General features: G+C 40.5%; 1 protein-coding gene across 2 annotated transcripts; it reads right to left on the minus strand.

Annotated features, from left to right (window-relative positions):
• Nucleotides 1-10,618: 10,618 nt before the first annotated feature.
• EDNRB (endothelin receptor type B) lies at nt 10,619-43,576 on the minus strand. Of its 2 annotated transcripts, none has more exons than XM_055542731.1 (8): nt 43,426-43,576; nt 42,105-42,636; nt 22,060-22,172; nt 21,721-21,925; nt 19,948-20,097; nt 15,788-15,921; nt 15,098-15,206; nt 10,619-13,181 (listed from the first exon to the last, which is right to left on the minus strand). In XM_055542731.1, the coding sequence occupies exons 2-8, from the start codon at nt 42,582-42,584 to the stop codon at nt 13,047-13,049; spliced, it is 1,326 nt and encodes a 441-aa protein (XP_055398706.1). In that variant the 5' UTR covers nt 42,585-42,636; nt 43,426-43,576; the 3' UTR covers nt 10,619-13,046. The 2 variants fall into 2 exon arrangements, with proteins under 2 accessions (XP_055398706.1, XP_055398705.1); XM_055542730.1 differs by having other exon boundaries at nt 43,348-43,480.
• Nucleotides 43,577-72,089: the final 28,513 nt, after the last annotated feature.

The following is a 72,089-nucleotide window of genomic DNA, read 5'->3' on the forward strand; positions in this document are numbered from 1 at the left end:
TGATTGATATTTCTCCTGGCAATCTTGATTCCAGCTTGTGCTTCTTCCAGTCCAGCATTTCTCATGATGTACTCTGCATAGAAGTTAAATAAGCAGGGTGATAAGATACAGCATTGAGTACTCCTTTTCCTATTTGGAACCAGTCTGTTGTTCCATGTCCAGTTCTAACTGTTGCTTCCTGACCTGCATATAGGTTTCTCAAGAGGCAGGTCAAGTGGTCTGGTATTCCCATCTCTTTCAGAATTTTCCACAGTTTATTGTGATCCACACAGTCAAACGCTTCGGCATAGTCAATAAAGCAGAAATAGATGTTTTTCTCGAACTCTCTTGTTTTTTCGATGATCCAGCAGATGTTGGCAATTTGATCTCTGCTTCCTCTGCCTTTTCTAAAACCAGCTTGAACATCTGGAAGTTCATGGTTCACGTATTGCTGAAGCCTGGCTTGGAGAATTTTGAGCATTACTTTACTAGCATGTGACATATATAATACATGTATGTATAATATATGTGTGTGCCTGCTAAGTTGCTTCAGTTGTGTCTGACTCTTTCCAAGCCTATGGACTGTAGCTGCCAGGCTCCTCTGTCCATAGGATTCTCCAGGCAAGAATCCTGGAGTGGGTTGCCATGCCCTCCTCCAGGGAATCTTCCCTAGCCAGGGATGGAACCCAAATCTCTTATGTCTCCTGCATTTGCAGGCTGGTTCTTCATCACTAGTGCCACCTGGGCAGCCCCATATATAATATAGTTATATTTAAAGTACATGTTGGGCTTCCCTGGTGGCTCAGATGGTAAAGAATCTGGCTGCAATGCAGGAGACTCGGGTTCGATTCCTGGGTCAGGAAGATTCCCTGGGAAAGGAAATGAAACCTACTCCAGTCTTCTTGCCTGACAAATCACATGGACAGAGGAGCTTGGCGGGCTACAGTCTATAGGGTCGTGGAGTCAGACATGACTGAAGTGACTTAGTAGAGACACGAAGTATATATTTATATATAATATAGTTGTTACTGTTTTTGTTTAGTCGTTAAGTCTTGTCTGACCCTTTGCAACCCCATGGACTGCAGCCTGCCAGGCTCCTCTGTCCATTTGGATTTCCCAGGCGTGAATATTGGAGTGAGTTGACATTTCCTTCTCCAGGGGATCTTCCCAACCTAGGGATCAAACACACTTCTCCTGAATTGTCAGACAGGTTCTTTACTGCCAGCTACCAGGGAAGCCCCTATATAAATAGCCCCTATATAGTTATTTCCATAGATAGCCATATTACATACATCATATATTTTGTATTAATATGCATTTAGCATACAGAATACTATAAATTAATAACATAACAAATAATAAGCATCTCTCCAAAGCCAGTAGAGCCTCATGTGAATAACCATCATCCTTCCTGTATAATTATTTTCTTGCTTACCTGTATTTATTTATTGTCATCTATGTTTGCAATACTGTAAAATATAGCTTGGTTTTGCAAGGTTTTGAACTTCATGTTAATGAAATCAGACTGATGGAACTCAGTGGTTCTCAACAGGAGGCAGTTTGGCCCCCACGAGGCACTGGACAATGTCTGGAGACATTTTGTTTGTAACAACTGAGTGGGTGGATGCTACAGGCTTCTACTAAGCTGAGGCTAGGAATGCTGCTAAACATCTTAAAATGCACAAGAAAGACTCTTTAACAAAGAATTATTGGGGCAAAAATGTAAATAGTGCTGAGGTTGAGAAAACCATAGTAGAGTATATCACAGTATGGCTATGGACCACAAAATCTAGCCATAGAAAGTATCATGGATAGAGTTAGAGTTTTTCTATTTTTGACTGAAACAAACAATACTTCTCTGAACATTCTGGTATCTGTATCCTGATTACATAAGCAGTATCTCTACAAATAGAAATTTTGGTCATAGGATAAGCATATCTTCAACTTTTTTAGGTAGTTAGCAATTGTTATGTCTGACGTGCTGTAGGCCATGGGGTTGCAAAGAGTCAGACATGATTTGGCGGCTGAACAACAACAACTGTTGTTTTCCCAAGTCGGTGTTAGGTTTTTATTATACAAAATTAAGATTTACCTCTGTTGCATCATAACCATTACACACATGTTTCTTCCCCTTTTTTTTCTTCCAGTTTATTTATATAACAATTTCATTTGTGTCACAAGATTATTTAAAACAATCTTCAGTGTTCACATTGACAACAACATATCCAAGTCATGTAGGTATGATAATTTATTTTTTCTCTACTAGAAAAAATTTTGGAGATGAATGATTACCTAATTACTTTTTGTTTGCTTACATTCTATGCAACTGTTATCCATTTATCCTCAGGTGCTTTAATAGACTTGCAAACTCCTATAAATACGGTCAAATATGACAGACAATCTCTTCTGGGTTTTTTTGGTGAGCTCCTCCCCCTACTCTTTAGCTCTAAACTAGACTGATTGCACTGTGGACAGGTTAAACAGTATTTCCTCCCCCTCAGTTATCTTGGGAATAGTTTCTGAGCCTTTCCTGTGTGGGATTCACCTGTTTCCTGGATCCCTTAATTTCCTTCCTCAGTTTAGCTGAAGCACACTTTGGTAGAAGAGCATTACATTCTACTTTCCCTCAAGTTCATCTCTGAAATCCTTTCATTGTATTTTATTTTATTTCTCCTACAAATTTTAATTTTCCAGGAGCGTATTTTCCATCTTTGAACGTTCCTTTTGTGTATACAACATCCAGTATTTGCTGCTCATTATTTATTGCTCTGGGAAAATCAGTTATGATTTTGCTGCATTTTTTCACGTTTGTTTCCCCAGTCCCTTTGCTTTTTTTTTCCCCCTGTGTGTTTTGGGTTCTTTCACTTCAGACATTTTTCTAAAATACCTACTGATCTTTGCCTGATTATTCATATTTCAAAATGTGGCACTAAGGTAATTCTAGGTATGTGGTGGGGAAGAAAACCCACTGCAATGAGAACCTTCCCCACCCTCAATAGAGATACCTGTAGACATTATTTTTCTTGAGCTGAGCTGATTATTTCCTCAAAACAGAATCTTCAGTCTCCTGCTGGGACGTACAAGACTGCCAGTCATTCTTCTGGTGTGTCTGGTAGGGGATGAGGGCTGAAGCTCCCACTGTCTATAGGGCAGTCTTTGCTTCATCCTTTTGATTCCAGTAAGGGGTCTCTTTCCCCTCCCACCTTCTTCTGTTCTCCATGTGACCATAGAGCTGACCTCCACGGACCATGATCTCCACAGATAACCTGGCGCAACCTCTCCAGAAGTTAACCTACATGTCTTCAGCAGATAGGGGCACTCACTAGTTTGTACAGGCTAGAGATGGATGCTCCAGTCTGACCTCTTAGACTTTTAGTCAGTCCTTTTGTTTCTTGCTTCACTTCAGTCCCTTGTCTTCAAAGGGAAAGAAGACACCTGCCCTCCAACACCCGAGTCTCTTCTGGGCTGTGAAACATGTCGACCTGCCTCTGTGGCAGTCACTGCATAGAGAAAGCCCAAATTTGAGTTGTTTCTCATCTTTTTGGTTTTCATCTTACTTCTGTTAATATTTCTAATCAGATGCTATCTTCTCTTTCATCTCTGTCTTTGTGGGTTTATACCTTAAAAAATTCTTATTCTGTCATTTTAATGGAGTTTTGGAAGGAGTATGAGGAAAAAAGCATATATTTTTAATACATTAATGTTAACCAAGAGCCTAATCCTCCTCTATTGCGAAGATGGCATGATATATGACGTATGTATAAAATACATATTAATGAGTGAATAAGAGATGAGAAAATGGAGATATATTGTCATCGTCATCATCATCATCCTCTCTCTCTCTCTCTCTCTCTCACACACACACACACAACACACACACACACACACACACACACACACACAGAAACTGCTCCTGATGACGTCTCTGATGTTTTTCAAATTTCTAATTTCAAAGATTACTTTGAACATTCTCATTTTACTCTGATTGACAGCTTATCCTTTGTTTCTGCACCACCTTCCCATGACTTTAGTGACACCAGCCTTCATTGTTCCTTGCAGTCTCTTCTGAATTTTTCTTCTCTGTTCACCCCTCTTGCATTTGTGACCCCTGTTATTTTTTTTCTTTTTTCTACTTTTTCTGATTCTCCTTGAACCTTTTCCCCTTTAATGAACATCTCTAAACTGTGGTGGCTCAGATGGTAAAGAGTCTGCCTGCAATACACGAGACTTGGGTTTGATCCCTAGGTTGGGAAGATCCCCTGGAGGACGGCATGGCAGTACACTCCAGTATTCTTGCCTGAAAAATCCCCATGGACAGAGGAGCCTGGTGGGCTACAGTCCATGGGGCCATAAGAGTCAGACATGACTGAAGTGATTAATACAAACCATGATAAACACATCTTTGTCTTGAACCTTGACATAACTTCTAAATTTCTCCGTGGATGTTCCATGGTACCTTAAACTCATTCCATCCCAGACTTCATTTCGTTCCCAGAATTCATTTTTGTCTCCAATTTAACTGCTGCCTCTCTTTTCCTTTAATGTGGTTTACCTAAGTTGTGCTAAGTTGCTTCAGTTATGTCTGATTCTTTGCAACCCCAGCACTGTAGCCTGCCAGGCTCCTCTGTCCATGGGGATTCTTCAGGCAAGAAAACTGGAGTGAGTTGCCATGCTCTCCTCCAGGGGATCTTCCCAACCCAGGAATTGAACCCTATTCTCTTATGTCTCCAGCATTAGCAGGCAGGTTCTTTACCACTAGCATCACGTGGGAAGCCCTTATCTAAGTCAGTTTAGTTCAGTCGCTCAGTTGTGTCCGACTCTTTGTGACCCCATGAATCGCAGCACGCCAGGCTTCCCTGTCCATCACCATCTCCTGGAGTTCACTCAAGCTCATGTCCATCGAGTCAGTGATGCCATCCAGCCATCTCATCTTGTGTCATCCCCTTCTCCTCCTGCCCCCAATCCCTCCCAGCATCAGAGTCTTTTCCAATGAGTCAACTCTTCGCATGAGGTGGCCAAAGTACTGGAGTTTCAGCTTCAGCATCATTCCTTTCAAAGAACACCCAGGGCTGATCTCCTTTAGAATGGACTGGTTGGACTTCCTTGCAGTCCAAGAGACTCTCAAGAGTCTTCTCCAACACCACAGTTCAAAAGCATCAATTCTTTGGCGCTCAGCTTTCTTCACAGTCCAACTCTTGCATCCATACATGACCACTGGAAAAAACATAGCCTTGACTAGATGGACCTTTGTTGGCAAAGTAATGTCTCTGCTTTTCAATATGCTCTCTAAGTTGGTCGTTACTTTTCTTCCAAGGAATAAGCGTCTTTTAATGGCTGCAGTCACCATCTGCAGTGATTTTGGAGCCCCCCAAAATAAAATATGACACTGTTTCCACTGTTTCCCCATCTATTTCCCAGGAAGTGATGGGACCAGATGCCAGGATCTTCGTTTTCTGAATGTTGAGCTTTAAGCCAACTTTTTCACTCTCCTCTTTTGCTTTCATCAAGAGGCTTTTGAGTTCCTCTTCACTTTCTGCCATAAGGGTGGTGTCATCTGCATATCTGAGGTTACTGATATTTCTCCCGGCAATCTTGATTCCAGCTTGTGCTGGATTGCATTCTGCATATAGGTTAAATAAGCAGAGTGACAATAGGCAGCCTTGATGTACTCTTTTCCCTATTTGGAACCAGTCTGTTGTTCCACGTCCAGTTCTAACTGTTGCTTCCTGACCTGCGTATAGGTTTCTCAAGAGGCAGGTCAGGTTGTCTGGTATTCCCATCTCTTTCAGAATTTTCCACAGTTTCTTGTGATCCACACAGTCAAACGCTTTGGCATAGTCAATAAAGCAGAAATAGATGTTTTTCTGGAACTCTCTTGCTTTCTTGATGATCCACTGGATGTTCGAAATTTGATCTCTTGTTCCTCTGCCTTTTCTAAATCCAGCTTGAACATCTGGAAGTTCACGGTTCACGTATTGGTGAAGCCTGGCTTGGAGAATTTTGAGCATTACTTTACTAGTGTGTGAGATGAGTGCAATTGTGTGGTAGTTTGAGCATTCTTTGGCATTGCCTTTCTTTGGGATTGGAATGAAAACTGCCTTTTTCCAGTCCTTGTGGCCACTGCTGAGTTTTCCAAATTTGCTGGCATATTGAGTGCAGCACTTTCACAGCATCATCTTTCAGGACTTGAAATAGCTCAACTGGAATTCCATCACCTCCACTAGCTTTGTTCATAGTGATGCTTTCTAAGGCCCACTTGACTTCACATTCCATGATGTCTGACTCTAGGTGAATGATCACACCATTGTGATTATCTTGGTTGTGAAGATGTTTTTTTGTATAGTTCTTCTGTGTATTCTTGCCACCTCTTCTTAATATCTTCTGCTTCTGTTAGGTCCATACCATTTCTGTCCTTTATTGAGTCCATCTTTGCATGAAATGTTCCCTTGGTATCTCTAATTTTCTTGAAGAGATCTCTAGTTTTTCCCATTCTGTTGTTTTCCTCTATTTTCTTTGCATTTATCTCTGAGGATCAGTTATCTAAGTCAGGGACTGGCAAATATTTTCCGGTAAAGGCCAAGTAGTAAATACTTCAGGCTTTGCAATCCATGAAGTTTCTGTCACAATTGTGCTATTATAGTGAAAGACAATTATAGTCAATATGTAAACAAATGGATGTGGCTGTCTTCCCAGACCTTATTTACAAAAAAAAAAACGAAAGAAAACAGGTTAGTAGTCTGGCTTGGCCCTTGGGCCACAGTTTGCTAATTAACGTTAATGGCCCACCAGCCAAAAACCTCTTAAAAACTTTACCTGCCACATCTTCGTGCTCGAGTAGGTTATGTAGACCCTGTCTTTTCATGTCTGTCATCCATCCTTTCCACGCACATTCCCCGCTCAGACCCTCATGTCTCTATTCTGTCTCCTTGCTTTCTGTCTCATAGTCAGGCTCCACGCTGCTTCCAAACCAGTGTCTTATGGGAACAGAATTTACCGTGTTGCTTCTTATTTAAATACTCGGTGTTCTGCAAACATCTACATTGTAGGGCTTCCTCAGTGTTTGAGGCATAAGAGCTACTTGAAATCTTCATTAAATTAAAGACTTCTGGGCCCCACCTCAGAGATTCTAAAGATATGAGTTGAAGGCTAGGAATCTGCATTTTAAACAAACCTCCAGATGGATTGGCACATGTGGTCCTCAAACATTTGAAAAACAGTAGCCTTAGATAAAGGGCTTCCCTGGTGGTTCAGATAGTAGAGAATCTGCCTGCAATGCAGGAGACCTGGGTTTGATCCCTGGGTCAGGAAGATCCCCTGGAGAAGGGCATGGCAACCCACTCCAGTACTCTTGCCTGGAGAATTCTATGGACAGAGGAGCCTGGTGGGCTACAGTCCACAGGGTTGCAAAGAGTCAGACATGATTGAGTGACTAACACTTTCACTTTCAGCCTTAGGAAGGGCAAACCCCTCTGCATGGAGCACAGGTCCTGCATGACCTGTAACTCTCCAGCCCCACCTCTTATAACCCCTCCTTCAACATGCTGTGGGTCAGCCCTTTTCTTGAACTGGCCATACTGGTTCATCCTCTTTTTCCCCATTAGATAGTCACTTTGCCAGTAATGCCATTTCTCCTGGTCTGTTGGGTAAACTTCCTTTAAGGTTCAATTCAAGTTCTAACTGCTCTGATGAGTTTCTCTGAACTGTCTATTCTTACTGTGTATGTGTCCATATTCTAGAACCTATAACATATTAGCTGCTTGAATTTATTTGTCTACTTCTCCCATTAGCGTGTGAATTTCTGAAGGACAGGGACTATGTCTTCTGCATTTGAATATACCTATGTTTTAGAGGGTACAATAAAATTATGTATTAAGATTGATGCTTTCAAATTGTCGTGCTGGAGATGGTAAGGCGATTAAATCAGTCAATCCTTAAGGAAATCAACTCTGAATATTCATTAGAAGGACTGATGCTGAACCTGAAGCTCAGGTTCATACTATGGCTACATGATGCAAAGAGCCGACTCATTGGAAAAGACCCTGATGCTGGGAAAGACTGAGGGCAAGAGAAGAATGGACAACAGAGGATGAGATTGTTGGATGGCATCACTGACTCAGTGGACATGAGTTTGAGCAAACTCTGAGAGATAGTGAAGAACAGGGAAGCCTGGCACACTGCAGTTCATGAGGTCAAAAAGAGTTTGATACCACTTAGCGACAGAGTAACAACGATGCTATAAATGTGTTGATTTGATATAAGAGTTAGACTAGGAGTGTTCATATCTATATTTTATAGATAATTCAACTGGAACTCTGAGATGTTAACTGACTTGTTTGAGATCAACCAAAGTGTCAAAACAATTGAGAGAGTCATTTCCTAGGCAGGTTGATAGGGAGTCTAGGGGTCCCCAAGGAGAGAGGGGTCTGGAATTCTCAAGGAAGAAGAAAGGACAAACTTTTTTTTCTTTCTCCACATTCCTTAGGATTATATAACAATAATGTATCCAGCCTAAGGACAGTCTTTGGATTCAACCTTCTGTTACCTTAAAATTATGGGAGTAGACCTGGTCTTTACAAGGATGTATCTTGCCTGAGGACAGTGTTATCTTAAAATGTAAATTATGGGAGTAGGTCTGATGAGGTCTTTACACCCTCCAGACATTCTTTAGATTATATAACCTCATTGTTAACACTAGCAAACGGGTACTCTTTCTGCCCCCTTCTGATGCCTATGTCAGAAGCTTTCTCTATCTCCTTTATACTTTAATAAAACTTTATTACACAAAAGCTCTGAGCAATCAAGCCTCGTCTCTGGCCCCGGATTGAATTCTTCTCCTCTGGGGGCCAAGAATCCCGGTGTCTTCGCGTGATTCAACAACAACCTTTCACAATCAAGGGTATCACCTTTTTTTTTTTTACATTTGGAGTTTTTTCCATTACACATGCTGCCTTCCTACCATGATGGAGTTATTCCCTGGGCTGGTAAGCCTTACATTCTGGAAGTGTTCAGTGGGATTTTCTGATTTGGGTATACACATTCGGTCTGTTGATTATTTAATGTTGTCACTTCTGTGGCTAACTAATGACTGAAAGCGAGTCAGTCCAGCCAGATACATTATTCTTCATGAGTTTGGCCTCTGCACTGTTTGGATTTCTGGACATTTCCATCTTAGTGCTGCCACATCTTTTGGTTTTCTTCCAAGAACCTAAATTGTATTTGTTTTGCCTACATTTACTATCATGAATCATTTGGGCATTATTATTATTATTGTGACTCCATAACTCATATAGTTCAAGAGAAGGAAGGCTTTTTGTTGAATCCTTAGAGAGGATTCTGCCTGGGTTTTGCTTTCTTGTACTTCTCACATAGCTCCTGAATTCAGAACATCTATATCTCAAAATAGATGGGGGCTTCCCAGATGGCGCCAGTGGCAAAGAACCCACCTGCCAATGCTGCTGCTGCTGCTAAGTCACTTCAGTCGTGTCCAACTCTGTGTGACCCTATAGACGGCAGCCCACCAGGCTTCCCCGTCCCTGGGATTCTCCAGGCAAGAACACTGGAGTGGGTTTCCATTTCCTTCTCCAATGCATGAAAGTGAAAAGTGAAAGGGAAGTCGCTCAGTCATGTCCGACTCTAGCAACCCCATGGACTGCAGCCCACCAGGCTCCTCCACCCATGGGATTTTCCAGGCAAAAGTACTGGAGTGGGGTGCCATTGCCTTCTCCGACCTGCCAATGCAGGAGACAGAAAAGATGGATGTGGGTTCTATCCCTGGGTTGGGAAGATCCCTTGGAGGAGGGAATGGCAACTCACTCCAGTATCTTTGCCTGGAGAATCTCATGGACAGAGGAGTCTAGCAGGCTGCAGTCCATGGGGTTGCAAAGCGTCGAATGTGACTGAAGTGACTTAGCACACAAGCATATCTCAAAATGCCCAGCTCAGATTAGGCAACTAGACATTCAGAAAAGGTGAGGAATAACTCATACAAACCTCTAGAACACTAGGCTGAGTTTAAGATAATTATTTGGTAAAAGAGTAAATGCAAATTCTTGATTATTTTTATCAGGGGAAGAAAGAGGTTGTGTACTAAGAGATACAAGCATGTGAACCGTGAGAGCTGCAAAACACAGTTATTTAGTGGTCACTTCATTTTGTCTTGTACTAATTTTTGCTGTCATTTCTATCTCCTATCAAGTAAGAGCTGACCTCTTATTTTCTTAATTTCATCCTATCTTGCACTTAGTAAATACTCAAAAGGAGCTTGTGAAATGAAATGAGTGATTCCAAAATCTCATTTCAGCCTTTCACCTTTCATCTATGGTACAGTAATAATTAGACAATGAAATGCTCCCCAGGCAAGAAACCAGAGGTAGAAAGACATAAAGTGCCATTGGCAACTATCAATCAGATAACTTCAGAAAATTGAATGTATATATGTATCTGGTTACTCGCAACAATAAACCATTAACAGAAACTTGGCATTTTAATTTAAGAACTTTCATACTTTCTTGACGGTTGTGTGTTTAACATAAGTAATGTACATTTGTGACATTTATATTTCCTTTAAACTTTAATACTAAATTAGTGTTTAATAAATTATTGCTTGTGCACTGAAAAAATAAGCTGGTCTTTTTCAAAAACAATTTAAATTTTTATTGATTTTGTTTACATCATAAAGAATTAGCAACTATAGTAGTTGCCACTTTAAGTGACCTCAGAAAAAACAAAATATATAATTATTTTACATGGTTATATTACAATTTTATAAAGTTAGTTACAGCTTACTCATGCTTTGTTATAAACTATATTCCTTTGGCCATATGTTGTAAGCTATCAATACTAATGCACATCCATATTAGCAAATATAAAAGAGAAAATCTAAAAGTGTCATAAGTCTTTTAAGCTTTACAACCATGTTAATGCTACTTTTGTCCATTGTTATATTATGCAGTCCTTAATACTAGAAAATATGTTTGAAAATTAAACAGTAGCCCCTTTCCCCATATTGATTTTATTTATGCTGAGAAATCATGTTTGTTTCTTACCAACCTTTGTCAGTCTGTTAAAATTTTGAATCAACCATTTTTAGAAAAGCTACTGAACATGCTGCTGCTGCTGCTAAGTTGCTTCAGTCGTGTCCGACTCTGTGCATGAGTTCATTATAAATAATGCATGTATATACTTTCTGTGTGCAGTTTAAAATTTGGCAAGATGTTTACAGCCCATGATTCTGACACAGAGAAAGGGCACAATGATGTAAATGAGGAAGAATCAAAATGAAATCGTCACAAAATGAGCTCAAATTTAAATAGGAATAAAAAAATCCATTAACAAACTGAAAACAGTAGTGACCCAAAGTTAAAATAAGATTTGAAGTTTAAAATGTCTTTTGTGATGACAAGGATCTGAAAATGTGATTGGGAAGACATTACTAAACAAGACTGCGATGTGTATATAAATTCCATGTGGCATATGAATCCATGACTTGTCTTTCCTTTCTGGCATTGTTGGGTTTTTGGTATCCTCACCTTAGGCACTGGAAAGCAGCATTGCCCGTTTATTCTCAACATGTGGCTCTGGGTTACCAAAAAAAAAAAAAAAAAAAAAAAACAACAACCCAGAAACTCTGTTATATTTTAAGACAGAGTTAAAGCTCTTGGGCCCAATTTGTTCCTGAAGCCACTCTGAGAACATTACACTGTGTTTTGCTGGAACAGAATCAGGACCTTTTGCATTGATGTAAAGGGCAATGACGAACATCAGGCTAAGAATGGGAATCTGTCCCCATGGGTCTCCTCCCGCCCCATCTGATTTCCTCTGTCTTCCATTTTTCTCTCGTACATACTTTCACACACATCTCATCTGAGTTAACCTAAGGCACTTTGCTGGGGAGATGAAAGAATTCGGCAAGAATGCACAAAGTTAAAAGGTTCTTAACAGTCTCATATAGCAGCTTTGCCTGTGACAGGAAGGCACTGCATCCAGAACTCGTTTCTATTAGTTATTTACAAAAATAATGTAAAAGTTAGTAATAAGTTTTAAAGGTGACTCTTGCATTGACTGTAATAGCTATGCTCTTAGAGACAGTATTTTAACTATCGCATGGTACATATGCCAGATACCGCCTTAATTGCAGAGAAGATGCTGCTGTCTCCTTGGCCATATGGTCAACGCTCCAGGCAACTCACATTCTGTCCATGATGGGGTTACTGGCATCTCTCCGTTGTAAAGGTATGAACACCGGGGCCTGCCCTCTGTTTAATCATCTACACATTGTGTATTGTAGCTAAGTATTTACAGATGACAAAACTAGACGTACAGCTTTTAAACTACAGTGGTAAAAGAAGAATGCTTTAATAATCCTCAAAAAAATTTGTAGGTAGTCCTTTCTTTGCCAAGTACACGAATAGGCGATTTCAAAGCAGTGATTTGGGATGGCATTCCAAAACTTCTCTCTCTGTCCCTTTGTGACATTTGATCTCATCTGAATGTAAAGTTGCATGATTTTCAAAAACCTCAGTCTCGCTGATTCTCCCTCCTGATCATTTAAATATATCTCTAATGTCAAAAATACACCGGCTGAACTATTTTCACATGTTGTTTCCAAATATAATCCCTACCAATGGTGTGAAACTTTAAAAGATTTTTAAAATTTTAAATTTCATCTACAAATTCTGTTTTGCAGTGACACATTTTTCCTTTACATCAGATTCATCTTAATTTACAAAAATAAACATCTTTCACAGGAATTCTGAGTGAACTCAAGTTAAATGTAAGTGGTGTTTGAATAGACCAGAAGTTCTGAAGAGCTATAATATAGTGAAGTGCTAACTGTAAAGAATTAAGTGCTTTCACAATGAGGCTTTCTTAATTCTCACTGCTTGTCTTCTCATGCTGTAAACAGCTCATCAAATGTCATGCGGAACTCTTGAGTGTGAAGAAAATAATCACTCTTACAGTTGTACATTGTTTTGTGCAAACACACACGTTGTTTTGTTTCACTTTGGCAGACACATCTTTGTTTGAATGATTTCTGTCCAAAATAAAGAAAATGAATAATCCTTCTTTCAAGATGAGCTGTATTTATTACTGGAACGGAAGTTGTCATATCCGTGATCGTTAGCTTTGAACTTTAAACACGACTGCTTTTCCTCCAAGGACTGTTTTTCTTCAAATGATTGGCACCAGCAGCATAAACATGACTGCACAAAGCAAAGTAACTTCGTTATAAGTTTACATCAAGTTACGCTATCACAACCCTCCTTGCTCACCAGAATTCTGGCTTTCTCTGCATGAACAGCAATTCTTGGGCCACTTTCTTGCCATGACCTCTTATTTTCCCCTTAAAAACATATAACTACAGAAGTAGTATATGATAAGTTTTTAAACTAGAAGCTACACTGAAGAAAAATGTATATAATTAAACTTCTTCATCTTTTAATTAAAATGAAATAGAAAGACACTTAATTCTTGGATACTTACTCTTGATTACTTGAGGAATACTCTTAATATTTGATAAATATATAACTCAAAGCTTTTTTCCTATGCAAGTGGAAATATTACCATACCTATACATCCATAATAATCTGTAACTTTGTGGGCATCAAAATAATTGTAGCTTGTTCCCCCCATATATTTAAGTACAAAACTAAAATTGTCAGCAAAGAGATGCTACAGACCCATGTTGACGTCTTCCACTCTGAGAATATGGTGCCCTAGAACTTCACCCCTAATTCCATAGAAATGGAATGGTGGTCGACAGTGGGGAACTGAAAGCAGCTCCTTTGTCCCTTTCCTGTTTACCTATTTCTGTTCACTTCTAACCTTAAAAGAACCTAATTATAGGCTTCTCTGGTGGCTCAGAGGATAAAGAATCTGCCTGCAATGCAGAAGACTGAGGTTCAATCCCTGGGTTGGGAAAATGCCCTGGAGAAGGGAATGGCCCAGTCCAGTATTCTTGCTTGGAGAATTTTATGGGTAGAGGAGCCTGGTGGGCTGCAGACCATGGGGTCACAAAGAGTTGGACATGACTGAGCAACTAACACACCCCTAGAGATTTGATCACTAAGCAATTGAAACTGACTCCTGACTTAATGCTCAACTGAGTGCACAAGATGCCTTGTCTAACCTGTTGATGCTTTTCCTAGATAAAAAGAAGCAGGACTAGGTCTGAACCCACAGCAATCCTCCCAAGCAATCCTGCAAGCAGATCACTTGGCAAGATAACATCTGAAGAGAGAGCCAGACAGTCTGCCTTCCATGGAGAGGCAGAACCCAACCTTCTACCTGGATGATTCACTGAGATTCTTCTCCCTCCATTTTTCCCTTTAAAAATTGTCATGACTGAACAGAATCTTTAGAGTTGGTCTCTGCACCCGAGTCCACCATCTCCCTAGATTGCTGGCTTTTCTGATGAAAGTATTTTTCTTCTTTATTAACACTTGCCTCTGGAATTATTGGTATACGAGCACAAGCAGTCAACCTAGGTTTGGTTACACTAGGAACAAGTGGATTTAAGGGAAGGAATATTTTATTCCATACTAGGTAACTGAAGGAGTGAATGAATGGATGGATGTTACACACAAATGGAAGCAGGCAAATGAGGAATAATTTCACGTATTCTATATCAAGGAACACTGCTATTGAATTAAGGCAGAAAAGTAAAGGTAGAACTGGAATTAAGCTGCTTTGTTTGACTTGTAATTCTCACCTGTGTATGAAAAAGGAGACTAACTTAGTTATAATTAGCAGTGGGCTACCTAGTCCAAAATCTTCCAAAAAGGGAAATAGTGCATTTAATTCATGTGTAGCTCTTATTTTATCATGTGAGAGCATTCAGATATCAATGCATGTAGTTTTTTATTCATTTTCTGAGTAATTCTATGAGTAAAACTGATTGGTTGAGGCAGTAGTGAATGATTGACTGGGATTTGTAGGGAGAAATCAATTATAGTGATTTATGAGCAAAATTTATATTTAAACAATCATCTATCATGTAATACAAGGGAAAATTATAAAACAATTGACTAGATCTCTCTGGATAGAAATATTAATAGTTTGTAAGGGTTATATTTGATACCAGATTACAAGGGTTTTTAATTTTCGAATACTCTCTTACCTTAAAGCAGTTTTTGAATCTTTTGCTCACCAAATACAGAGCTATTGGGTTAATACAGGAATTCAGGGAGGCCATGTTGATGCCAATGTAGTCCAATACCAACAAAAAGCTGCAAAAATAATACAAAAATTTATTTATGTGCTATGAGCACAAATCCTTTAAAGACTTTTGTGCTTTATAAATTTAAAAATTACCCATTTATAGTTATTTTAACTTTATCACTAGTCTTTGCTGATTTTGATCTCTCTCTCTCTTTCTCTTTGCCTCTCTCTCTTTCTCTTTGCTTCTGTCTCTCTCTTTCTCCTATTCTCTGTCCCTGTCATATCATTAACCGCTATTCCCACTCCCATGCTCAATTCTCTGCCTTAAAATGAAATATATTTTGTAAGTGCCCAGGCTGTCTAAAAAAGAAAGGATTTACAAAGTAAAATGGAGAACCAGATCTGGTATTTTCAATCATGCACTCACTCACTTGGACAGCCCTGGCTCTCCATTCTCAGCGTTCACCAAAGCTCCCCTTACTTCTCCATTGGAAATAGAAGCAAAAGTAAAAAAAAAAAGGGGGAGGCATCTTAAATTGCTTTAGGATTAGAAAAATGGTACTCTCTCTTCCTGCCAATGAAAGGAATCAATGGAAAAACTTCTGAATGGCATTTATTTACACAACTATTTCTATTTTACCTTACTTACCTCAAAAATTCACATCTACGGGGATCATGCTGATCATAAAGAGTGAGCTTCAAAATCCTGCTAAGATGAAGAGGAAGCCAACACAGAGCAAAGACAAGGACCAGGCAAAATACTGTTTTGGCCACTTCCCGTCTCTGAAATAAAACCACAATCAGACTCTGTAATGGATGGCTCATTATAATCACAGCATTCTCTCTTTCCAAACAAAATGTTTAATACTGTTTACAAAAAGTCAGTGGCATTTGTAAAAATTCAGGACACAGAGTTTTAAACTAAATAGTTACTGTGAATTAGAACCTAAATGACTAGAGACATCTTTTTCTTTAAACTTTTCATTTTGTATTGGGGTATAGCCAATAAGGAGAAGGCAATGGCACCCCACTCCAGTACTCTTGCCTGGGAAATCCCATGGATGGAGGAGCCTGGTGAGCTGCAGTCCATGGGGTCACTAGGAGTCGGACACGACTGAGCAACTTTACTTTCCGTTTTCACTTTCATGCATTGGAGAAGGAAATGGCAACCCACTCCAGTGTTCTTGCCTGGAGAATCCCAGGGACAGGGGAGCCTGGTGGGCTTCCGTCTCTGGGATCGCAGAGTCGGACACGACTAAAGCAACTTAGCAGCAGCAGCAGCATAGCCAATAAACAATGCTGTGATAGTTTCAGGTGAACAGCAAAGGGACTCAGCCATACATATACATGTATCCCTTTTCCCTCAAACTCCCCTCCCATCCAGGCTGCCACACAACATTTAGGAGAAGTCTATGTGTTAATATAGTAGGTCCTTGTTGGTTATTCATTTTAAATATAGCTGTGTGTACATGTCCATTTAAACCCCCCTAACTAGCCGGCCCTTCCTCTTATCCTAGAGATGGACTGGAATGGGTGAATTTAACTCAGATGACCATTATATCTACTACTGCGGGCAGGAATCCCTCAGAAGAAATGGAGTAGCCATCATGGTCAACAAAAGAGTCCGAAATGCAGTACTTGGATGCAATCTCAAAAACGACAGAATGATCTCTGTTCGTTTCCAAGACAAACCATTCAATATCACAGTAATCCAAGTCTATGCCCCAACCAGTAACGCTGAAGAAGCTGAAGTTGAATGGTTCTATGAAGACCTACAAGACCTTTTAGAACTAACACCCAAAAAAGATGTCCTTTTCATTATAGGGGACTGGAATGCAAAAGTAGGAAGTCAAAAAACACTGAAGTAACAGGCAAATTTGGCCTTGGAATACAGAATGAAGCAAGGCAAAGACTAATAGAGTTTTGCCAAGAAAATGCACTGGTCATAACAAACACCCTCTTCCAACAATACAAGAGAAGACTCTACACATGGACATCACCAGATGGTCAACACCGAAATCGGATTGATTGTATTCTTTGCAGCCAAAGATGGAGAAGCTCTATACAGTCAGCAAAAACAAGACCAGGAGCTGACTGTGGCTCAGACCATGAACTCCTTATTGCCAAATTCAGACTGAAATTGAAGAAAGTAGGGAAAACCACTAGACCATTCAGGTATGACCTAAATCAAATCCTTTATGATTATACAGTGGAAGTGAGAAATAGATTTAAGGGCCTAGATCTGATAGATACAGTGCCTGATGAACTATGGAGTGAGGTTCATAGCATTGTACAGGAGACAGGGATCAAGACCATCCCCATGGAAAAGAAATGCAAAAAAAGCAAAATGGCTGTCTGTGGAGGCCTTACAAATAGCTGTGAAAAGAAGAGAAGTGAAAAGCAAAGGAGAAAAGGAAAGATATAAACATCTGAAGGCAGAGTTCCAAAGAAAAGCAAGACGAGATAAGAAAGCCTTCTTCAGCGATCAGTGCAAAGAAATAGAGGAAAACAACAGAATGGGAAAGACTAGAGATCTCTTCAAGAAAATCAGAGATACCAAAGGAACATTTCATGCAAAGTTGGGCTCAATAAAAGACAGGAATGGTATGGACCTAAAAGAAGCAGAAGATATTAAGAAGAGATGGCAAGAATACACAGAAGAGCTATACAAAAAAGATCTTCATGACCCAGATAATCACTATGGTGTGATCACTGACCTAGAGCCAGACATCCTGGAATGTGAAGTCAAGTGGGCCTTAGAAAGCATCACTATGAACAAAGCTAGTGGAGGTGATAGAATTCCAGTTAGCTATTTCAAATCCTGAAAGATGATGCTGTGAAAGTGCTACACTCAATATGCCAGCAAATTTGGAAAACTCAGCAGTGGCCACAAGGACTGGAAAAGGTCAGTTTTCATTCCAATCCCAAAGAAAGGCAATGCCAAAGGATGCTCAAACTACCGCACAATTGCACTCATCTCACACGCTAGTAAAGTAATGCTCAAAATTCTCCAAGACAGCCTTCAGCAATATGTGAACCGTGAACTTCCTGATGTTCAAGCTGGTTTTAGAAAAGGCAGAGGAACCAGAGATCAAATTGCCAACATCCACTGGATCATGGAAAAAGCAAGAGAGTTCCAGAAAAACATCTATTTCTGCTTTATTGACTATGCCAAAGCCTTTGACTGTGTCGATCACAAGAAACTGTGGAAAATTCTGAAAGAGATGGGAATACCAGACCACCTGATCTGCCCTCTTGAGAAATTTGTATGCAGGTTAGGAAGCAACAGTTAGAACTGGACATGGAACAGCAGACTGGTTCCAAGTAGGAAAAGGAGTATGTCAAGGCTGTATATTGTCACCCTGCTTATTTAACTTATATGCAGAGTACATCATGAGAAACGCTGGGCTGGAAGAAACACAAGCTGGAATCAAGATATCCGGGAGAAATATCAATAACCTCAGATATGCAGATGACACCACCCTTATGGCAGAAAGTGAAGAGGAACTCAAAAGCCTCTTGATGAAAGTGAAAGAGGAGAGTGAAAAAGTTGGCTTAAAGCTCTACACTCAGAAAACGAAGATCATGGCATCCGGTCCCATCACTTCCTGGGAAATAGATGGGGAAACAGTGGAAACAGTGTCAAACTTTATTTTTCTGGGCTCCAAAATCACTGCAGATGGTGATTGCAGCCATGAAATTAAAAGACGCTTACTCCTTGGAAGGAAAGTTATGACCAACCTAGATAGCATATTCAAAAGCAGAGACATTACTTTGCCAACAAAGGTCCGTCTAGTCAAGGCTATGGTTTTTCCTGTGGTCATGTATGGATGTGAGAGTCGGACTGTGAAGAAAGCTGAGCGCCAAAGAATTGATGCTTTTGAACTGTGGTGTTGGAGAAGACTCTTGAGAGTTCCTTGGACTGCAAGGAGATCCAACCAGTCCATTCTGAAGGAGATCAGCCCTGGGATTTCTTTGGAAGGAATGATGCTAAAGCTGAAACTCCAGTACTTTGGCCACCTCATGTGAAGAGTTGACTCATTGGAAAAGACTCTGATGCTGGGAGGGATTGGGGGCAGGAGGAGAAGGGGACGACAGAGGATGAGATGGCTGGATGGCATCACTGACTCGATGGACGTGAGTGTGAGTGAACTCTGGGTGTGGTGATGGACAGGGAGGCCTGGCATGCTGCGATTCATGGGGTCACAAAGAGTCGGACACGACTGAGCGACTGATCTGATCTGATGTGTGGAATCTAGAAAAATGGTACAGATGAACCTATTTGCAGGGCAGGAATAGAGACACAGACACAGAGAAAGGATGTGTGGACACCAAGCAGGGGAGAGGAGGGTAGGATGAACTGGGAGATTAGGCTTGACATCAATATACTACCATGTATAAATGGATAGTGGGAACCTGCAGTTTAACACAGAGAGCTCAGCTCAGTGCTCTGTGATGACCTAGCTGAGTGGGATGGGCGGTGGTGAGAGGGAGGTCCAAGAGGGAGGGGATCTATGTATACATACAGCTGATTCACTTCACTGCACAGCAGAAACTAACACAGCACTGCCAAGCAATTATACTCCAATAAAAATGGTTTATCTAAAAACATGATGGCTCTTTTTACATTCCTTTAGATTATGTAGGGTATCTCCAGGTAGATAGTATAAACCATATTAAAAATATCAGACTAAGAATAAGGAATTATGCTCTAGTATATGATACCTTTAGTTTATTATCACTACAATAATTTCCATATTCATAATTGGAATTGTAATCATGAGTCAGCAAATATTTCTGTTTCCTTACCTGTTTTAAGTGATCATTTAAAGCAATTTGCATACCACTCTTCTTTCTCAACATTTCACAAGTCATCAGGGTATAAAACAATGCAGTGATGGCCAATGGCAGGCAGAAATAGAAACTAAATAGCCACCAGTCTTTAGCTGTCTTGTAAAACTATGGGGAAGAAAGGATGTTATAGTTAATATTCCTCTGTAAGAAAATCTTACACATCAAATATTAAAAAATGCTCATCAAGGAATAATCTTCTAAAGTAGACCCATTTTATAAATACTATGTAGAATCTTTCAGTAGAATCTTTATTCTACTATGTAGAATTTTTTGTCTGCTGAACAAAAAATTAAGTGAGACAAACTTTTCCTAAAAGGTGTTTCAATTATCTAAGGCAGTGTGCTATAATTATATACAAAAATGTAAGCAATTGGGCAAAATTTTAAATTCTTGATAACTCAAATATTTTTGTCTTCACACAAGTGAAAGGAACTCCTTGTGTGAAATACCACATCTGGATGTGTAAAGATATTCTAGTGTTTTGGGGAACTTCTCACTTTTTAACAAGTTTGTTTCTGGGGAAAGCAGGTAGGAAGAGGTCTATAGTAATCATTTAGCTCAGGAATGTATACATCTGAACTACCAACTAAAAATCAAAATTGCTTATAAAATGACTTCTCTCTTACTCGTTCTTCTTTCCTTTTCCTTTTAAAGATTGTTGTTCCAGATATGTCTCTGTTGGAACAGAAGTCATGGAATCTATGCAGTACTTTGGGCTTCCCAGGTAGTGCTTATGGTAAGGAACCCGCTTGCCAATGCAAGAGACATAAGTGATGCGGGTTCGATCCCTGGGTTGGAACAATCCCCTGGAGGAGAGCACAGCAACCCACTCTAGTATTCTTGCCTGGATGATCCCATGGACAGAGGTGCCTGGTGGAGTAATAGCCATGGGGTCGCAAAGATTGGGACATGACTGCGACTTAGCGCACACCCATGCAGCACTTTTTCTATTGTAACTAATAAGAAACAAGGAAACAGCATTTTCATTTTCAGTTTCCCATTAAAGCCCCTCTTTAGTCTTCTGTTTATCATGATCTATACACATATACATAAAGTCTTATATAAACTTATGTGTAAAATAGAAAATAATTATTTGTGACATTTGGGCCCACTCCCTTTGCATTAACTTCTCCTCACCCTTTCTGTTGGGAAGAGCCTTTTTCACTTAGGGTCTATTTTCTGATGGCCAGCATTGCTATTTTTCCCCATTCCCTAATTAAACACTCTTAAATAAATAGACAAGATGAAGTTCTTTGCAATAGCAGCTTTCCCTTTAGAGAGAGGACAAGCTTGTCATTCATACCAAGATTCATGGAGTCACGTAGATTTCTACCAGTCTATCCATACCAGGGGGACTTCTCCTTGATCATTCCTTTAACCACACACTGCCTCCAATGACTGCTGTGTTGCTTAATGCAAAATATGTTGTAGCTGCCAGTTCTTATGTGAATTTGAGTAGAAAAGCTATAAATTCCAATCGATTCTCTTATGTCAACTTGGCTTATCTGTATTCCTGAGAATCAGGGAATTCTTGGAGAAGTAATGACCTAGCTTCTTGCAGCATGGGTCATTAGTCCCGCTGTTAACCCTGAGGTCCTGGGACCTACACTTTTAATTTATGCCAAGGATAGTCATAAATCAATAATTTCCCAAAAAGAAGAGATTGGGGGAAAATAGCTAAACATTTATAAGGCAAGAGCAGAAAAGGGAAAGAAAAGTAAAATTTACCTGCATAAATGCTGTTTTCTGAGTGGGATGGAGCAAGCAGATTCTCAGTTTATTTCCTGTGTGATCACTGGTAATTATATCAAAACCCACGGCCTCAGGGACAGCCAGAACCACAGAGACCACCCAAATTAAAACAATTTCTACTGCTGTCCATTTTGGAACCCCGATTCCTTTAATCCGACTCCAAGAAGCAACAGCTCGATATCTGAAAAACAAAACAGAATCAGTTGCCAAGCTGGCAGAGCCTGGTTTTTATTGAATTACAGTTTACCTTCTAAGTAACGTAGCAACCACTAGGATCGTGGTCAGGATATATGTCACTTAGATACATGCTCTTACCTGTCAATACTTAGAGCACATAGACTCAGCACAGTGATGCCCACGGAAGCCTTCTGAATGAAAGGCACCAGCTTACACATCTCAACCCCAAAGGGCCAGTCCTTGGCGAGCAGCTGCATCGAGGAGACACAAAGCTCTGTTAGGGAAATGTTTACAGGGTGCTCTTGAACTGTATGTATTACTTAGAGGAGGTGAATGAGCTTGTGAGAAAAATAACAAATTTCAGTTCTTATTCTTTTTCTCATGGGCTCCTCTGGAAATCATCTGCATTTGTTACATATTTGGAACAAGAGAGTGGGCTGGCAATCATGAAAGGGCAGACAATTCAGGAGAATTAGCTACACATGAACAGGAGCTTAGGGTCAAGGTATCTTCTACTGCAGGGCCAACTGGGGCCAATTGCTTAAGTTCTCCTTACAAAAATGGGAAGCTGCTGTATAGCACCAGGAGCTCAGATTAGTGCTCTGTGATGATCTAGAGGGGTGACATGGGGGGCAGTGGGAGGGAGGCTCAAGAGAGAGAGGATATATGTACACATACTGCTGATTTACTTCATTGCACAGCAGACACTAACACAACATTGTAAAACAATTATATTCCAGTTTAAAAAATTTTTTTTAAATTGAGCCTGTAGTGCTAAAAATGCCTCTCATACTCTTATGAAGTCTCCAATGCTCAGTTGATGGCCAAATCAAAATAAAGATTAATCAAAAATAGGTGAAAAGTGTTCCTTAGTTAGACTAGATGTCTCCCTGGGCTTCCCTGGTAGCTCAGCTGGTAAAGAATCTGCCTGCAATGCAGGAGACCTGGGTTCTATCCCTGGGTTGGAAAAAATCCCCTGGAGAAGAGAGTGGCAACCCACTCCAGTATTCTTGCCTGGAGAATCCCCATGGACAGAGGAGCCTGGTGGGCTAGAGTCCATGGGGTTGCAAAGAGTTGGACACGACTAAGCGACTAAGCACAGATGACTCCTATGGAGAACAGAGTGTGTGTTCGTGTACTTACTCTTCACTCTGGTCAACTGTGCTGTCAGTCAGCACACTATTCAGCATGTGTTCAATATAAGGCATGCTTTTTCCTTAAGACTTCACCTGAGTCCTTCCTTCTCCCAGAAGGCTTTCCCCCCACAGATCCACTTGGCTAAAACCTTTACTTCTCTTAGCTCTTACTCAAGTCTCACCTTTTCAATGTGACCACACTGCTAAGGATAGGAAATGGTCAGGCCTCCACATGTCCGTCTTTCTACTCCACTTTCCTTTACGCCTACAGCACTTATTAACTCCTACCGTGTATAGTATAGTATACTTGCTCGTTTTGTTAAGTTTTGCTGTCTGCAACCCCTAGCCTATCAGACAGAATACAACTTCTGCAATTGTCTACCACAGTTCCTAACACACAGCAGATGCTTAAGTATTCAAGTCCCTAAAATACATAGGCACTAGTTATTCAGTGAGCAAAATGACTTACTTCTTGCTACTATACATACATTTCTATTTCAAACTAACTATGCAGCCATCTTCTGTTAAACTCATGATTTTCTTTTGTAGGACAATTGGGTATGCCCCACACACAATGTAAATGAATCACATTAGGTAAACATCTGGGTCAAATGTTTACGCAGTTTGAAAAGAAACTGTTTTAAATCTACCTCTGTGTGTTTAAAGTTGACTCATTGGAAAAGACTCTGATGGTAGAAGTGATTGGGGGCAGGAGGAGAAGGGGACGATAGAGGATGAGATGGCTGGATGGCATCACTGACTTGATGGACGTGAGTCTCAGTGAACTCCGGGAGATGGTGATGGACAGGGAGGCCTGGCGTGATGTGATTCATGGGGTCACAAAGAGTCGGACATGACTGAGCGAATGAACTGAACTGATGTGTGTTTTAATGTTTTAAAGAATAACCTTCCAAAGTTGAAAACTAGTTTGAAACATAATTAAGTCTTTCCATTCTCCTACTTGTAACATTTCTTTGTTGAGTTTGTCATGCTGGGTAACTGTTTGGCAACTAGAATGGCACCCAAAGCTGAAACATGTGTCTCAGTATGAATATGTCTCAGAGCTCCAGCATGAGACCAATTTCATTTCTAAGACAGATGTGAAAAATTACACCGACATGTAGACAAATCTTGGCAAACTTACAGCAAATATGCTTTTTCTAGGGTCAGAAAGCCTGCAAGGCCAGGCAGATCACACAAGAGTGAAGGCAGCCAGGTGCAAGAAAGTCACTGGTGTCAGGAAATAATAGAGGGCAGAGGGGTCTGGGGTAAATCCTGTCTAAAAGGAGCCTGTGCTAATAAACATGATGTGATTGTTGATAAGAAATCCCCAATACCAAAATATCTTGATTTTTATCCCCAAATGTTTATATAAAATCTCACAATTTATAAAAATTGTCAACTAATTCAAATTTTTGAAAAAACAAAAACATTAACAGATAATAACATCATGTTAACAAACTAATTTTATGTGTCAGACCAGCCTCTAACTTGTGAACTCTGGATTAAAATGGGCTGGCTCATAACTCTGCTTATTCATTTATTCATTCAACAAACATGTATTCAATACTCACCATGTGCCAACACCATTTGGAGTATGGGGGCCTATCAGAGAACAAGGCAAACTCCCTGCTCTCATGGAGCTTACAGTCTAGTGAGGGAGGCAGAGAAAGAACACACAAATACTTAATATGGTGTTCACAGGATTTGTGGCAGCTGATGCGAAGAGCTGACTCATTGGAAAAGACCCTGATGCTGGGAAAGATTGAGGGCAGGAAGATAAGGGGACGACAGAGGATGAGATGGTTGGATGGCATCACTGACTCAATGGACATGAGTTTGGGTAGGCTCCAGGAGTTGGTGATGGACAGGGAGGCCTGGCGTGCTGCAGTTCATGGGGTCACAAAGAGCCGGACACAACTGAGTGACTGAACTGAACTGAGAAATTATAATGAAATTTGGGGTGCTTTCTTGTTTTAAAGATAGTTTTGATGTGGACCATTTTTAAAGTTTTTATTACATTTGCTACAATATTGCTTCTTCTTTATGCTTTGATTTTTTTGGCCATGAGGCATGTGGGATCTTAGCTTCCCAACCAGGGATCCAACCTGCACCCACTGCATTGGAAGCAAAGTCTTAACCCCTGTACCACCAGTCAGGTCTCTCTCACAAGAGGCAACCTTCAGTAGGGATTTGACTAAAATAAAAGAGTAAGCCATGCGGACTGTATTCTAGGCAGAGGAAAGAGCAAATACAAAGGTCCTGAGGTCAAAATAAGCCTAGTGAGAGGAGGAGATGAAAAGAAGTTTCTTAAGGCTGACTGGAGTGTTCCAGACCAGTTTAGATATAGTTAGAGGGAGGAGTGTGATTTTTTTTTAAGGAAATCCATTGCAATATTTTGAACAGGGAGATGGCATCATCTTATTTATGTTAAAAAAAAATCACTCCAGGGATTTCCCTGGTGATCCAGTGGTTAAGATTTCACCTTTCAGTGCAGGAGTTGCAGGTTTGATTCCTGGTCAGGGAACTAAGATTCCATACGTCTATGGCTAATAAAACCAGAACATAAATAACAGAAGCAATACTGTAACAAATTCAACAAAGTCTTGAAACAAAATTGTCCACATTAAAAAAAAAAAAAAAAAAAAACACACACCAAAACCCTTCTCATTCTAAAAACATAAAAAGATCTAGAAAGTGGTATGGTAGACTATGAATAGACTAGATAGACAATGATAGACAACTAGAATAGTCAAGAAAAGATTTGATGAGAGATCATGGGCTGAAACTTGTGGTGCCTTGCAACTGAAAGGAATGGATTATAGACAGGATATATTTTGATAACAGAGCTAGCAGGACTTGTTGATGGGTTGGATATAAGATGTGAGGAGCCAGAAAACTCAAAGAAGTTGATCATATGAATGGTGAAGACATTGACAGAAATGTAGAAGACCCAGGATCCCGCAAATCTGAACCAGCTACAAGCTCAAGGTGGTTTAGAAGACTTGTCAATTACCCTTGCAAACATAATAAAAAGATTCCAACCAGTTGAAAGAATCCTTCCAGGCACAATTTGGTATAAACTACTGCATCTAGGTAGTCTTTCTAATCATTCTATCTTTATATGTATCAGAGGGGGAAGAAAAAGGAAAACTAACATTTACAATGGGTTAGGCACTATTCTAAGCCATTTACCTATGGTATATCATTGAATGCCCAAAGCAATCCTATAAGGTAAATTACTATAAACTGCATTTTAATAGGTTAAAAGACTTAGAGGTACTTAGAAGTTTATTAACTTGCTGTGTTGGTTTTTTAGGGCTCCCCTGATGGCTCAGACAGTAAAAGAATCCACCTGTAATGCAGGAGACTTGGGTTCAATTCATGGATCAGGAAGATCCCCTGGAGAAGGGCATGGAAACCCACTCCAGTATTAAACATGCCCACAAATTCTTCGACAGTCCTCCCTTCAAAAGGTGAAGCTCATTTCCCTCCCTTTGAAGCGGGGGTGGGGGGGGGTACTTAATGATTCACATTTAATGAATAGAATGTGGTGGGACTGATGATGCCTGACATCTGAGACTAGTTCATAGATGGCATTATGGGTTCCTCCTTGCTGCTCTTGGATCATTGCTTTGAGGGAGTTGCCATGTCAAGAAGGAGACTCAAGGGTCCCTGTGAAGAGGCAACATGGCAAGGAACTGAGGCCACCTGAAAACAGCTGGCACTGATTTGCCAAGTGTCCAGCCTTGGACAAGCCTTCTCATGACGTCAGCCCCACCAATAACTTGACCCTCCTGAGAGACCCTGAGTCAGGACAACCCAGGTCTCCCACACTGCAGGTGGATTCTTTATCAGCTGAGCCACCAGGGTAGCCCAAGAATACTGGAGTGGGTAGCCTATCCCTTCTCCAGCGGATCTTCCTGACCCAGGAGTTGAACCGGGGTCTCCTGAATTTCAGGTGGATTCTTTACCAGCTGAGCTACCAGGGAATATATTTGTCCTTGGTCACTCACTTATGTGAGGCTTCCTGTGTGGCGTTTGTGGTAAAGACCCACTTGCCATTGCAGGAGACATGATACTGTGGGTTCGATCCCTGGGTCAGGAAGTTCCCCTGGAAGAGGGCATGGCAACCCACTCCAGTATTCTTGCCTGGAGAATCCCATGGACAGAGGAGCCCCGAGGGCTATAGTCCATAGGGTGGCAAAGAGCTGGACATGATTGAAGTGACTTAGCACGCACACACATGCTCACTTAGGTAAGTAATAGATAACTCCGGCTATTTTATTCATCTAATGTCCAAAAATTCAGATAGTTTCAAGTATCTTATTGTCTTGAACAATCTCTAAATATGCAAATGTGAGTGTCACAGGGTACAGTCATTAGATGAGTCAAATTGAATGAGTGTCTGGTCACTGAAGGGAGAGACGTCTGGCCAATGAAAATGAGTTCTGCGTTGAATCCAGGCTCTGTTTTGAGGTTATTATTGCTTTTGGCTCAGACTAGACATTGGATGATTGCTTTTCATACCACTGGGAGGCCTGCAGTCCAACCTCTGACCCAAGTTATCACAGGGGACAGGGAAACACAAACCGAAAATTGTAGCAATTCTCTTCTAGTTCAACACAGAGATAGTCAGAAACTTAATCACAACCGACAGATTACAATTTTCTAATCTACCCTTCCAAAGGAAAAGAGACTGCCAAAAAACCCTTCATGATTTCAATTCCGACATGAATGCTGCCAGTCCTGAGAGGCCACAGAAGGTGAGGGATTGATTGCCCGTTTCTATTATTTTGTAGTCAGAAGGATGACTTTGGCAACCTCTGCTTCTCCATCAGAAGGCTTTGTGGAGACACTGAGAAGCCTGATCTCCTGTGACATAGACCATGCCTACTGTTGATGCTCATCTCTGTCTAAATGGCCTCCATCCAGAATGTCTTGGCAATTTAGGGCTTGGAGCTTATTAAGAATGCAAAGACATTAATCTCTTGCCCTGAGTGGAGGAAAAGCTGTGAACTTAAAAAAAAAAATCAATCTCAACCAAGATGCCACTTTAAAATTTGGTGAAAGAATGTTCTTAGAGGTTTTCATAATTCTTGGAAATTATTTCACTATTTCTTGACAAAAATAATGACACCCAATGCCTATAATCTGAAGTTCAACAATTCAGTTTTCCTTTTGGTAGAGGAAACTGATTCTCTTTTATTGCAAGAAGAAGCAAGTCTAACTTTAAACCTAGCAATAATACATTCATATTTCTTATTTGCAGTTTTCGTCATTCAGTTAGATAACTTAAGGGAAAAATCTGAGTATTGAAGACAAATTATGCATGTAACCAAATCTCTCTGATTGCCAAAAAAAAAAAAAAAAAATGTCAGGGATCAATATTGTTTCTAGGTCCCTGCCACCTAACTTAAATGTTGGGGTCCTGTTTAAAATTAAGTTTGAATAGATATTACTTACTATTTATCAAATGTGAGCCAGTCAGAAAATACTGCCGTTACTGACACTGGTTTTCAATGGTGATGGCTCATCTGAGAAAGAGCTTTTGTTAGTGTTGGTCCTAGGAGCAATGTAGTGTCCATTTGACAAATGACAGCCTGTCCTCAGGCTTGCCTCTTTCCCCTAAAGCTTCCACTGCTTTGCTAGCACATTTCTTTTGTATAAATAAATACAAATAAACAAACAAATAAACACTAGATTGAAAACAGTCATGGTCATACTGACTATAAGATTTCTACTCAAAGATGCACATGATATCATAACTTTATGTTGAAACAGCTGTTTGAGAAATAAAAAAGGCAACAGAATACTAAAAACTTCATATCATATTGTAAAAATATTTTTATAGTACATAGTTTATACTATGTACTATATACTATTATAGTATATACATATTTTTATATTACATAGTTTAAAAAATTTCTAAAAGGATAAACAGTGTGAATAGAAAATCAGTGTCTTTTCTTTAAAGGTATTGCTAAATGAGTCCTACAAAATCTTTCCAACTGGGGATATTTATATTTTCCAATTCTCTTTTTTAATTAAAAATTACATTCTTGACAAATTAAATGGAGAAAATCCTATTAATACATACCATTCTTAATACCCAATGGAATCTAGACCCAAATGGTCAGGAAATGCCAAAGTTAACCATCTTGTACTAACAAATGTTCAATTGTCTCATTAACCATAATCACCATTCTCCTTTCTATTTTTCAAAAAAATCAAAACCACTATGAGGTACCATTTCACACCAGTCAGAATGGCTGCGATCCAAAAGTCTACAAGTAATAAATGCTGGAGAGGGTGTGGAGAAAAGGGAACCCTCTTACACTGTTGGTGGGAATGCAGACTAGTACAGCCACGATGGAGAACAGTGTGGAGATTCCTTAAAAAACTGGAAATAGAACTGCCTTATGATCCAGCAATCCTACTGCTGGGCATACACACTGAGGAAACCAGAAGGGAAAGAGACACGTGTACCCCAATGTTCATCGCAGCACTGTTTATAATAGCCAGGACATGGAAGCAACCTAGATGTCCATCAGCAGATGAATGGATAAGCAAGCTGTGGTACATATACACAATGGAGTATTACTCAGCCATTAAAAAGAATACATTTGAATCAGTTCTAACGACGTGGATGAAACTGGAGCCTATTATACAGAGTGAAGTAAGCCAGAAAGAAAAACACCAATACAGTATACTAACACATATATATGGAATTTAGAAAGATGGTAACAATAACCCTGTGTACGAGACAGCAAAAGAGACACTGATGTATAGAATGGTCTTATGGACTCTGAGAGAGAGGGAGAGGGTGGGAAGATTTGGGAGAATGGCATTGAAACATGTAAAATATCATGTATGAAATGAGTTGCCAGTCCAGGTTCGATGCACGATACTGGATGCTTGGGGCTGGTGCACTGGGACGACCCAGAGGGATGGTGTGGGGAGGGAGGAGGGAGGAGGGTTCAGGATGGGGAACACATGTATACCTGTGGCGGATTCATTTTGATATTTGGCAAAAGTAATACAATTATGTAAAGTTTAAAAAATAAAATAAAATAAAAAAATTAACAGGATACACTGAGCTTTAACTGGTTCTTAGTTTCAGAACATTCTACAACGTTTTTAGTGGCGAGCATAGTGCCTGGCACACAGTGACTGCTCATTAAATGTTGTTGTTGTTGTTCAGTCACTAAGTCGTGTCTGACTCTTTGCAATCCCATGGACTGCAGCACACCAGGCTTCCCTGTCCTTCACCATCTCCTGGAGTTTGCTCAAACTGACATCCACCGAGTCAGTGACGCCACCCAACCATCTCATCCTCTGTGGTCCCCTTCTCCTCCTGCCTTCAATCTTTCCCAGCATCAGGGTCATTTCCAGTGAGTTGGCTCTTAATGATGAATGAATGAGTTCATGGATGAGTGAATGAATTTGATCATAAGACAGACATCTTGTATTAAGACTTGTCATGAGCTTTTCAGTTCCCATATTTGAAACAATTCTTCTGAGAATTGAGATGACTGTGCTTACTACTGATCGATTGATTTTGTACTGTCTAGTCCAGGTCCTCCTCCCTACCAGATAGATCAAGTCTTCTTGACACATAAAGCCAGGGCCTCCAGAAATGAGGTGTTGGCTCTTCTCTGGGAGTTCCGCTTGCTAAGCAGACAGGAAAAAGTGGAAAGCAAAATTCCTCCCCTCCCCTCTCTCTCTCCTCCTCAAACGTGTCAGGGAAATGACTGGTATAAAACAGAACCCACTATTTCTCACTATCTGCTGGGATTCTATGAGGTGTGTTATTTGTAAGCGTGGCGGAGATGAATTCGGAAAGCACAGAGATGCTTTTAGGAAGGTGGGTGGGCAACACATTACAAGTGACAACCAGGGTTACTTTGCCAGACTGTTGTCTATTCCATCTGGTGATGAACTGTGAACATTTCTTTCATATGACTGATAGTATAGAAATATTTTTACAGAGTCAAAAGAAGGAAATAATGGAGTGGCTGTGTTACACAAGTTTGGGGAAGGGTGTAGTCTTTTGCTTTTATCTCTGTTTCCTGTGGCAGATAAGAGTTTTTGTGCATTTGAACTGGCGTTTTAATAAGATAAGACACCCTCATTCAAGGATTTCCCATGTCCGATTGATCTCCCTTTCTTTTCTTTTTTTTTTCTTTAATTCAAACTGGAGCTCTGTGACAACCTGGAAGGGTGGGATGGGGAGGGAGGTGGGAGGAAGGTTCAAGAGGGAGGGGACATAAGTATACCTATGGCCGATTCATGTTGATGTTTGGTGGCTACCAACACAATATTGTAAAGCAACTATCCTTCAATTAAAAATAAATAAATTTAATTAAAAAAATACAGTGAGAGTTTAAGCTGCTGGTAAAGTGCACAGAAAATATTTTCTTGACTTACATGGTACTTGTGCCCTGGGGACAAATATCAATTTCAAGTTCCATCTTACATCTGTTAAAATGCACTTAATCACTTAAAGAATAGGCCAAAGGTGCCATTTAAATAGACTACAGTATGAACAGCACCCCCTGGAGTTGTGTAAGACAGAGACCCTGTCCCAGGAATCTGTTGTGTGCACTCCAGCAAAGAAAGGGCTTTCCACTGCTCTGAAAAGATTCCTAAGACTGGCTGAAATAGATGAGTGACTCCATTAAAATGAGTTAAGTTTCCTGAAACAAAAGCTCTAAGAGCAGCAAAGAGACAGAATAAAAAGATAAAAAATAAATATGTCTTAGGAGTAAATTAACTTCACCTTAAATATATATCCCTTCTCGGGTTACAATGAAATTTATTTCCACATCTGTAACAGGCCAATAAATAACTGGATGGCTACTCTTCTATGATCTGAACCTGAAAACTTATCCTCAATTTGTGCTTAAAAGCTTTCATTGACATGTCACATATGTTGAAAAGATTCAACTAAGAGCATTAAGAAATGCTATTCACAAGTCTAGCTTTATGGTCAGATTCACTTCTCTGGGCTGAATCTTTGAAGATCACTGTGACACCTGAAGAAACAAAAGAATTATAACCTGATGATCTCATGGCTCGGAAAGTGACTCTCAAACTTAATAAATTCAACAAATCTTGAGTCATTTCATGTCTTACTTAAACCTAATTCTATCCAGAGAATGGTTTACAGAATAATCTGTGCTTAGAAAACATTTGATTACTATGGAAGTCAAAAGCTCTTTAATATAAATTAAAAACATTGCGTGAGGGGGAAGGCGACATATAGAACCTAACACCCAGAGAATTGGGTTACTCCTTTCTGGAAAGTAAAATGAAGCTAAGGAGGAGAGAAGTAGAAACACAAGGGTGAGAAGGCATGAGTATGTCTGGAAAGGAATCTTGGGGACAAAATGCCTCAGTCAACTTTGCTGATATATTTCTTTTTTTTTTTTTCTTTTTTTTTTTTTATGTGGACCATTTTTAAGGTCTTTATTGAATTTGTTACAACATTGCTTCTGTTTTATGCTTTGGTTTTTTGGCTGCGAGGGATGTGAAATCTTAGCTCCCTGACCAGGGATCGAACCCATACCCTCTGCACCAGAAGACAAAGTCTTAACCACTGGACCCCCAGGGAAGTAAGTCCCTGCTAATAATTTCTGACTCAAGAACAATCCTCATTCTCTTTCTTCTACCACCCCATTTTGGCCATTTTCTTATTTCTTTACCAATTTCACCAGAGGATCTTTTAGGAAAGACAAATAGTAAATCTCTAAAATAAAAGCATTGGAAAGAAAAAAAAAAGTCTAAAATTAGAGAATTTGCTGGCTAAGCTACATCCATATACCATGCTCAGCTATCTGCCAGACATAACCAACCTCTTCTTAACTTTGCAAAGTCCTCAAAGAAAATGCTTCACATCATAAATTATATCTAGAATCGCATTTCAGCTCAGGCTATATCTGTCAACATCTTTGAAAGCACTTAATCACTTATTAGCATTAGGCATGTTTCTCTAAAGATCATCAATCATTGCATATTAGCTACACAGTGAAAACCTTATTTGGTTTTCTTTAGAGAATGAAGACCCTGGCTCCCTGGCTTCGAAACAACATGGTCTTGGCTGTATCATCCTCTTGTACAACTATGGAAATACCTTCAGTCTTGAACGATTCATTTAAAATGAGCAAAGAAAAAAAATGTAAAGTCTTTGATAGATAATCCTTACCATGTTGAAAGAAACATTGTCTTGACATTTTAAGAGCCTTAGATTTATGGACTGACCGAGTGACAGATCAAAGGCAAACACAAGAAGAATCATAGAGTTAGCCCTGGGAAACCTTCCATTGTCCATGGCCAAGGGTTTGCCAATCACTTTGTCACAGGCATCCATGGGCAAAATGTGAAGCAATGAATCAGAACTAGGAAGTGTTGAGTTTCTGGGTTATTTGACATCTGCTATTCACTTTTGACTTTCATGCATTGGAGAAGGAAATGGCAACCCACTCCAGTGTTCTTGCCTGTAGAATCCCAGGGACGGGGGAGCCTGATGGGCTGCTGTCTATGGGGTCACACAGAGTCGGACATGACTGAAGAGACTTAGCAGCAGCAGCATTGACCTCTTATTCTGCAATGGCCAATAGCCTCATATATATAGAAAAAAGAACAAAAATCTCTTCTTTTTCATTTGGACAGTTACAAAAATATGAGTAGAACGTCTGTCAACAAGCATTTGTCTGCGGTTGACTGTTACAGGGTGTTGGAGTGTTAGTTATATTTATTAATTGACTCAAGGTTATTCAAAATGAATAGTCTTACTCTTTATTAATACTTTTAAAATGTTACTACTTCAAATATGATTAATTGGTGATCCTTAAAATTTTCTTTTTTAATTTAAATAAAGGAATCTCAGAAGTATCTAGGTTCTGTTCAGGGTATAAAATGCTTCTTCTACTAACATATCTCTGTGCTCAGTTGTGTCTGACTCTTTGCAATCTTATGGACTATAGCCTGCCAGGCTCCTCTGTACATGGAATTTTCCAGGCAAGAATACTGGCATGGGTTGCCATTTCTACCTCCAGAAGATCTTCCTGATCCAGGGATCGAACTTGTATCTCCTGCATTAGCAGGCAGATTCTTTACCGCTAAGCCACCGGTGAACCCTAACATATGTCCAGATATTACTAAAATGTCACTAAAATATCACAGTTACTTAACTGGACATATTAACAGTATTGATATCTTGGGCAAAATTAGACTCGCCTACTCAATGACAGGGGCTTCCCCAGTGGATCAGCAGTAAAGAATCCACCTGCCAATGCAAGACGCACTGGTTCAATCCCTGAGTTGGGAAGATCCCCTGGAGAAGGAAATGGCACCCCACTCCAGTATTCTTGCTTGGGAAATCTCCTGGAATGAGAAGCCTGGCGGCCTACAGTCCTGGGGGTTGCAAAAGAGTCAGACATGACTCGGCAACTAAACAATGACAACAACCACCTCCATGATACCTTTACTTCTTGTGTTGCTCTATACACATAAACTTCCATTTATTAATCAGAGAAGTATAACTTCAAAAGTTAAATTTGATGGTGTTCTGTTCACTTCTACTTCTAACTATGAAACTAGTTAATCATACACAGACTTGTTAAGTGCTAGAAGTAGTCTAAGATTGAAAAGTGAGAAAGGTGCTTTTGATTGAAATGTAGCTTTGATTGTGTCCCAAGCAGGAAAGCCTGACTATCTGACAAAGTCACTACAAGGTCATTTCACTCAAAACTCATTTGAGGGTTCAGTGAAGCAATTCCCATTTTGACATACCAGCATTTTAATGTTACATGTATTCCACCTGAAGTGGTTAAATGTTAAAGATCAGTAGTTTTTGCCTCTCAGACCTAGGAAGGCAGCTTCTTTGCCTCCAACAGTGGCCTCCAAAGTCTTAACAATAAAACCATCTAGAGGCACTCCAAACAGGTCACCAGCTTAATTTTTAGAAAGCTCTCCACCACCACTAGACATCTGATTGTACTTGGATCCTTATCAAAATAATGTCCATGTAGATATCTGTCATCAGTTTATAAGGAGATTTGTTTTCAAACGCAATTTGTGTGTGTGTGTGTGAGCTCTGTTGTGCCTGACTCTTTGCAACCCCATGGACTGTAGCCCACTAGGAAAAAAAAAGTCCATGGAATTTTCTAGGTAAGAATACTGGAGCAGTTTGCCATTTCCTTCTCCAGGGATCTTTCTGACCTGGGGACTGAAACTGCGTCTCATACCTTTAGGCTTTTTACCAGTGGGGCCACCTGGGACGATACTAAATGCTATTTGCTTATACATAGAGGAAACTATATTTCTATTATTTACTATATTTATGTTAACTATATATATCAACTCAGTTATCCATGTAAATACAGCACAAAGAGAATGAATTTGTTACAATTTAAAAGTTCGATATTTGCTCAAGCATTTTTAACTTCTTGAGATGTTAAAAGAAGTTGAAGAAATTTTCAATTCAAGGCTTTAAAAAATATCACTGCTAATCCAAACCAAGCAAACCAACTAATCAACCAATCACTAGCAACACATAAAACTTCACAGCATCTATAAGTACACTCAGCTCTTCCTATGCAACTTTGACATTGGTGCTACTCCAGGATTCTATAGGCAGCAAACATCTAGATTATTTCCTTCATTTTAGTCTTACAAGAAGGACACAATAAATAGTTTGTGAATAAGGAGAGATTCACCCTCCCATGAGATACTTAAAACACTAGTCTGTGGGTCAGTACATACATAACCCATATAAATACTGGCATAGTGATTCATGTTCTATTTTAGAGATAGATATTGATACATATATGTGTGTGTATATATGTCTGTATATGTGTGAACATATATATCTATATCTATATATATATATATATATATATCAGGGCTTCCCTTGTGGCTCAGCTGGTAAAGAATCTGCCTGCAATGTGGGAGACCTGGGTTCGATCCCTGGGTTGGGAAGATCCCCTGGAGAAGGGAATGGCTACCCACTCCAGTATTCTTGCCTGGAAAATCCCATGGACAGAGGAGACTGGCAGGCTGCAGTCCATAGGGTTGCAAAGAATTGTACTTGTCTAAGCAGCTAGCACTTTCACTTTTAACTTTTCATATATATATGAAAGTGAAAGTTGCTCAGTCACGTCCGACTCTTTGTGACCCCAGAGACTATACAGTCCATGGGAATTCTCCAGGCCAGAATACTGGAGTAGTAGCCTTTCCCTTCTCCAGGGGATCTGAGCCACCAGGGAAGCCCATAAAAAGAGGGCTTCTGACCAGGGCTCTCACCAGGGCTCCTGAGTCAGGGAGGAAATCCTGATAAACAGATGTTGTGGGAGACTCAGCAAATTGAAGCTCTAAAAAGGTTTCAGATAATCATGTGAAATGCTGGAAATAAAAGCTTATTTCTCCTTCTCAGCAACACACACTGGGGTTGTCACTGTATTGCATAAGAACATCCAGATGAAAAATGAAATGCAAGCATCCAGAAAGGATGTTTAAAAATAGGTAAGTATATATGTATGTATATCAATATGTGAATATATTAAATGTTATAAAAATGTATAAATAAGTAGAGAGGTGAATATCACTGGTTACAGTACCTGGTACAATGTAACCAAGTAATAAATGTTATTACAATGTGTATGAGTGTATGTGTGAATAAGAATGGAAACTGTTTTTTTTTTTTTTTTTTAGCTTTTGCCATTATAAGCATGACTACAAATAACATCTTGTATAGCTTTGTAACATCTTACACAAACTCATGATTCAAACTAAGAGTACAACAATAACTTTGGGGGTCAGTATAGCAATGTCTATCAAAATTACAAAGGCACATATCCTTCGATTGAATAATTCTAATTCTAGAAATTTATCCTTCAACTATAGTCACACATGCGTACAAAGCCATACAAAGAAGTTATTTGTAGTCAAGTTTATAATGGCAAAAGCTGAAAAACAAAACAATTTCCATTCTTATTCACACGTACTCTCTCACACATTCTAGTAACATTTATTACTTGGTTACTTTGTACCAGGAACTGTGACCAATGATATTCACCTATCTACTTATCTATACATTCTTATAACATTTAATGTATTTACTTATGAATATGTATAAACATATATGTGCATGTGTGTGTGCTCAGTTGCTTCAGCCTGGTCCTACTCTTTGCAACCCCAGGGATGGTAACCTGGCAGGCTCCTCTGTCCATGGGATTTTCCCAGCAAGAATACTGGAGTGGGTTGCCATGCCTTCTTCCAACTGATTCAGGGATCAAACCCACGTCTCCTGTGTCTCCTTCATTGGCAGGAGGATTCTTTACTGCTGAGCCACTGGGGAAGCCCATATACACATATACTTATATATTTTTAAAGGTCCTCTTTGGATGCTTGCATTTCATTTTCATCTAGATGCTCTTATGTAATACAATGACAGCCCTAGTGTGTGCTGCTGAGGAGACACAAGCTTTTATTTCCAGCATGCTTACATGCCAATCTGAAGCCCCTTTGAAGCTTCAGTTTGCTGAGTCTCCCACAACATCTGTCAATCAGAATTTCCTCCCTGACATAGGAGCCCTGGTGAAAGGACTGACTCTGTCTAGAAGTTTCCAGAGAACAGTTCCTTGAAGGAGTTGAGGCAGAAGAGACACATGCCCTGAGGTTTGTCAGCGCTCATAGCAGCCCCTCCCTGAAAAGTCCCATCCCATTTCTACAGCTGCATCAAGGAGCACGGCTTTCAGCCAAATCTGTGACATTTTGTGGTTTGTCAACTTTATTGAACTCTAGAATTACTGAACTCCAGATTAAGTTACAGATTCATGTTGAAGTTTCCATACCCTGGGTAAACCAATAGATGAGTTGCAGTATTCTATGAACCCTCAGAAATTGTGAATGTATATTATATTATGTATTAATTATGATGCTCAGATAATGGCACCCCACTCCAGTACTCTTGCCTGGAAAATCCCATGGACGGAGAAGCTTAGTGGGCTGCAGTCCATGGGGTCGCGAAGAGTCGGACACGACTGAGCGACTTCCCTTTCATTTTTCACTTTCATGCATTGGAGAAGGAAATGGCAACCCACTCCAGTGTTCTTGCCTGGAGAATCCCAGGGATGGGGAAGCCTGATGGGCTGCCATCTATGGGGTCACACAGAGTCGGACACAACTGAAGTGACTTAGCAGCAGCAGCAGCAGATGGTATAGAATCCACCTGCAACATGAAAGACTCAGGTTGGATCCCTAGGTTGGAAAGATCCCCTGGAGAAGGAAAGGGGCTACCCACTCCAGTATTCTTGTCTGGAGAATTCCATCCTGGTGGGCATGGGGTCACAAAGAGTTGGACAAGACTGAGTAACTAACACTTTTTCTTTCATACATAAATTATCTATTTATATATTAATTTATATAGCATATAAGATAGATAATTAACTGGGTTTTCAAGAGACTAGTAACACCCCACAAAAACAAAATTAGAAATCACTAGAATACCCCACTTTAGGCTAAATTTAAATGACACTCATAATTTACTTAAGTTCCTTTGTGTGAAGTGTAATACTTGACTACTGTGAAATTCTAAATGCATTTTTTAAACTTCCTTATATAGTGACACAATTATTTAAAGAAATAAATGGCTTTTAACTAGTCCTGGATTAGATGTTTTTGTAAATAATGACTTTAGAATAACAAACAGTGATATTATCAATGTTATACATTATAGATCATCTGAGGGGAATTTCAGGAGATAGAAATCTTCAGATGACAAAATTAAAACAGAAAATGCTTCCCAAGAAGCCTACTGTGAGGTAGTGCATCACATAATTGCACCATTATACTCCAGTGAGGTCCTAACAATATTCCAGGTTGGAGGAGGTCATGCTGTGAGCAGCTCAATCTGTGCAGGGTGGGGGGTTCTAGGGCCAGAGGCCTGGGTTCAAGCCCAAGTTTCATCACTTTCTAGTGGTGTGACATCATCAAGTTACTTCTTCATCTCTTGAAAATGCAATTTCCCCATCAAACAGGGGTGATAACAATACTCCCTCCATAGGCTTTCTTGTAGTGATTGAAATGAACAAAACCAAGTACACCATGCATAATAAATGGTAACCATTATTATTATATCATGTCTCAAGTGACACATATTTATGCATATTATAAACATAAACCAAAGGCCACGATGTAGGATTCAGTGATGGCAAACCTAGCAAGAGGACCTAATTCTAGGTGATAGATTAGTTCATAGCTAATAAGGATGACTACAGGGCCAGATTTGTAATGACTCAGAAACAGAAACACAGGTTGAACAGACTTAAGGTTTCAGGGAAAAGAATGTAACTTCCCAGGGAAATCATAAAAGAATTTGAATGGGAAGGAAAACCTGTGTGCCCCTTTGGGAACAGGCTTGTCTCTGGCTTATTGAATGTAATAATTTGGCCAGGCAGAGAAAGTAAGATGGTCCTGGAAGAGCTGATTTACATCTGGTGCCCTCAAACCTACCTTCCCTACAGGATTTCACCTGCCTGCTGATTTAGGAGTTAGAAGGATATCTAAGTGGGCTCACCACATGGGGTTTCCTGGCACCTTCCTTAAGAGATCTTTCACAAAACTAGCAAAACTAGATGCAATCTCCCTTTTCAGAAGGATCTTATGATGCTGGGAAAGATTGAGGGCAGGAGGACAGAGGGGTGACAGAGGATGAGGTAGTTGGAGAGCATCACTGACTCAATGGACATGAGTTTGAACAAACTCCAGGAGATGGTAAAGGACAGGGGAGCCTGGTGTGCTGCAGTCCATGGGGTCGCAAAGAGTTGGACACAATTTAGCGAATGAACAACAATAAATCACTTATTTTAAAGTTTTTCACAACACCTTGTACTCTAAAATTTCTTAAGTCAGGTTTGAGGAATGCCTCTGCCACATTAGAACAGTAAGACTTGGTCTGTAGGACTCCTAAAATGGGTTAGTTTTGGTTCTAATGGAGATGGGACAGCATATAAGGGACACATTTCAGCCCGTGCTTCTCCCAGGAAATCCTCTGAGTTCATCAGAATTGGCAGTCATGCAGGAAATTAGGGTTTCATCTATTTATCCCTCATTTCTGGGAGTGTTTCTTTCTAGGACCTGGCTCCTAACCTAAATACTATCTCTAAATCTTAAAAATCTCTAGAATTCCTTAACGTATGATTTTTTGGATTAGGATTTCCAGAGATTCATAAAAGGCAACTTAAAAGCATCCTATCTGGTAACTTCTCCTGTCACAAAGCTCCAAGAATCCCCCACAACCTTTTCCTAACCCTACATGCCTTCCCCCTCCTCCCCCTTGTACTGAGCCCAAAGCTAGCTTTAGGCAAATCCCCAAAGTACATTCTCAGTCCCTAACACTTTGGGTTCTATGTTTATGGGTGACTTTCTACTGCTGATTATGATGGGGATGCAGAGTTTTACATATTTGCATAGTCCTTTAAAATATTCCATCTCTTTCCCTTAGGCTGTTTTCTCAACACCACAAAATTCCAGTTGGTGGGTTCCCTGGTGGCTCAGATGGTAAAGTGTCTGCCTGCAATGCGGGAGACTTGGGTTCGATCCCTGGGTGGGGAAGATCCCCTGGAGAAGGAAATGGCAACCCACTCCAGTACTCTTGCCTGGAAAATTCCATGGACAGAGGAACCTTGTAGGCTACAGTCCATGGGGTCTCAAAGAGACGGACACGACTTAGCGACTTCACTCACTCAGGAGCTTATTGTAGAGTTGAGGACACTGAGGTCCAGAGATGTTGGGATGTGTTTAGAGTTTCAAAGCAAGCGAGAGTCAAATCATGTGGGGGTTTGTGTCCTGCCCTGGCTCTTCATTCCCATTTCCTCTGATGCCAGTGGTAATCACACAATGATGTTAGCTACTGAAACTGTGACAGACTGCAGTTGAGTGTTCTTGGTCTTGTCTGCAAAATAATTGATGCGGTACAGTTAGCACTTTGGAACCTGACAGATTGGGCCTGATTTTCCCCAGCTCCATCACTTACTCTTTGTGAGACCTTGGGCATCCTATCATTGATAAAATGGAGTTATATCTACTCATAGGTTGTTAGAAGGAGGAAGGAAAAGTAACACATTTATCCCGGTGCTTGGCCCATCATAGGCATTGAGTAAAGACCAGATACGATACAGTCATGCACAGCAGATGAATATGTTTTCCCACTCACCAGTCTGGGAATCTTTCTCTTAGGCCATTTGTTTTCTAAAAACCTATTCGCTTCCCAAGGTTAGTATGCATATGAATCACATAGGTATTGTAAGATGCAGGTTCTGATTTAATAAATCTGGGGTGGACCTGGAGCTCTAACAAGCTTTCAGGTGATAACAATCTGCCAGTCCATGGTCCATCAAACTCTGAGCAGAGAGAATATACCTTTGTGAGCTGAATTTAGGGACAAGGTCCTTCAAGACCAGTACTTTTCAAACTTTACCTGGAGGGCTTGTTAAAATACATTTCTAACAAGTTCCCAAGTTATATTTAGGCTGCTGGTCTAAGGCAATGGTAACCCACTTCAGTACTTTTGCCTGGAAAATCCCATGGACGGAGGAGCCTGGTAGGCTGCAGTCCATGGGGTCACTAAGAGTCCGACACGACTGAGCGACTTCACTTTCACTTTTCATTTTCATGCATTGGGGAAGGAAATGGCAACCCACTCCAGTGTTTTTGCCTGGAGAATCCCAGGGGCGGTGGAGCCTGGTGGGCTGCCGTCTATGGGGTCGCACAAAGTGGAGCACGACTGAAGCGACTTAGCAGCAGCAGTAGCTAGGGACTATGCTTTTTCTAGGCTTAGCAGGGGGCTACTGAAACCAGAAGGGTATTCGGTTCCAATGATTATTGAAAGTACGGGGGGAAGCGGGGGTGTGGGGCCGGAGGGTGGAGGTGGGGGAGTTGGGGGGGATGGCTCTTCTTTAAGAACCTCCCTGCAAAGACTTTCCCATCTTCCTGGTCCTAAGGGTGCGCCCTCCCGTCGCGATCCTAGCAGGCACCCCTTACCTTGTAGGTATTGATGGGGATATCAATGATAATGTGCAGCAGGTCTCCAAGAGCCAGGCTGGCTATCAAGATATTTGGACCGTTTCGCATGCACTTGTTCTTGTAAATGATTCTCAGCAGCGTGGAGTTTCCGATGATGCCCAGCACGAACACTAGGCAGGACACCACCGTGTTGATGTACTTGAAAGTCTCCTTGATCTCTATGGGTCCATCGCACGGGGGTGGGGTGCGCGGTGGGATTCCCGCCATCCTTCCCCCTCTAGGAATCTGCGGTGTTGCGGACGATCTCGGCTCGCTGGCGTTGGACCTCCCGGGCCAGGAGGTCTCAGTCGGGGTCTCCATCATCTCTCCGGTCCCCAGAAGTGGCTGAGTGGCCCCGGCTGGCGGGAATTCCCTCTCTTTTGCTTGGATCCCCGCCACGCCGCAGGCAAGGATCAGCGCCACCAGGGCGCGTCCGCACAAGCTGGGCAGCGGCTGCATGCTGCTGCCTGCTCCAGAGGGAGTCGGGTGGCCGCTCTTCAGCTTTCCGAGTCTAGAGACCAGCAAGGGAAGGAAGACAGGACACCCGGGTCAGCGTCCCCAGCCACGCCCCTGCAAGCCGCTATTCCGGAGCGCAGCAGCGCCCGCAGTCTCAGCGCGCGAAAGTATTAAGTCGAGCTGGCGCGGGAGTGGGGAACTCTGGCGCGTGGGACTCGCCTGCGCTCCTAGACCGTCCCTCCAGAGCCAGCTTTCGCTGGTTTTTCCTCCCCTGCGTCCCCTGAGGGGTAAATGACTCGCAGTGGGGCGGGGTATCCTGGAAGGGGTGTGACAAGGAGGATAGGACGGGTGTCCAAAGCAAAGCTTTGAGCTCCTGGTGTGCGCAGAAGGAGCAGTATTCGTTCCGGCCAAGGGCGCGCGGGGACTGGGGAAATTAAGGCACCTAGAGATCAAGGGCATCGCCAGTCTCTGCATTTGACTCCACAGCAACCCCGGATGCCGCATGTCTGCACTTCCAGACCCCTTCCTTCCAGGCTCCTTCGGCACCGCCTCCACCCCCCATACACACACCCCAGGACTGAGCCGGCTGACTCGGAAAATCTCCCGGACATCTCCACTTGGTCTGATTGGAAGAGTCTCTATCTGGATTAACTCGGAAGTTTCTATCCCCTCCGAGTGACTTCAAACACTCAAGCCCTCTCCTTCACTCCAATCCCATTTTAATCTGCTGTAGCTACAGGTTAAACAAACAAACAAACAAACCAACCTAAGAAGTAATCCAAACTGAAGCCCCAGGATAAGGTTCAATCACAGATTTGAATTAAACACCAAGCAGAACGGTTACCTCTTGGTCCGGACGCACCAGGCAGGGACCTCTTTCCCCCGGCGCGCGGCTGGGTTCCCGGCTGCCCGGGAGCAGAGCGCGCCTCCCTTCAGCAGCGGGAGGGTCTGGCTCTGACGAAACGCCGAGGGAATGCCTAACAGTGTGGCCTCCGCAGTTTGCTCGGGATCCTTGCTGTCCCGAGACAAGTACTTTTATTCATTCGTCCCTTCCCCATCAATCACCACCAGACTCCTCCCGTCCCTAGCGACCGCGCAGCAACCTTTCCCCTGGGGCGACGCCTGGACAGCGTCAGTCGGACCTGGCCGTTGCCATACTGGGCAGTCCTAGGCCAGAGATGCGTCCTGAAAGGCTGTGGACATGTCATAGCTCAAAGCGCTTCAGATGACGAGTCTCGGCCAAGGGTAAGTTTTTACACAACTCCTGGCCCTCGAGGCTCAAGACTAGAACCTGGGTCTGAATTAAATGTGTTTAATGCCCGCTTCCTAGGTGGTGCTAGTGGTAAAGAACCCACCTGCCAATGCAGGAGACAAGAGACTAGGGTTGCATCCCTGGGTTGGGAAGATTCCCTGGAGGAGGATATGGCAACCCACCCCAGTATTCTTGCCTGAAGAAGGCCCATGGACAGAGGAGCCTGTCAGGCTACAGTCCATAGGGTTGCACAGAGTCTGAAGTGACTGAGCACAGGCACACAGAATGTCTGCTAAGACTCCCCTTCCCCGCCCCAAAAGGTAAACATCCCACAGTGATACCTAAACTTCAATTAGTTGGGGGTGGAGGGTGCTCTTGGCTTTTAAAGAAAATTATTTATGTATTTTAATTGAAGGACAATTACTTTACAATATTGTGATGATTTTTGCCATATATCAATATGAATCAGCCACAAGCATACATGTGTCACTTCCATCCTGAACCCCCACCCCCACCTCCCTTCTCACCTTATTCCGGCTTTGGGTGCCCTGCTTCATACATTAAACTCCCTGCTGCTGCTGCTAAGTCACTTCAGCCGTGTCCGACTCTGTGCGACTCCATAGACGGCCGCCCACCAGGCTCCTCTGTCCCTGGGATTCTCTAGGCAAGAATACTGGAGTGGGTTGCCATTTCCTTCTCCAAAGCATGCATGCATGCTATGTTGCTTCAGTTGTGTCCGACTCTGTGTGACCCCATGGACAGCAGCCCACCAGGCTCCTCTGTTCATGGAATTCTTCAGGCAAGAATATTGGAGTGGGTTGCCATTTCCTTCTCCAACATCAAACTCCCACCGACTATTTTACATATGATAATGTATATGTTTCAATGCTATTTTCTCAGATCATCCCACTCTCTTCTCCCACTGAGTCCAAATGTTTTCCTGTTAAGTGTCAAGTCTGCACTGGCCCCCACCAGCATGGAAGAGCTTGATCCTTTCTTCTTAAGCCTCATCACTGCCCTGAGAGAGAATTAAAATTCCTCCCTCATTTTCTCTAGCGATGGCTCTTCTCTCTTCCTGCTATGTCTTAAAGTGCTATTGTCAGTCTATCTCCAGATTTTATTACTGTCAGAACCTGATACCTATTGGGGGCATGAAAATAATCAGAGAGCTAACATTCAGATTTAGGATATTTATCAGCAGAGCCATAAAGTGAATTCTTCCTATCCATTCTTGAACTCAGTTTTTAAGAGGTAGAAAGAAATAATACTGGCTGAGAATTCTGGCCAGTTTTAGCTAGATTGTATAGAACGGAAGTCAGAAATTCAGGCTGTACAGTGTATACTGGATGTTACTCTGCTGTCCTCTAGTCAGCTAAGTCCCTGTTGGATCTGTGAAATTTCAGACCCAGGAGGAGCCACTTCTTGCAGCAATTCACCCGGTGTCTAGGTGGGTCATTCTTAGCTTCACAGCTGGTTAATGGCAGAGGTGGGACCAAAATCTTGGATTTTGGGGCTTCGATACAAAGTTTTCTGGGAAAATCTAAGTAAGAAATCAATTTCTATTTTAAAAGGTGAACTTTAAGTGTGAAATATGGTCTAAAGAACATGATTAAGAAGTAATGCTAAAGGAATGAGAAATATGGTCTAGAATTGTGAGTACTAATTCCAGATCTGGCTATTTTGAGCCCAGTACTCATCCTTCCTGTCTTGGTAAAAAACAGAGTCAACATTCAGTTGCTTCAAAACTGAGTCAAGTGACAATACAGAGTGTTATGTGAATGAGAAATTAAATGGATAAACTTGGAGTATACTGTGGTCAGTTTGGAGAAGGAAATGGCAACCCACTCTGGTGTTCTTGCCTGAAGAATCCCAGGGACGGGGGAGCCTGGTGGGCTGCTGTCTATGGGGTCACACAGAGTCGTACATGACTGAAGCATCTTAGCAGCAGCAGCAGCAGTGCTCAGTTTTGGACCTGTCCTTCTCCCCTATGGCAGGCACATAGAGCCCTACAGATGGGGTTACTTTCTTTTCCTTCGTAGTCACTCCCCCATCTTCACCGCCATCTCCAGTCATGTTTCTGCCACCCAGTCCTGGATGTCTATTCTAAGCCTCACCAAGATCTCGCTCTCCTTTTTTCTCTTAGCGCTTTAAGACTGTTAAATACAACTGAGCACTTGATAACATTGAGGCTTTCATGGCTCAAGGTTGATTTCATGTGTATTCACTTCTTTTTCAGAACAGGGACAGAATGATAGGTTCTTTCTGGACCACCACAATATACCTGCCACAAGCTGAGCTCCAGAAATAATTTTTATAGATGTGATAATTACATTTTAAGTTATTTAATTGAATTATATTTTAACAATTGTAGTCATAAGTCTTAGGGTCAAAGCCAAAAATTAAGGTAAATATACACATTCCTCACCTGAAACTTAAAATACAATATTGGCTACCTACTCCAGGACCAGGTAACCTGGGATTTCCTGGTGGCTCAGATGGTAAACAGTCTTTCTGCAATGCAGGAGACCTGGGTTTGACCCCTGGGTTGGGAAGACACCTTTGAGAAGGAAATGGCAACCCATGGACTGAGGAGCCTGGTGGGCTACACCCCATAGGGTCACAAAGAGTCAGAAATGACTGAGTGACTAACACACATACACTACAGGAAGAGGAACTAAAAAGGCTCTTGATGAAGGTGAAAGGGGAGAGTGAAAAAGTTGGCTTAAAGCTCAACATTCAGAAACGAAGATCATGGCATCTGGTCCCATCCCTTCATGGGAAATAGATGGGGAAACAGTGGAAACAGTTTCAGGCTTTATTTTTTTGGGCCCCCAAATCACTGCAGATGGTGACTGGAGCCATGAAATTAAAAGACGCTTACTCCTTGGAAGGAAAGTTATGACCAACTTAGATAGCATATTCAAAAGCAGAGACATTACTTGGCCAACAAAGGTCCATCTAGTCAAGGCTATGGTTTTTCCTGCGGTCATGTATGGACGTGAGAGTCGGACTGTGAAGAAAGCTGAGCACCGAAGAATTGATGCTTTTAAACTGTGGTGTTGCAGAAGACTCTTGAGAGTCCCTTGGACTGCAAGGAGATCCAACTAGTCCATTCTAAAGGAGATCAGTCCTAGGTGTTCATTGGAAGGACTGATGCTAAAACTGAAACTCCAATACTTTGGCCACCTCACACAAAGAGTTGACTCATTGGAAAAGACTCTGATGCTGGGAGGGATTGGGGACAGGAGGAGAAGGGGACGACAGAGGATGAGATGGCTGGATGGCATCATCGACTCAATGGACATGAGTCTGAGTGAACTCTGGGAGTTGGTGATGGACAGGGAGGCCTGGCTTGCTGCGATTCATGGGTTCGCAAAGAGTCGGACACGACTGAGGGATTGAACTGAAACTGAACTACAGGCTGTACTAGGCACCTCATCCACAGGATCTTATTTACTCCCTCATCATAGTCTTTGGGTTAGGAATTGTTTTTCATGATTTTATAGGTAGTGAAATCGAGCTATAGAAATGCATGTAAGATCATGTAGTTGGTTAGTTGTTGGAATTATGATTTCAATCTAGGGTTCGAATCTGAGTCTATCTGGTTATACAGACCATACTTTCGATTAACTCCATAGATTCTACACATATATATATATTTTTTATTAATTTGGGAAAGCAGTATTTTAGACATCAGAATATTCAGTTGAAGTTTAACCTTCAATTGCCTGAAAATGGTAAAGGTAATGATATGAAAGTTTTCTGACTTGCTCCTCATGAATGACCCTAATCAAGTCACAAGAAGTTGAGTCTCAGTTTCCTCTTTTGTAAAATAGAGGGAAAGGACTAGATGATTTTTAAAGCTGTCTCACTTTAATCCATCACTTTGACAGATAAGCTAACTGATCCTGTAAGCGTGTGAGTGTGTGTGTGTGTGTGTGTGTGTGTGTGTGTGCGAGTGTGCTCAGTGACCTGAAAAGCAGAAAAGTGAGGAGAGATCTTATGCCAGACCTTATTTTTCTTCTTTGTACTTTCTCTGCTACTCATGCCTTGGGCACTATTACTACAGATACAAGGGTTTTTTTTTCACCTAATGACTTAAAAGCCTTTATTGATAAACATTATTTATAAATTCATCAGTAGTTATAGTGTTGTGTAAACACTTTTCAGTTGTAAATAGGAGAAAAAAGTTGGATCAAGTTTTAATAATTCTTTCCTGAAAACTTTTGGGTTTGAACTAATTCCACAGTTAGCATTTAGGAAGGGAATTTCTTTTTTTGACTTCGTAAATATGGACTCTTTTACAAAGTTGCTTTTATGAAGACACTTTTTGAAGTGCCCTAGGAAGTACTTCAAAATCCTAGATTGGCTAAAGTCACCAAAGACAGAAAGGGTGGTGAAGAACAATGTCCCACAATCCCTTTCAAATGCTTTAATTAGAAAGTCTTGAAGACATGGTTGAATGCACTCCAGAATTCTTTTCTCAAAGATGTTTGAGGAATGGGGAGCTCACCCAAAGCAAACCTTTTCCCCTGTTAAGAGAACAAAGAAAAAAGAAATCCCTTACAGTCACAAGAAAAAGCTAATGCTTTAGTGTGATCCCCTTGCTATGAATATACCTTTCGAAATCTACCTGCCATTCTCTAAACCATCAATGCTGGGGAACACAGTGTATGAAAAACAGAAAGAGTTGGTTCAGCTGCTCTCCACACATCTCCCCTAGGAACATCTGATGATCAGAAGTAAGGGCAAATAGAAGATTTAAAGTGACTGTACAAATCAACAGCAAACAGCCTGAGCCTTTCTATTTTTGAATTTTTCTCATATATTAAATGACTGTAGCTATTTGGGCCTTATTAAGGCTTTCAAAGTGAAAGTATAATTTATATATAGCTAAATGGACAGGCTTCCCTGGTGGCTCAGTGGTAAAAGAATCCGCCTGCCAATGCAGGAGACATGGATTTGATCCCTGGGTGAGGAAGATCCCCTGGGTGAGGAAGATCCCCTGGGGGAGGAAATGGCAACCCACTCCAGTGTTCTTGCCAAGAAAACCCACGGATAGAGGAGCCCCGAGGACTACAGTCCATGGGGTCGCAAGGAGTCAGACATGACTTAGTGACCAAACAACCACAAGTGAACAGGGAGTAAGTGCACAGTTTTCACTGTTGGAAGACTTTTGGCAAATGCATGCTCCCTGTGACCCATACTTACCAGGGATTTTTGAAAATGCATTTATTCTTCTTTTAAAGTAGCAACATTTGAATATTTTGGATCTGGATACTATTCTTATGGAATTTTTTATTTAGACATCATTTCTACTCTAGTAACTTATTTTACACATGTTATCAGTTTCCGTGATTGAAACATGATGCATTAGAGGTGTGCTTATAATTTACAGACTCTAAAGTTTGAGACTATATTGATAATTGCTTGACAATACCCCTAAAGTCATGAAAGTTTGATAGGCTTTTAGTAACTAGAAATAAGACATAACTAGTTATCTGCTTAGAGGAAATATGAAAAATGGCAAGGCCACACTTCCTTTATTTCCTGAGAAAAACAGCATAGTTCAAATACCTCAGGCTAAAGTCTACTTTAATTAAAGGACTTAATTAAAGGATTTGCTCTCTTGCTTATGGCTTAAGCAATTTTTATATTTCTTTCTTTGATGTACTTTTTGGACACCAGTGTCAGTAAAAGAAAAAAAAAATGAGTATAAGCTGGTCTACAAAATCCTTAAAACTGTTCACAAGAACTACTTGGCACAACTTAAAAATGTATTAGAAATCCCTTCTAAGCAAGCAGTCCGACCTGGGCCCTCTTGGTTTGCCAGAGCACACTTAGCATTTATGGAAATTATTCTTAGTCCATTCAATCATGGACAAAATACTCCCATTTCTTGATATTAGAATAATCCTGTCATGTGTCAGGAACTCCTTTGGGTGGCTGTTATTTCATTGGGATATAATTTATGATGAATTTATGGATCATTTCTTCTAACTCTATTTTCTTTAATTTTCACCTTTCCTCATTTCCATTCTTTTAATATCCCAAAAAGAATGTTCAAAAAGATATTAGTCAAAGGAAGTTAGAAAGAAAAGAGAGAGTGAAACATGGGGATTTAACAATTCACTGTTGAATAAAGGAGAATTGCTATTTTGTTGAAGAAAGGAGTTCTTTGCAGTACAAGATAGAATGTGCTAGGAGACGAGAAAAAGAATTTCCACAGCAGGCTTTTTAAAAAATTGCGTTTGATCAATGAGGTATTTTAATTTCACTTTTGCTAATAATTAAGGCCTGGATTTTAATGAAAGTATTTTCAATCAAATGCTGCTGACATCTTTAAAAAGTTTCCTATCTGTTGAGATCTATTAGTGGAAGAATAGAAAAGTTTGAACTACAAGTGTAAAGGGAAACTGAATTTCCTGAAAGTTCATTTACCTTACATAAGATGAAAATTTTGATCTCCAGTCCAAAGTAAAATAATAGCTCAGAATTATGACACCTTTGTTAAGGTGGTGCATTATCAGGGGTTTTCAAAACTGTGCCTGATTTCATAAGGCTGTTTTGGTCAGTGGTTCAGTGGTAAAGAATCTGTCTGCAACGTAGGAGACACAGGTTCAGTCCCTGGGTTGGGAAGATCCTCTGGAGAAGGAAATAACAACCCACTCCAGTATTCTTGCTGGGAAATCCCAGGGACAGAGGAGCCTGGTGGGCTATAGTCCATGGGTTGCAAAGACATGACTTAGCGACTAAGCCACAATAACAAAGACTTAGAGATGGATGAGCAGAGAATTGCCTCTTCTATTTCAGGCCTTCTAGGAGGAACAGTTGGGAGAAGGTAATGGCACCCCACTCCAGTACTGTTGCCTGGAAAATCCCATGGATGGAGGAGCCTGGTAGGCTGCAGTCCATGGGGTCGCTAAGAGTCAGACACGACTGAGTGACTTCACTTTCACTTTCCACTTTCATGCATTGGGGAAGGAAATGGCAACCCACTCCAGTGTTCTTGCCTGGAGAATCCCATGGACGGAGAAGCCTGGTAGGCTGCAGTCCATGGGGTCGCACAGAGTCAGACACGACTGAAGCGACTTTGCAGCAGCAGCAGCAGCAGGAGGAACAGTTATTGCTACCTTTGGAAACAGGGATTCTGAAGTGATTTATCAGCTATTAATTATTGACATTGCCCACATGCTTTCATAGGAAATGCACAGAAGACATAGTTCCTTCAGGGGCCGGTGGTCATTTGAGGGGCCGCTGCAGAGGCAGTGGGTACCGACCGAGCAATTAGATAGGGAGGCAGACAGGATATAGCAATAGGGAATCTGGCAAGTGGTTCCTCCTTTGAAAATCTACATTGTTTATTTTTTATTGTGATAAAAAACACATAACATGAAATTTACCATCTTAATAATTTGTAAGTGTACAGTTCACCTGTGTTGGGAATTGTTACAGGTCTCCAGTTTTCAACTTGCAAAACTGAACCTCTGTACCTTTTCCCTTACCTCCCAGGCCCTGGTAGCAACCGTTCTAATGTTTCTATGAATTTGAGAACTTTAGATACCCTTGTAATTGTCTTTCTGTGATGGGCTCACTTCACTTAGCATAATCCTCAAGCTTCATCTATGTTGTAGCAGGTGACAGGACTTCCTCTCCTTTTAAGGCCCAATAATATTCCTTAATAATCCATTGTATGTATAAACCTCATTTTGTGTAACCATTTGTCTGTCCATGGACATTGTGTCGCTTCCACCTTTTGGCTATTGTGAATAATATTGCAGTGAAGACGTGATATGAACACATGCCTCCAGAATTCATATGTTGAAACCTAATCCTGTGAAGGCAAGCAGGAAATCACCGGCTGGTACTGGTGATCAGAACAACTGGGGCCAAAACTGATGAGCAGGAACCACATGCTGGACTTCTAACATAATTTTCCTGAGGGTCAGAGCCCCTGGTGTCCTGTATGTGGGCTGCAGGCACACACCTGAAGCTGAGTTTCAGTCCATATGAAAGCTTGTTTATTTCCCATCCTTACTCTTAAGAGGCAACACCTCTGAGTGCAAACCCAGATGGGGGATAGGGGCCCCCACTCAGGGTGTGTCCTGGACTCCAGCTTTTGTCCTCCTAGCTCTGCAAGGCTGGAAAGAAACTGCCACTTGCCACAACTGAACTGGTACAATGCCTGGGGGTGGCAAAAGCAGTATCAAAATCACAGGCTTAACTTCTCTGGTTTTACCGTTTCTCTGAGAACTTGGCCTATTAATTCATTACCTTGCTAAATCTTTGACTTTGAGCAATACACATACACGCACAGTATACGTAAGATTAATACATATTTTTTCTTATCTTCATGAAAAAGACTGTCCTTTTTTTCATTATGGTTTATCAGTTCAGTTCAGTTCAGTTGCTCAGTTGTGTCCGACTCTTTGCGACCCCATGAATCGCAGCACGTCAGGCCTCCCTGTCCATCACCAACTCCCGGAGTTCACCAAGACTCATGTCCATCGAGTCAGTGATGCCATCCAGCCATCTCATCCTCTGTCGTCCCCTTCTCCTCCTGCCCCCAATCCCTCCCAGCATCAGAGTCTTTTCCAATGAGTCAACTCTTTGCATGAGGTGGCCAAGTACTGGAGTTTCAGCTTCAGCATCATTCCTTCCAAAGAAGTCCCAGGGCTGATCTCCTTCAGAATGGACTGGTTGGATCTCCTTGCAGTCCAAGGGACTCTCAAGAGTCTTCTCCAACACCACAGTTCAAAAGCATCAATTCTTTGGCGCTCAGCTTTCTTCACAGTCCAACTCTCATATCCATACATGACCACAGGAAAAACCATAGCCTTGACTAGATGGACCTTTGTTGGCAAAGTAATGTCTCTGCTTTTGAATATGCTATCTAGGTTGGTCATAACTTTCCTTCCAAGGAGTAAGCGTCTTTTAATTTCATGGCTGCAGTCACCATCTGCAGTGATTTTGGAGCCCCCCAAAATAAAGTCTGACACTGTTTCCACTGTTTCCCCATCTATTTCCCATGAAGTGTTGGGACCAGATGCCATGATCTTAGTTTTCTGAATGTTGAGCTTTAAGCCAACTTTTCACTCTCTTCTTTCACCTTCATCAAGAGGCTTTTTAGTTCCTCTTCACTTTCTGCCATAAGGGTGGTGTCATCTGCATATCTGAGGTCATTGATATTTCTCCCGGATATCTTGATTCCAGCTTGTGCTTCTTCCAGCCCAGCATTTCTCATGATGTAGTCTGCATATAAGTTAAATAAGCAGGGTGACAATATACAGCCTTGACGTACTCCTTTTCCTATTTGGAACCAGTCTGTTGTTCCATGTCCAGTTCTAACTGTTGCTTCCTGACCTGCATACAGATTTCTCAAGAGGCAGGTCAGGTTGTCTGGTATTTCCATCTCTTTCAGAATTTTCCACAGTTTCTTGTGATCCATACAGTCAAAGGCTTTGGCATAGTCAATAAAGCAGAAATAAATGTTTTTCTGGAACTCTCTTGCTTTTTCCATGATCCAGCGGATGTTGGCAATTTGGTCTCTGGTTCCTCAGCCTTTTCTAAAACCAGCTTGAACAACTGGAAGTTCATGGTTCACATATTGCTGAAGCCTGTCTTGGAGAATTTTGAGCATTACTTTACTAGTGTGTGAGATGAGTGCAATTGTGTGGTAGTTTGAGTATTCTTTGTTATTGCCTTTCTTTGGGATTGGAATGAAAACTGACCTTTTCCAGTCCTGTGGCCACTGCTGAGTTTTCCAAATTTGCTGGCATATTGAGTGCAGCACTTTCACAGCATCATCTTTCAGGATTTGAAAGAGCTCAACTGGAATTCCATCACTTCCAGTAGCTTTGTTCGTTCTGATACTTTCTAAGGCCCACTTGACTTCACATTCCAGGATGTCTAGCTCTAGGTCCGTGATCACACCTTCGTGATTATCTGGGTCATGAAGATCTTTTTTGTACGGTTTTTCTGTGTATTCTTGCCACCTCTTCTTAATATCTTCTGCTTCTGTTAGGTCCATACCATTTCTGTCCTTTATCGAGCCCATCTTTGCATGAAATGTTCCCTTGGTATCTCTAATTTTCTTGAAGAGATCTCTAGTCTTTCCCATTCTGTTGTTTTCCTCTATTTCTTTGCAGTGATCGTTTATCAATGGTTTATCACAGGATATTGAATATAGTTCCCTGTGCTGTACAGTAGGACCTTGCTGTTTATTGATCCTATATGTTAATATAATAGTTTGTATCTGCTAATTGCAAACTCCCAGCCCTTCCCTCCCCAACCCCTTTCCCCTTGGCAACCACTGATCTGTTCTCTGTATCTGTAAATCTGTGTTTGTTTCATAGATATGTGCATTTGTGTCAAATGTTAGATTCCACATATAAATGATATCATATGTTATTTTTTTTCTCTTTCTAACTTTGCTTAGTAGGATAATCTCTAGGTCCATCCATTTCATTCATAAGAAAGATTGTTCTTAATTGCCTAGTTCTCTGTTCATGGTCATAGAAGTCAGAGATTCAAAGATCACTGTGTGAGCTCTGAGCCTTCACATCCTTGATCTGGGAGCCTCAGTAAGTTCAGAGATTCTCAAGTGGAGGTGGGTTGAGGGTTGGACTCTAGAACTGTATTGTTGCATTCAGAACTTGCTCTGGATTTATGTAGGAATTGGACAGGCCTGAAATTGTACAAGAAGGATATTAACAGACCCATCTGGGGAAATGTGAGGATTGGGGAAGTTTGTGTCTAGAAACCAGGTCAAGGGTTAGCAAGGGTGGGTGTACTCAAGACAAATTTAAGACAAATTTCCCCTTTTTGACAATTTGGTAAAAGGCCAGCTGTGCAGTTTAGGTGAAATCAACAATCAGGAACTTCATAGAAATGTTTCCTTGATATTGCTCCCATTTCAAGGTAGTTGAAAAAGTAGGTGAATGATTATCATCACTGCAGTGCTTTAAATAAAATTTATCCTGAGTAAGAGCTATAACATGTTTAGATTTTCACGGTTGCTTTTCTTCTACTTTTATCCATCCATCCATCTATGTAGATATTCACAGTAAATAATCCATATCTTGTGAGGGAGTCAAGTATTTGTAGAAAAAAGTATATTGGATCTTTAATATGCAAGCAAGCAGACAAGCAATTAAATTAATCTTTTATAAGCATTTGGGCAGTAAATAAGATGCTACTTTTATTATGTATACATATATGTGTAGATTTATTATAATATTACATATGACTATAACTGTTTTGCCAAAAGTTTTACTTTCATTTTAGGTTGGAAGGAAATTTGTTAACAAAAGAAATCTGTTACTCACAAGTAAACAATTTTAATTTTTTATAGAAAATTATTTGACAATTTCAATATACAGTCATTTAAAAGAAAAGATGTAGAAACAATAGAAAGAACAGTGTATACATCACCAAATTGGGCCAACAATCTATATCCAGACTGGTAAGTCCCTTGTTAATAGCAATCCGGAGTCTCAGTTGTGAAAGGGTTCCAGGCGGTGCATCTACCCTACAGCTAAGCCTTCAGATGGCAGTGCTGGGGGCTCCTGCTTATAATCCCAGGCTGCAAACTGATACCATCATCATCAGTTTTTGTGCAAAAATTCAGCTCTGTTTTAACTTTTACAAGCTTTTACAATGCTGTTCCAGTTTGTTTCACCTTGTGAGTCATAAGACTTCTTAGAACCTGGGAGGCTGGCCTGGTCCTCAGGGGCTTAAAAGAGATTCCAAGACCCACTCCCTTTCTTATCTCAAGTGTTGCCTGGCTTGCTGTGCTTGCAGGCAGGCACGGAATCCAAGCAGAGTCCAGGTCAGTCAGGAACAAGTCAGAGGCCTGCTCTCTTGCTTCTGAAGCCTGGATAAGACTTTCTCCATTTTAATTTCCATGACAATAGTATATCATCATATTTTTAAAGCTGTAATGTTAACCACTGTCTTATATCAAGAACCAAGTGATCTGATCTTTGGTGGTCCTCTTTTACCACCAAGAAATATTCTGAGGAATATTTCATCCCTTTTGCTTACCACAGGGTGGTTCTGTGCTGGTATTGTTACCAAATATTTTATATATATTTTTCATGACAGTGTTTTTTGGTATAAAATTAGCTAGAGTACAAGATATTTTAAGGAGATTTGTTTTCAAAAGGAATGTTTTTTTCCGGAAAAAGTTTACCACTGGAGGCATCAACAGTGTGTTCGGCTGAAAAGTAGCTCTAAAAACACATGTTTAAGTTATTCCATCTGAAATATACAAATGAAAATGACTTTGGCTGAGATAAAAAAATGGCCCTTTCCTCTTGGAATTCCAGACATAATACAGCTCCTTGGAAATCAAGAGAAGATCAAGTCAGGGAACAATGTGATCCTTACCTTTAGGGAAAAGCTGTATTTGCTTGAGGGATGAAGGTAAAATGTCATGGTCTTGGTAACGTTTTCACCAAATTATTTAGGAAGAATTTCCTAAGTATTTCTTAAAATATTTCTAATGCATAATTTAGCAACAATCATTGTCCAATTTCTAATTGTTAAAACAATTTCTCTAAGTATCAAATTTACTTAGAGCTCAGGCTGTCAGCAGAAGAACCAAAGCAATATGACTGAAGCATTTTCAGTTGTATTCAGTCATGTATCAGGTTGAAATTTTAGGTGCAGACATTGACGAGGGTCAAAAGGTGAGTGATTCATTTCCTGTACTTGTCAGGATGCTGCTTGTTACAACAGATTTCTGGAAGTGACAGACAGTGGAAATAATCATGCAAAGGGATTGTTTATTTTGCCTGAGCAAGTGTAATGTGGGCCTAATACCAGGAATTATTTTGGTTATTAGAAATTCTCAGAGTATATGAGTGAGAAGACCAAAATATACAGGATTATGTCTTCCTAAACAGTTACTAATACATAAGGGAAAAGGGTAAGATAAATATCTAAGATCTGGTCATACAAATTGTACCTCTCATCTACATGTGTGTCTGACTCTTCTTTGATACTTAGATATTGGCTTCAGCTTGGTCTTATAACACAGTCTCTGTTTTCTTTGGTTGTTATTTTTAGTTACTCAGTTGTGTCTGACTCTTTTGCAACCCCATGGACTGCAGCCTGCCAGTGTCTTCTGTCCATGGGATTTCCCAGGCAAGAACGAGTCGCCAGTCCAGGTTCGATGCACGATACTGGATGCTTGGGGCTGGTGCACTGGGACGACCCAGAGGGATGGTATGGGGAGGGAGGAGGGAGGAAGGTTCAGGATGGGGAACACATGTATACCTGTGGCAGATTCATTTTGATATATGGCAAAACCAATACAATATTGTAAAGTTTAAAAATAAAATAAAATAAAATAAATAAAAAATAAATAAATAAAATAAATAAATAAACCTTAACAAATAAAGAGGAACTGATATAATATGAAACAGATTTTCTCTTTATAACAGAATTAAAGTAGAAATCAGAAAACAGAAAAGAGGAACATCTCCAAACACTAGGCAATAAAGCAGCATATTTTAAAATCATACATGAGTCAAAGGAAAATTCTCAAAGGAAATAGGAAAATGTTTTACACTGAACAAAATGGAAATTGTACCAGAATTTCTAGGATGCAGCTAAACTAGAATTTGGAAGGAAATTTATACCATTAAATGCTCATATTAAAAAAAAAGAGAGAAGAAGGTCTTGAATCAGTAATCTGAGTTTTCACATTAGGAAAGAGCAAAATAAAACCAAAGAAAACATGTTCTAAATAGGTATTTATGTCATTGGCAAAAACTTTGGTGTTTCCTTTACAGTGTTTGTACTTGTGCACTTTCTCCCTAACTCTTTTCATATTGCATTGGTTAGCATGCCCAGGAAAAAATGCAAAATTTATTGGTGATAGCAAAATATTCTCATTTTATTCCAGATACTCATAGGACTGTCTCCATTGTGTCACCATGAAGTATTAAAATGATAGATAAGCGTTTGAAATAGATTATTCTTTATTATGTCAAGCAGTGTGTTTCTTCTATTACTAGTTCAATAAAATGTTTTAAAATTAAAAAAAAAAAATACTGGAATGGGTTACCATTTCCTTGTCCAGGGGAATCTTCCCAACTAGGGATTGAACCATGTCTTCTGCATTGCAAGTGGATTCTTTACCACTGAGCCATTGGGGCAGCCCATCTGCTCTCTTTAGATGGCCTTTATTTTTTAAAAAGTACGTTAGAAGACTTCCTCTTCTGTGGCTTATTTGCTATTATTTTTGGCTAAGATCTATCATTATTTTGAAACAATGAAATATCAACTGTCTTATTTCTTATATGAATTAGATGTTTCTATCTGAGTCTGCTTAGTTGCTTCAGTTGTGTCCAATTCTGTGTGACCCTATAGACGGTAGCTTACTAGGCTCCTCTGTGCATGGGATTCTCCAGGCAAGAATACTTACCTGGAATATATATACCCAGAATTGAAATTGCTGGATCATATGGTAGCTCTATTTTTAGCTTTCTGAGGAACTTCTATGCTGCTTTTAATAATGGTTGCACGAGTATGTGAGTTTCTTTTACTAAATATGCTGTGCTGCGCTTAGTCGCTCAATTGTGCCCGACTCTCTGCGACCTCATGGAGTGTAACCCACCAGGCTCCCCTGTCCATGGAATTCTGCAGGCCAGAATACTGGAGTGGGTTGCCATTCCCTTTTCCAGGAGATCTTCTCAAACCAGAAATCAAACCCAGGTCTCTTGCATTGCAGGCAGGATTCTTTACCACTGAGCCACCAGGGAAGCCCCTAGATAATTTTTAAGGACCTGAAAATAGATCTGTACATGGCAGGTAAACTTTCCAATACTTTATTTATTTGGCTGTACCAAGTCTTAATTGCAGTCTCTGGGACCTAGTTCCTTGATCAGGGATCAAATTGGGCCTGCCCCCACTGACAGTATGAAGTCTTAGCCACTGGACTACCAGGGAAGCCCCTCCAATACTTCCTTGATAACAATCTTCCTTTTTTTTTTTCTTTTTTTTTTTTTTTAACAATCTTCCTTTTAAACCCCTGGACTAGAAAAAGGAGAGGCTTATGCCTCTTACAAAAGAGGTGGTCTGAAAAGCAGAAAAGAACATGCGCCTTGGTCACTCTGAAACCTGGTCATTTATTTAGCTGAGAACACTTAAGTGAATCATTTTACCCCCGTGTATCTCCTGAGTAAAAAGGGAGTAAGAATAGTGACTCCATTGTAAAATTTAAATTCTACAGTTTGTAAAGCATTTAGAATAGTGCCTGGTCTTCCTTGGTAGTCCAGTAGTTAAGACTCCGCACTCCCATTGCAAGGGGCCCAGGGTCCATTCCTGGCTGGCGGAAGATCCTGCATGCTGGCTAGTGTGGAAAAAAAAAAGCCAACAAAAACACTTGAAAAAAGAATAGTACTTCGGATAGAGTGACTATCTAGAAATATCAGAGATCATTTTTATTAATAATACATTTTCTGTTTGAGGGTAAATAGTAGGGTGGGGTGGAGAAGGCAATGACAACCCACTCCAGTACTCTTGCCTGGAAAATCCCATGGACGGAGGAGCCTGGTAGGCCGCAGTCCTTGGGGTCGCTAAGAGTCGGGTATGACTGAGCGACTTCACTTTCACTTTTCACTTTCATGCATTGGAGAAGGAAATGGCAACCCACTCCAATGTTCTTGCCTGGAGAATCCCAGGGACGGGGGAGCCTGATGGGCTGCCTTCTATGGGGTCGCACAGAGTCAGACATGACTGAAGTGACTTAGCAGCATTAGGTGGGGACACTGCATGATGGAGTCTTTTGGATGAGGGCTTGTTTCTAATAGAATTGATGTATATTATGAATGATTGATAGATAGCTGAGTTTATGCCATCACTGTTTGTTGCACTAGATTACTTCCTTTTGATAATTACATGATGACCAGAAATGAGCAAGACTGACCATCTCGGTGACAGTTTCATTGGTCTTCAAATACATAGCCATTGCCTTTATGACCACTTGAAAGCCAGTCAAGAAAACTGAAAAGCATGAGAATTAGTTATATGGACAGTAGATTTTTCATCACTTACAAAGTTAGAGCTGCATAGATTTAAATGCCTTGTTTATTTCAGTAAGTTCTTAAGATGTACTTTCATGTGAGAAATAAGCTACTTTTGGAGAGGACTCTATAAATAACTGGTTCATGGTGGTGTCAGTTCTAATTTTTACTTCAAACTACATTAATATTTTATATTTAATATTATTAAATATCTGTAACATGGCACCACAAATTAGCATAAATGATTTCTTCACTCTTTGGATGCTTGCGCTCTGGGATACAATAGCACTGTGATGGAGAAATGGTTTTGGGGAGAAATTTCCATGTTGGTGGACATGAACCATCCATCAGTGCAGATTTGAGACCAAAATCATGTCAGAAAGTTTGATAGTTTGTAACATACTAACTTTTCAAAAGTACATACAGAAAGCTACTGAGAAAAGTCCAGCATGTTTTGATACATCTGTTATGTGCCAAAATAGAACTTTCAGCAGTTCTGAGATGTTTGCAGAAATAATGAGACTTGGCTAAACCCTTGCAGTGCCTAAAGTGTAGTCTTTGAGGAGTTTACCATGCACAGCTGGGTCTTGTTACTGGTGCCAGTGGAATTTGGAGCACTATCTATTTTATGACATTTCTACACCTATTTTTACCTTATAAGGTAGAGCCCCAAACTCTAAGTGTGTATTATACACAGGCCTATATTTAGCAGCAAAATACCAATTTTTGCAAGCCAAAGAGAAATAGAAATTCAGTTTCCAGATGCTGTTTTTGAAAAGCAACATCTAAATCGTTGCTGCTCTATGTCACGAGGTTGTTGACTAAGATAATTTCAGCCTGTTTTCCTAAAGCCATTGTATAAACCAAATTTCTGTTTTTTAATATAATATATAAAATACTTATATGGATAGTTGAAACTAAAATAAAATGAAACTTCAAATATTGTAAGGACTTTGATGAAGTGGCTCAGTTTTATTAGAGTTTATGTTTAAAGTCATGCCCCCCCAAACCTGCCTTTCCTCATTTTATTGAGGAATTTCCCAAATTTTGTGTAAGAAGTCATATCAAACAACAATGACAACAACTTATAATCAAACTGCTTATAAATAGTAATCTTGGAGAAGCTTCCTGATCCATAGAAGTTTCTTCCTCTGTCTTGATTATGTAGGGTTGTACCCCTACCAATGCAGGAGACATGGGTTCCATCCCTGGATTGGGATGATCCCCTGGAGAAGGAAATGGCTACCCATTTCAATATTCTTGCCTGGGAAATCCCATGGACAGAGGAGCCTGGTGGGATATAGTCCATGGGGTTGCAAAGAACTGGACATGACTTAGCAGCTGAGCATATATGCACCACTAAGAGATCACATTTGTATCATATGACAGCCTAGCTAGCCATAGCCGACTGGTGGGAGAGGTATTAGACCCCAGCTCTCCTATTGCCCTATCAGTGTTTAGACGCATGGTAGATTTTCAGTGAATATTGATAAATGAATAAATTAACAAACTTAAAGATGGTAAGCATCAGCATATCTCTTTTCTGGAGGTGGGGAGGAGGTGCTTATCTCTGTCAACGGGACTGAAGAATGAATTTGTGTGTACAAATTTAAAAGTAGGAGGACTGGAAACAGATATTAGTTTTTCAATTAATGACAGCTGACTCAGATGGCCTGGCTAACCTACATCCTTCCTGTCTTTGCTAATAAGAAATATTTGATGAGGAAGATTTCCTAAAGCTGCAGTAGATTAGTTCTTCTAAGGGCTTTCTTATCACAGCACTTATTACACTGTATTGAGTTTTCTTGTTTGCTTATCTGCCTCAGTGCATCCAACAATTCTCTACTTCTAATACTGCCGCTGCCATAATGACCATCACCACCACTTCATCACACCACCATCACCATCATCACCAAGTCATCATCCCCACCATCACTACCACTGCCAAAGATCATGCTGCTGCTGCTAAGTCGCTTCAGTCATGTCTGACCCTGTGCGACCCCATAGACGGCATCCCACCAGGCTCCCCCATCCCTGGGATTCTCCAGGCAAGAACACTGGAGTGGGTTGCCATTTCCTTCTCTGCCAAAGATCGTAGGTCCCCTGAACTCAGGGGTCATGTTCATACATACAAACAGGGTAGCTTTTGAACAAATATGCTTAGGTGTATATCACAGTTTGGAACAGAAATATATAGCTAATGTCTCTAAAACTTAACTAAAAAATGCCTTCATGAAATACTAGGCTTTTTTTCTTTTGAAAAAATATTACTTGAATTTTCTAATTTTCCTTTTCAAATGTATGTAAATTCTACCATGATTAATGTGACACAAATTTTTTGAAGCAAACTGCAGTGGAGAAAAATTAGAAACGATCAACATGTAACCATTGAAAAATTGGTTACAACATAATTTTATTAAATCCTTAATAGGAAATACTATTTAGTCATTGATGATTGAATAAAGTAGACCTATGTGAAATTGAAAGTCACTCAGTTGTGTCCGACCCTTGGTGACCCCATGGTCTATATAATCCATGGAATTCTCCAGGCCAGAATATTGGAGTGGGTAGCTTTTCCCTTCTCCTGGGGATCTTCCCAACCCAGGGATTGAACCCAGGTCTCCTGCATTGCAGGTGGATTCTTTACTAGCTGAGCTACAAGGAATTTAGTCACTGATGACTGAATAAAGCAGACCTATGTGGAAAGATGTTCACGATAGATTACTGTGTGAAAGAGTCTGCTTCAGTACAGAATGTATAGTTCCAGAATATTTTTATGAATTATGCATGCACATACATCCATATATGTAAAAAAAAAGAAAACTGTAGATAACAAATTATTTATAATATTTATGTTGGAGTTGTAACGAGTATAGAAAACTTACGAAGGACTCTCATTTTTGGGTTTTAGATGTATGTGTTATTTAGAATATATTTTACTTAGCCCACAGTTAGTTACTGTGACAGCTAGTCACCAAAATGGTCCACCATGATCTCTTCCTCATGGTATTAAATCTGTATGCAGTCCTTTTTGACACTATGCCAAGGTTGATGTGTTGATCTGTGTTATCAATAGAATGTGACAGAAGTCCTAGTATGTGACTTCCAAGCTTAGGTTGTAAAAGACCCTGCATTTTCTCTGCTCTCTCTCTTCTTTTTTTCTGATTCTCTGTGTGTTACACACGCACACACACACACACACACACACACATTCTTACCTCTCTCCTTACTTGATCTGAGGAAAGCCAGTTGTCTTGTTACAAGCATTCACGTAGAGATGCTTTTCTTATATAGAAACTGATATCTCTGACCAATAACTAATGAAGAGATGAGGTCTATGAGCAGCCATGAACCGGAACTTGGGGGTGGATTTCACAGACTGAGTTGGGCTTCAGATGACTAAGTTCCCAGGCAATAGCCTGATTACAAGCTGATAAGATCCCTGGGCCAGAACTGTCCAACGGGTACCACTCCTGGATTCTTGGTCTCTGGGACTATTTGCTATAAGAAATGTCTGATATTTTAAGCTACTAGACTTTGATGTAATTTGTTACCTAGAAATAGCTAAAAAATACAATTTGCTGTTGCTGCTGTTTTAGTTGCTAGGTCATGTCCAACTCTTTGCAACCCATGGTCTATAGCCGACCAGCCTCCTCTGTATGTGGAATTTCCCAGGCAAGAATACTGGAGTCGGTTGCCATTCCCTTCTCCAGGGGATGTTCCCAACCCAGGGATTGAACTCACATCTGCCTTGGGAGGCAGATTCTTTATCCCTGAGCCACCAGGGAAACCCAAGTAATACAGTTAGTAAATACTTATTGAATGAATACCCACATTACCTTTGATTTCAAAAAATATATAATTGTATGCAAAGAATGAGAAAGCACTTTAGAAAACCATTGAATTTATGGCAGCTCAATTTCATTATGTGTGGTCTCAATCCGTAGATATGAGAAGCAAAACAGCTGTCACAAGGAAAGAATGTTTAAGAAATATACCAACATTGTAGAAACACTGTCATAGACAATTGTTTATAAAATAGAAGTGATTCTGATTTAGATTCAAAGAAAAACAATTCCTTTTTGTAAAGTAGGTTTCTTGTACATAGCCATATATAAATATTTATAACATGTATACTTATATGCATATCTATATGGGTGTGTAACAGACATTCATAATTGACATGCTAATAGAAAATAGATTGCTTAAAATCAAATGTAAACTGAAGTTCAAATTATAGTAACCAATGAAAATACATTATATATTAATGTTTGTTTTCTCATTAAGAAGGTATGTAATTACATTCAGAAAAATCTTCCTATTTACAGCTAAGTACTTATTGGATTCATAGAAGACCAAGGTACTTTGAGCACACTTTAACTGGCTTACATGACCATGTTAACTGACCAGTGATCCTGATGTGGGTAAAGGGAAGAGACCTTGGGTAAACAAGAGCAACATATCTATTACCAGAAAAGGATTTGCTTTACAAGGATTTCAGGAAACTTCTATCGTGAGACACTGATTTGCTCTTTAGAAATGAATGTGCAAGTTACTTTGGTATTTGGGAGAGGATTTTCTTAAGATAGTTTTATTTTTGCTTTGACACTGAGCTGCCCTGACTGGGGGCTGGGGACTGGGGGCAGCAGGCAGTGCAGAATACCATCTTATAAAGCAAATATTTAAAAAGTAAGTATGTATGCAGTATTTACAACCTGATCACTAAATCCTAGCTTAGTATAAGAATTAACAATGATCATAGTTTTTACTGTCCATCAGCATGTTTGTTTATTAACTCACCCTGAAACATGTCTGAGGCAATTCTTTGTCATGATTAGGATTTAGCTGCCAAGTCTTAGAGCAAGTTAGCATCAAACTCCTTTCAGATTACTCCTCTCAGCTGCTATGAGCAGCTTATTTTCCTTCTTGGACTGTCTGGGTTATTTAAATGGATAATATTTGTTTGCACGGCCAGGTTTCTGATCTTTAGGAATCCGTAGTACTTTCTCAGTATCTTCCCATCCTCTCTAAGAATGAAGGAAAAAATGACAGGAAGGGACCACATGGGGCTTCTCTATTCGGAAAGTATAAGATGATTAGTTATGTCTACTTGAAGTGAAGTCGTTTCCATGTTATTATTACACAGAAGTTAAATATCCTTTCATCTAATAATAGTTATCTCTGGCTAAATGCATTTGGCGAGGGTAGCTCAAATCATACAATGAAAGTTCTCTTTAATAAGAAGTGTTAGCTCACGGAAGAATTTTTATGAAACTGTTTTGAAAGATTCAATTCTGTTTCTTAAACACAAAAATAAGACAAAATAGTATCGGAATCCAGTTTTATAACACAGACATAATTATCTTGACAATTAGATTACTGGAAAATGTGAGGAGAGACTCAGTTCAGAACTGGGAAGAAATAGACCCAAGGGTGGAGACAGAAGTCCTGAAATTTTGACACTGTCTCAGAAAGGAAGGCTAAAGACAGTGCAAACATAAACAGATAAACCTAGAATTCTGAGGATTGAAGATACCCGAAATCTATGAAGTAAAGTGGACATCATAGACAGTTTCATCCATTTCCCAATCTTTCAGTGTCTCTCCTTGGATCTAGTTTATCAGAACATACCTGCATAGTGACATGTGAAAAAGATATGAGAAATGTTAGTCTCTATTGCTTATTTAACAAGTTTATTATTTAAAACAATACTAGTAATAATAGTTTTCACTTACGGAGTGACAGCTCAGTGACATACCAGTTGCCTAATTTTTCTATGTGTCTGACTTTGTTAGAACCTTATTTTTAAAAACTCAATGAAGAAAATATTTCTTGACATTCAAGATGAGTCATTCAAGATGCCTATGGACATAGAGAAAGTAAACAATGGATGGAGAATCTGAGACTAAGTCCCTCTGACTCCAGTCCCACACTCTCCAAATGTTTTGATCATGTTCATATTGACAGTGTATGTCAAAGTCCGTTCATGGCTTCAACTGACATACTTATTGAAAAAGATAATAAATACAATCAAAACCAAAAATGCTAAGTGAATCGTTCCAGTATTTGGTGTTGGCCAAAGCAGTTTTTCTTTCAATCCCTTTTAAGGTGGAACTCAATGTTAATGTTTTAGTAACACAAATTTAGAGTTCAATTCAAATCTCTCCAAGATTAAAATAAATGAATAAATCAGGAGCAAAATGACTTCTGGAAAACATCCAGTTGTAATAAATCTGTCATGACCAACTAAAGGATACTTCACATTAAAGAAGCAGACTTTGATGTCTTGCCAAGTATTAAAGCATGCAAATTTCCCTTGTGTGGCATTATATATATTTAAGAAGTGTTGATGACAGGGCTGTTTTAAATTTTCTGCAAATGTCCTTTTATGGGAATATTTGTTTCTGTGGTGATCTTAAGATGCTAGAAACTCCTGTGTCCATTTCAAAACACCTGTGAATATTGTGGCAAGAACTTCAAAATTGAATTTTGTGGGACTTTTTTTCTTGTAGGCAGAAAAGTAGGTTGGAATACTGAATTTTGGATTTTAACTTCTATGGTCTTTAGCAAATTTTCTAATCTCTCTGAGCTTTAACATTATCACTTGTATATTTGTAAAAATAATACCTTTTTCACAACTTTGTTGGGAGGATTAAGTGAGGTCATGAATGAGAAGAAATGCCTTTTATATTGTAGGTGATCCATAACGTTTATCTTAAAGAATCTCTGTGCAAATTAAATGAGATGATGATGATGAAGGATTTGCACAATGTGAGTACTTGGCAAACATATGTGATTCCCTTCATTAGGGATTCTTTTGAAATATTGTAGCAGGTTGGACTTAAAATTATGTGCAGACTTGTGTTCTTATGGGATGCACATCATGTTGATATTCACCATTACTACAGCTATCTGATCATTAACTTCTGCAAAAAATAAGCAAATACTTACTGATTTAACCCCTAGGTTCTAGGCACTATGCTAGGCACCAGGGGTTGAACATATAGCGTGGAGTCAGATGTTATTGTCACTATAAAAGAGATTAATTATAGGTGTGAGAATGGTTAATTCTAACAGAAAAGAGTTTAAGAATTATTTAATAAGGATGCTCATAATGAAGCTGAGCTGTGAAAGATGAGCAGATGTCCTCTAGGCAGAAAAGAAAGATAGGAAATTTCAAAAAAATGGAAAAGCTTGGTAAAATTCGCGATATAAAATTTCCCAAGGTACCTGAGGAGTTTCAATGTCAGTATGACTGGAATAGAGAACAGAAGAGGGGCATTCAGTGCAATAAGAGTGAGAAGACAGCTTTAGAGGATGATGGAGGTTCCCTCTGTTGTTCAGTTGCTCAGTTGTGTCCGACTTTTTGCGACCCCATGGACAGCAGTAGGCCAGGCTTCCTTGTCCTTCCCCATCTCCTGGAGCGTTGTCAAACTCATGTCCATTGAGTCAGTGATGCCGTCCAACCATCTCATCCTTTGTCGTCTGCCGGCGTCCAGCCCCGGTGGATCCAGGGAATTCGAAGGGGAGAGGGCATCGGCGATCAGGAAACAACAGCTTATTTAAATGTTAATTAAAGATATAAAGAGTGGTTAAATAAGGATAGCTCAGTGAGGAAATTCAGTGGAGAAAAGAGGCTGAATAATTCAGCCAGAAGGTAAGAGAAAGAAGGACATGGGGAGACCAAGCTTCGGTGAACAAGGCACGCACTTTATTTTCCAAAGTAGTTTTTATACCTTAAGTTATGCATAGAGGATAATGGGGGAAGGGGTAGAGTCATGCAGTAAGCCAGGCTTTCTTCCTGCAAACTTATCATATGCAAAAGTTTAGGTGATTTGCATCATCTTCTGGCCTGGAGGCCTGTTAACATTTTAAGACCCTTTCTTCAGAAAACTTATTTTCTCTAAAGGTGATTAGTCAGGCGCCACCCTCCAAAAGCATTAAAGTTGCATTCCTATAGGGCAAAGATGTGGTGGGCTGTAACAAGAAGAAGAATTAACTCAAGTGTCCAAGGTTACAAACATTAAAGCTACTACTTACACCAATTATATTAATCAATATACTGCCAGGGACACAGCAGGTAAGGGATATGGAGACTTGGCAGCAAACATTGACCCAAGAAGTGAAAAACCCTTCACCAATACAATTTCTAATCAATCTTTTAACTGCTCAAAGGAATCTGTATTTAGACAGTTTAGAACATCTCATGCCTCTCACAGATGGGAGGCTCTGAGCAATCACATGTGGCCTGAAAAACCTATTCAGGCAGGCTGCTGCTGCTGCTGCTAAGTCACTACAGTCGTGTCCGATTCTGTGCAACCCCCTAGATGGAAGCCCACCAGGCTCCCCCGTCCCTGGGATTCTCCAGGCAAGAACACTGGAGTGGGTTGCCATTTCCTTCTCAGGCAGGCTAGAGGACTTCCAAAGGAGTTTGTAGGTTGAAATGGTATCACAACCAGGAACTTTATTAACTGGAGCTGTAAGTTAACTCTTTTTTTCAGAGAGAGGTAGTGGGGGACAGCCCCCCATAAAGTCAGAGGTGTAGATGAGAGCACAAAGCAGAAAGTAGGCAGACTCTGGTTTTGGGGGTAGATGCTTGAGAATTTCCAGGGGGACTCCTGAGGCTCGATCCCGCCTTTGCATATGCCGAGCCTCCTTCCTCATGACCTTTGCCACGGGCGGAGCTCCTGCTCCCGGCAGTCGTCCCCTATGCCTCCTGCCTTCAATCTTTCCCAGCATCAGGGTCTTTCCTAATGAGTCAGGTCTTCCCATCAGGTGGCCAAAGTGCTGGAGCTTCAGCTCTAGCATCAGTCCTTCCAATGAATATTCAGGATTGAATTCCTTAAGGATTGACTGGTTTGATCTCCTTGCAGTCCAAGGGACTCTTAAGATTCTTCTCCAATACCACAGTTCAAAAGCATCAGTTCTTCAGGACTCAGCCTTCTTTATGATTCAACTCTCACATCCATACATGACTACTGGAAAAAGCATAGCCTTGACTATATGGACCCTTGTTGGCAAAGTAATGTCTCCGCTTTTTAATATGCTGTTCTAGGTTTGTCATAGCTTTTCTTCCCGTATACCAACCTCAGAAGGCTCCCATACACTGACTTAAGAAGACTGTGGTTTACCGTTTAGACCTGGGGAGCAGGTGAACCCTACAACTGAGATCACGGACAGATCAGTTTACTGGAGAATCTCATTCCAAGTCAAATAGAGGATGGATTGCTTGTGTGTGTGTGTGTGGGTGGCGGAGGGGGGAGGTAAGTAAAAATGCACAGAAAGCATGTGGACTAAAACTGTCATAGCCCATGAGCAAGATGAAGAAACTTTTGCTGCAAATATTTGAAGAGGGGATGGACGGAATTTGAGAAAGTTGTTGTATGACTCCGAACATACAAGGTGTGGTCTCTGTATGTGAGTTGAAGGAAATGAGGAGTCTGGAAGCCTCACTCTGGATGGGTGCATTTTGGTATTATTCATTAAGAGGGGAAGCCAAGGAATTTTGGGGGAAAGACGATGAGTTCAGTTTAGGACTAGTTTGATTTAAGATGTCTGGGAGATAGTTAGGTGTGACATCCGGTTGAAAATTGGAGGTGTGAATCTGGAGCTCACATCTTAAATGCAGTTAAATGTTTGGGACTTGTCATTTAGTTTAGGTGCTCTCATCCAGGATGGGTATGGGAATGAGTGTAGAAGCCATTCCACAAAAAGATTGCAAAAGAATGGCCAAAAAGGAAGAAGAGGAGTTAGAGAAGACAAAGGAGAGAAGACATTTAAGAGGCTCAGGATGATGGTAACAGAGAACTCTGTTTTGTTTGTTTTTAAGCCCCTATAGAGGCTTCCCTGATGGCTCAGAGGTAAAGAATCCGCCTGCAGTACAGGAGATGCAGGTTCCATCTCTGGGTTGCAAAGATCCCTTAGAGAAGGAAATGGCAACCCGCTCCAGTATTCTTGCCTGAGAAATCCCAAGGATAGAGAAGCCTGACAGGCTACAATCCATGGGGTTGCAAAAGAGTTGGACATGATTTAGCAACTAGACAACAACGACAAGAAATCCCTATAGACATTTATAATTATTTCTGGAAGAAATATTTCTTTTGTGTGTGTGTGTGTGTGTGTGTGTGTGTGTTGTAAGTCAATTTTTTTTTAATTATTATTTTGGAAGAAATATTTCTTAGGAGAGAGGAAGTGGTATGGTAGGTTTGTCTGTTTTCTCTTAGGAAAATAAATATCTAGAAATGACCAGTATTCACAAAGAGCATTACACTCCATTACTTTGATTGGTTGCTGCTTAATTTAAAAATAGGGACTTCCCTGGTGACTCAGATAGTAAAGCGTCTCCCTACAGTGTGGAAGACCCGGGTTTGATCCCTGTGTCGAGAAGATCCTCTGGAGAAGGAAATAGCAACCCACTCCAGTTCTCTTGCCTGGAAAATCCTAAGGACGGAGCAGCCTGGTAGGCTACAGTACATGGGGTTGCAAAGACTCAGACACGACTAAGTGACTAAACTTAATTTTAAGAAAATGTCAAAATTCTTTTAGTGTTATACCAAATAACTAACAGTTGCATAATGTTCACAAGATTCTTTCACCTGTGCTAGTTCATTTTCCTCACAGCAACCTCATTTCTGTTTTATAGGTTAGGATGTTCCTCTTAAGCAGGTTAAATGAGGGTGCACACATCACCAGAATTGGAGTAGGAAAGCTGGAACAGAAATGTCTTCTTAGTCAGCTCAGGCTGCTATAACAGAATATCACAGGCCAGGTGACTCCAACACAGACATTTATTTCTTGGAGTGCTGGAGGCTGGAAGTCTGAGGTCAGATACCAGCATGGTTGGGTTCAGGTTTTTTGGCTTGCAGGTGGCTTTTTTTTCTTTTTTTACTAAATCCTCACATAGTGGAGAGAGAGAGATAAAGTTAGTTCTGGTGTATCTTCCTCTTCTTTGTTTTAAAAAAAGCATTTTACTTATTTACTTTGGCTGTGCTGGGTCTTCACTGGTCCACATAGGCTTTCTCTAGTTGTGGTACACAAGCTTCTCATTGTGGTGGCTTCTCTTGCTGCAGAGCACAGGTTCTAGATCATGTGGGTTTCAGTAGCTGGGGCTCCCAGGATCTGGAGCACAGACTCAGTAGTTCTGATGCATGGCTTAGTTGCTTTGTGGCATATGGGATCTTCTCAGACCAGGGATGGAACATGTGTTCTACATTGGCAGGTGGATTCTTTCGCCACTGAGTTACCAGGGAAGCCCTCTTCCTCTTCTCATAAGGGCACTACTACCATCCTGGTGGCTCCACCTTCATGACCTTTTTTGAACCCAGTTACCTACCAAAGGCTCCATCCAAATATATCATCTCATTGAGGATTAGGACTTCAACATGAGTTTTAGGGATGAGGGGACACATTCAGTGCATCACAAGAACCATGATGTAAATTTTTCCAAAAAGAATGAAAGTTATTGGAAGGCTTCTAAGTTTGTGCATTAGGGACAGTTGCTGTTGTACAACCTGGAATCTATTCGGGACATGGTAAATGCTCAATCAATATTTGGTGAACTAATGTTCATATAAAGCAAAAAACCTTGCTGGGAATACCAACATAATTATATGCAATATTGTCTTGAGTATAAAGTTATAATGTCAGTTCAGTATTAAGTTGTGGTTTCATGAACATCCATGAAGAGAGATAAAAGAATAAAAGTCTATGCCAATCTTATGATGCAGTTTGACACAATTTGAAGATTATTGTATAAAGGGCTTCATTACTGTGTGAAAATATTAACAGAAAAAACCTGTGATGATACCATACATTTATGAAGTGTTTGTAATAAACCAAGCCCTATTTCTGTTGTTCTGTATTAGTTCATTTAATCCTCACAACATCTCTGAGAGATGGCTAATTCCATACGAGGAATTTCAGGGAAAAGGAAGTTAAATAACTTGCCCAAGGCTGGACAGAGATAAAGCTGATTTCAAAAACCCAAGAAATCTGAGTCCAGTGCCTATTTGGTAGCCACTAGGTTATCCATGTCTCAGATAGGTCAAATAGGCTTTTCCTAGTATTTCTCCTTCTCTTTGCCTAGATCATGTTGCATCAATTAATAAGGGTGAAATGTGAATTGTTTTCAGTAATGTTTACAGCAAATAAAGCTCAATTGACATTGTAATATGAGGAATTAATAATGTATCCAATCTTAGTAATGACCATGTTCATCCAGAA

This window comes from Bubalus kerabau, chromosome 12 (genome assembly GCF_029407905.1).
Source record: "Bubalus kerabau isolate K-KA32 ecotype Philippines breed swamp buffalo chromosome 12, PCC_UOA_SB_1v2, whole genome shotgun sequence".
Taxonomy (NCBI): domain Eukaryota; kingdom Metazoa; phylum Chordata; class Mammalia; order Artiodactyla; family Bovidae; genus Bubalus; species Bubalus kerabau.

Coding starts and splice junctions, on each gene's coding strand:
- EDNRB (XM_055542731.1), bottom strand. CDS start 42,584: ATGCAGCCGCTGCCCAGCTTGTGCGGACGCGCCCTGGTGGCGCTGATC. Junction 21,926..22,059: donor TGTGCTCTAAGTATTGACAG/GTAAGAGCATGT, acceptor TTTGTTTTTCAG/ATATCGAGCTGTTGCTTCTT. Junction 13,182..15,097: donor GATTCAAAAACTGCTTTAAG/GTAAGAGAGTAT, acceptor TGCTTTGTGCAG/TCATGTTTATGCTGCTGGTG.